General features: G+C 39.8%; 2 protein-coding genes and 1 long non-coding RNA gene across 5 annotated transcripts; all 3 read left to right on the top strand.

The window, feature by feature from the left end:
• Positions 1–6,066: 6,066 nt before the first annotated feature.
• On the top strand, positions 6,067–6,986 carry LOC140275091 (uncharacterized). Its single transcript, XR_011908388.1, has 3 exons — positions 6,067–6,108; positions 6,345–6,382; positions 6,511–6,986. It is a non-coding gene; the product is annotated as an uncharacterized lncRNA (long non-coding RNA).
• A 918-nt stretch (positions 6,987–7,904) lies between these two features.
• Positions 7,905–10,416, top strand: LOC140275023 (C-type lectin lectoxin-Lio3-like). Its single transcript, XM_072370415.1, has 3 exons — positions 7,905–8,482; positions 8,668–8,770; positions 10,358–10,416. The coding sequence occupies exons 1-3, from the start codon at positions 8,093–8,095 to the stop codon at positions 10,369–10,371; spliced, it is 507 nt and encodes a 168-aa protein (XP_072226516.1). The 5' UTR covers positions 7,905–8,092; the 3' UTR covers positions 10,372–10,416.
• Positions 10,417–35,670: 25,254 nt separating this feature from the next.
• fndc5b (fibronectin type III domain containing 5b) lies at positions 35,671–61,893 on the top strand. Of its 3 annotated transcripts, none has more exons than XM_072370301.1 (6): positions 35,671–36,150; positions 41,916–42,034; positions 42,929–43,127; positions 48,187–48,276; positions 54,388–54,578; positions 55,123–61,893. In XM_072370301.1, exons 1-5 carry the CDS (start codon positions 36,075–36,077, stop codon positions 54,525–54,527), a joined length of 624 nt encoding a protein of 207 aa, XP_072226402.1. In that variant the 5' UTR covers positions 35,671–36,074; the 3' UTR covers positions 54,528–54,578; positions 55,123–61,893. The 3 variants fall into 3 exon arrangements, with proteins under 3 accessions (XP_072226402.1, XP_072226403.1, XP_072226404.1); XM_072370302.1 differs by having other exon boundaries at positions 35,671–36,187; positions 55,123–61,892; XM_072370303.1 differs by lacking the exon at positions 55,123–61,893 and adding an exon at positions 50,117–50,259 and having other exon boundaries at positions 54,388–54,472.
• The last annotated feature ends 5,810 nt before the right edge of the window (positions 61,894–67,703 follow it).

Raw genomic sequence — 67,703 nt, 5'->3', positions numbered from 1 at the left:
GCATAGGTTACTTATTACCACCACTTTTTTACACCAGGGACCTATAGCCAAACGGTTCATGTGAGCTTACACATCAAGCTGGCGTTGTGGAACTCACCACTCAAACCAGCGGTACTGTCATCACTCAACTGATTGTGCAATGCCAGCTTGATGTGTGTAGGGACACAGTGATGCGGGGCTGATCCCCCCCTGTTTTGCATGTGTAAATTATGAGGAGGAACAATGGCGGTGAGTGGATGTCTCTTTTTTGCCTATATGACGCAACAGATCTATGAAAGAAGCTTGTCTCGTCTTTCCTAGAGGAAACTATCCAGACATGTTGGAGCTAAAAGGAAAGCTCCAGTAACTCATGCCTGTGGTAACAGGCCTACCAAAAGAGAACTGATTAAAGTTGGCAGAACATAGCTTTATTTGATGAATCATCATTTCTGCTGAAGCCACAGATTGTCGCCGCTAAATAGAACTGTTTTCAGCCTGAATTTAAACATTGTCAGAGTTTATGCCTGTCTCACATCTTCTGGAAGACTGTTCCACATTTTAGGAGCATAAAAGTGAAACGCAACCTCACCTTGTGTAGTCCTGACTCTGGGTACCAGCAGGAAACCCCTCCCTGAGGTTCTCAGAGTCCGAGTTGGTTCATATGGCTCTAACATGTCAGAGATGTACTTTGGCGCTAGACCATGAAGAGACATGTACACGAGCAGAGCTGTTTTAAAGTCTATTCTCTGAGCGACAGGAAGCCAGTGCAGAGACCTGAGCTCTGGACTAATATGGTTGTATTTCCTGGTTCTGGTCAGTACTCGAGCAGCAGCATTCTGGATGTACTGCAGCTGTCTTACAGCCCCTTAAGAAAGCCCAGTGAGCAGGCCGTTACAGTAGTCTAACCTGCTGGGGACAAACGCATGGATTAGTCTTTCCTTTGATTCTGGCAATGTTTTTTAGATGGAAAAAAGCTGCTGATGTTATTGATTTAATGTGGCTGTTAAAGTTTAGGTATCCAATATTATCCATAGATTTCTAACTTTATTATTAAGTTCAAGAGAGAAAGTTACAAGGTGACTGATAACGCTTCCTCTTTGTTTCTGTGGGCCACAGACAATGATTTCAGTTTTGTCTGAGTTTAGCTGGAGAAAATTGTTTTGCATCCACACACTGATTTGTTCAATGCAGTGACACAATATATCTACAGGCCCATGTTCTCCTGCCGTCAATGACACGTATATCTGAGTGTAATCTGCATATTTGTGCTAGAACACATTACAGCTGCATATTATCTGGCCTAATGGAAGGATGTACAGATTGAACAATAGGGCTCCCAGGATTGACCTCTGGAGAACCCCACAGGTCATAGCCATTTGGTCTGAGACATAGTTACAGATTTTAACAAAATATTTCCCATCTTTGAGATAGGACTTGAACCAGTTTAAAGCACTACCAGAGATTCCCACCCAGTCTTCTAACCTCTGTAATAAGATTGCATGGTCAACTGTGTTAAAGGCAGCACTCAGGTCCAACAGAACTAAGACTGAGACTTTGCCTGCATCTGTGTTCAGGAGAATATCGTTTGTCACCTTGATCAGAGCTGTCTCAGTGCTGTGGTGGGGCCTAAAGCCTGATTGGAAAGTATCAAAAGCATTGTTAGACATGAGAAAGTCAGTAAGATGTTGATATATAACTTTTTCCAGGACTTTGCCAAAGAATGGCAGGTTTGATATGGGCATCAAGATAGCTCTTCTTTAGAAGAGGCTTAATGACAGCAGTTTGGCCTTTGGAAATGTTCCAGTCTGGAGTGAGATGTTAACTAGATGAGCAAGTTGTGGTAACAAACTGCTCAGCACAGACTTTAGAAATCTAATGGTCAACTCATCAAGGCGGCATGTTGATGGACTCTTCGCACTCTTTGCATCTCTTCGACTGTTTTGTCAGTGACAGGCGAGAAATGTGTCACCTCTAGGTGTCTAGCTGGCTGCAGAGTAGTTATTTGTGTTGTAGAAATTGTTGCATTTTTAATGCCTTGAACTTTGTCATTAAAGAATATTGCAAACTCATTACACTTAGATGTAGAAATGAGTTCTAAAGGCAGATCTGTTAACTGTAGCTAACAGGACACGAGAGTTGTTACTGGAGATTTTGATGATTACAGGAAAATAACTCTCCCTTGTTCTACGCAAAGTCTGGTTGAACACACATAGCCTTTCTTTGTAAATCTCATAATGAATCTGGACCTTTGACTTGCGCCATTTTCGTTCGGCTCTCCAGCACTCCCTTTTCTGTGCCCTGACTCTTCTCTTCTCCATGGCGCCCTTTGCTTACTTTTAACCATTCTAACCTTGACAGGTGCAAAACATTTAAGAGACTTGATGTGTAAGAGTTCAACAGATCATCAACATTAGAACACGGGGTGTTCTCAAACCTAATCATTTGCATAAACTCTGTCCCTGCTCTGTCATTTATGAGTCTTCCCTGAACAACTGCAGACCAAACTGCTCGTCGAAGAAAACACAAAAAATGATCAGATAAAGCAACATCGATGATATCCACATTTGAGATAACAACAGCCTTTGAAATGAGCGCATCTAGAGTGTGCCATCTGCTGTGGGTGGGCTCAGTCACATTCTGAGTTAGACCAAACATTTCAAGGACAGAAGTGAGTTCTTTAGCTTGCTTGTTCTGGGCTACATCCACATGCACATTCAAGTCCTCTGTTATGACTAAACAGTCAAAAGCCGTGCACACACTTCAAAGTCATTCAGTAAAGTCATCAATAAAACAATTCTGTGGTGGTTTGTAAATGGTGATATAAAGTATGGAAGATTGTTTTAGCTCCATTTTGAATGACATACTCAAATGATGAAAAGCTAAAGTTAAACTGGAAGTTGTGTTCTTGCAAGGGATATGGATAAGATTTCTCTGATTGGACGGTCTGATTGTCCCTCTCTTCACGCCATCCCTGGACCTCTGGTTGAGATGGTGTTTTCCAACACAGAGCCCCCTAGCGTCCTAGATAATAGCATTGACGCTGTTGGAAATAACAGCTGTGGGCAGCGATGGTGGGGGCCGAGCTGGGGGGCTTTGGTCGGTGGAGTAGGCTGAGGAGGGGGAGGATAGAATTCTTGATCTTGCCGTGTTTGGCGTGAGAGGAACCATTTTAATCCCTGATTTCATCAAGCTTTCAAGGTGATCAGGAAATCTCATGGGTGATGGTGGAGATGAGAATTGATAATGAAACATCTCTGGAGGATGTAGATGCAGCAGGTGGGTTCCAGGCCTGTGGTGAAGTCCGTGGTGAAGGCGATGGAGGAGCTGCTGTGTTCGGGATGCTGGAGGTGCTGCTGTGGCTGCAGTGGTTGAATCCTTTGCTGGGTCCTTGGGTGGCGAGGCAGGAGCTCTTTTCTTGCCCCTCTTCTCTCTCGGAGGCAGCACAGGACCCGGTTCTGGTCCATTCTGATGCCTCAGAGCATGGAGGAGATTATCTGTCACTCCACCTTTGGACTTTGGACAGCCACGTGTTCAACTGAAGCAGCCGGCTAACTTTGTTTATCCTCTTGTCGATGTTTGGGAGAGGCCCACTAATGAACGTTGGTATCGCCACTTTATCAAGACTCTCAAATAGTTTCTCTAAGTCTTTTTTAAAGACTGATTCTCTCTGATGTCCACTGCACCCACTCCCACAATCAGCTGTTTCACCCCTTGGTCATATAATGGAGTGAACGGGGCATAGACGATGCAGCCTCTAAGTAAGGCATTATCTGTCTTTATGTCACCAACACTTTAAGACGAATGAATGAATGAATGAAAGCATACTATTGCACTGTTAGCTCATAGCTGCTGTGTTGTTGTTATTGGCAGCTATCGGGGGGCTAATAGAGGGCTTTCTACACACTTGTCTACTGGGATGATGTCATCGACGTGCGCTGCTGCAACACAGCTTATTTACTCTGCTCTTTGACAGTCGGCTAACTTCACACGTAGTTTGCTACTGATAGTTTTGTGCAACATGGCAGGATATTTATCAGATTTTGACGATATAGATGACAACTTATGTATGATGGACGTCCTTACCGGAGTGAATGAGCTGTGCTGCAGCGGCGGGCGTTGATGACGTCATCCCAGTAGACAAGTGTGTAGAAAGCCCCCCGATATGGTAATCGGCTTTATATTTTCATTCAGTCAGTATTAAAGTCTACTATTTTACTCTTATATACAGGATGTATTTTACCATGTAGCTTTAGAAAAGGAAGTTCTTTCCTTTCATTTGCCCTTATCCCCTGGGGTGCAGAATTTCCACCTTTACTTTAGCAACTTCCCATGCAGTCAAATTCACCTCATTCATAATTTCACGTGACTTTGGCCCAGTGATCTTCTCGTATGCTCAGCAAATTAGTCAGTTCCCCATTCCTTATGTATCTCCCCTCCTCTGTCGATCGCCCTCCAGACCTTCTTTCTACACGAAAGAGGGTTACACACCCACCTTCTCCGGTTCTCCACCTTTATCTGACTTCCAGTGGATTTCCTCCATGCCTCCTTATCTGAGCTCATTCACCACCAGCGTCTAGATTATGGGGGTCCTGTCCTCTCACAACTTTCAGCAACACCTTGCTCACCATGATGTCCCATCGGAGCCTATTCTGTCCATATAGTGGCATTGTGTAAATACGACTGGGTGAACTACGTAACAAAAAACTCTGACATGTTCTGACACGTCAGCGCAGTTATTTTTCATCTGGACAGCCCCCTTAAAGTAATAATGTGTCACAATTACTGGTATCTTGCAGTAAAGTTGGAAATACCAACCCTATCAGATGCTGTCCACCCACTATCTACCATGAAATTGCATTGATATTGGTAAGTGAAATTACCTGTCAAGGAGAAAACAAGTAAGATCCTTACAACACCAAAGAGCAACACCAGTATATTGATATATTTTCTGAGTTCACCTATCCCAAACTTCATTTACCTCTTCATGATTTTGCTTTATTGACAAGGTTGACTGACGAACTGTTGTCTGATGTGGCATTAAATAAAAAGCACAATCTGTTAAATATTTAGCCTGAAACCTCTCACAAACCACTGATTCCTCCACATTAATCTTTGCTGCTCTCTATAGATCAGCCTTCTTCTGTGCTCCTTTCGTGGCTGTAAAATGGCAATTCGAGTAGACCCTGCAGAAATACAGTCCATGAAAATGGCTCTTTGAATTTTTGCCCTTATTCACATGTTTATGATTACTACACAATGTGAAATTCAAGTATCCGTCTATCTAACTAGCATTTTTCCATTATCCAGACAATCCCATGTTTGCACAGGCCTGAGCAAGTCCACCAAGATTGACTGTCTTTCCATGTAGTTACTGTTCAGATAGATTCATTTGTCATCTGTGTGACATACAGTGTGTAACTGAAACTTTTATTTTGCCTTATGCTTGTGTCTCATCATGTTTACATTACTTGTGAGACACTTCTTCTTTTCTTAGGCACAAGATATTCCAGTAAATCTTTCCTCCTATTCATTGTTCATTCTGTTTTGCACACTCTGCAAGACCTTCCGGCTCATCAAGGCCGTCTGGTTTCTGCAGAAACCAGAGATAAGAAGAAGTTTGCTTGCACAGTCTGATACATAGACATTTTTCTTTTTCCCTCTCCTGTGTTTGGGTATAGTAAGACATGCACTGAAATGGTAAATCAGAGCTACACTCTGACACAGATGCTCTGTATTGAAGTCTTGTTCTCTCTTGTACAAGAACTATTCAATAAACCTGCCTGAGTGCTTTTCACCTTAACAGTGCTTGGATAATATTATTTTTTTCCACCACAAGAGGAAAACAATATGATTTAAATACATTTTTATGGGTCAACAACACTGTGTATGGACATTAAATGTCTTTTGGTTGTTATTTTCTTAATGTCCAAGTTTAAGGTCAAACACTCAATTTCTTCAGCTTGATTTGTATGTGTTTACCTCCTGTTCTAATGACAGGAGCAAATGAATAAGATTGGGTTTGCATAATTACCTTAGAGAAGGAGGGGAGAAACCGAATAAAAGGGTGTGAATTCTATCCCCGGGTTTGAGATGTGTCTGAAACACCAGTTGGAACTTTTTCAGATCAAGGTAGGCCTAACATTTTGATTTGAGCCATAGATCTGTTTTCTTCTTTTCTGCAGCTTTCTATGCCATGAGTGAGATGTCAGAGATTGGAAATCAACGGCACTTATTTGCAGTTCAACCAAAGAAAAACAAAGAAAAAAAAGAATGTCCTCTTGCGTGTAAAAATATGACATGTGCCCTATTTGTTCATGTTCACATAAGTGAAAACTCTAAAGCTTCTGCATGTTTTGATCGTTCAGGATGAGGAAGACGCTGCTGCTTGTTCTCACATTCTCAGGTCAGTGTCTGTACGTGTAAGAGAGTGAACCCCACATGAAGTTTTTGTTTTTCTATATTTCCCCTCTTTTCACTGTGGCTTTATCACGGAGGAATTGTTTTTTGATAATAACCCTTCTTTTCCATCAGGAGTTTCTGCTCTGTCTACTGACTTGTTTAAAGAGTACCACTATGTGAAGAGCCCAAAGACGTGGGCTGACGCTCAGAAGTATTGCAGAGATGAGTACGCTGACCTGGCCACAGTAGATAACCAAGCTGGCAACGGCAGGCTGATCGGTGCAATCCAGGACAGTGGAAAACACGCATGGATCGGGCTTTATGACGACATGATCAGGTGGAAGTGGACGCTTGGAGATGCAGACTTCAATAATAATATAGATTTCAGCGACTGGAAATCTGGTCAACCTGACAATAGAGATTCAAACCAGAGCTGTGCAGTGATGCAAAGTGATGGGCTTTGGCGTGACGAAAACTGTGAGACAGATCGGCCCTCAGTCTGCTTTGATGGTAGAATGATTTCCTTTTTTCTTTTTCTTTTTAACAAATGCTTTAACGGAATTTCTAAAGAAAAATGTTTTCAGGAACTTTCAAGGCAGAAGAAAGGTGACAGCGGCGTAATTCAATTCCAGTTCAATTAATTATAATTAAATCCCGTTAATTAAATCTAATCAACTGTCAAATATGTAGAAAGTTCAAGTGTAGCTGAGACGGAAGGTGTGGGAGAAATCTTCTCTTCATTCCTCGTCTCCATCAGTGGGTTGAGGTCTTAGTGGCAGGTAACACAGGTGAGCTCTCTCAATAGACAACATGGACAGTTCAACACTGATATGTCCAGGATTATACCATCAGTTGTTAACAAACTCTGTAATCCTCCTCCTTCACTGTTACCTTTCTGTCTGCTGTCTCTGCCTCTCTAGTCACTGTGAAACTGTAGATTTAGGCCCAGCTTAACTAAACCAAGCCAGTCAACATATGGCTGCAAATCAGAAGCAGTAGACATGAGTGTGAGCAGCTAATTGAGAAATGACTAAAAGAGTCAGATTGGATCAGAGTTATAAACAAGCAGTCAGGAGTCACAACTAGGAACTCATTTTGTGTTGCAACACATTCCATACAAGCATGATCCTGATTACGTTTCAACTTGAAATGTCATAAAATGTTAGTCTTCACTTCATAGCTACATTCAGATTTGTTGTGAATTTATTCAACATTTCGCAATCTGTTAAAAACCATTTCAAAATGAAATATTTTAGGAAAATCTTTCAATCGATTGTTTTTGCAAACATCATTTAAAGGGTTTCAACTCATTTAAAAATGTAATAAAAATTGTGATTAAATTATGACTGATCGTAACGACACAGATTCAAGCAGTTAAGCACGATAAAAGTTTGACCACTTGACAGTGGCACAGAAAATAGGAATAGGAAATTAGGAATCGCCACCACTTGAGTTTTGCTGTTTTATTTCATTTATTGTTATGGCGAGAGATTATATCAAATTTTGATATATCCCACTGTGCAGCATGAGTCATTAATGTTATTAATTGTTTTCCAGGACTTGAACAACACTTGGATGTGACTTAGGATACCAGATACTAATATACAGCATAAGCAAAGAAATATCACATAAAAACGTAATCAAGGTTAACTTCAGATTCTCTGTTTTTTTTTCTACAGAAAAGACATCGGAGAACATTTTAGTAAACACTTTTATGATGTGGCATCAGGCTAAGAACTACTGTAGGTCCAAATACACTGATCTAGCCAGAGTGAGAGACTTCACTGAGAATGAAAAAATTCACCCACTCCTGTCACGAAACGCCTGGATCGGTCTCCACAGAAATCTCTGGTCTCACTGGTCTGATCAGAGCCCAGCAACCTTTACAAATTGGAACGAGGGCCAACCTGACAACAGTGGCACCACCATGACTTCATGTGCTGCAATCAACACAGCCACAGGAACGTGGTGGGATGCTGACTGTGAGGAGAAGCACGAGTTTGTTTGTCACAGTCTGATTGCACCAAAGAGCAGATTCAAGTTGCGCTTCCAGTCTGAGGCTGACCTGAATGATCCTGACATTCAGCAGCAGATTTTGGAGCAGGTACAATTATTCTGAATATGCTTAACATAATGCCTATTAGCCTGGCTAACAATTGCAGTTTGTTCTTCTGCCTTAGGTTATTGTAAAAAGAAATTATGGCAGAATTTGAATTTGAAAAGGACGCATATGAGTTTATAAGTTTATAATGATGATGTAAAACCGGTGTAGTTTTATTTTTATTACAGCTACATGACAAGTTGGGGAGTCATGGCTTAGCAGACTTCAAACTCCGCTGGATTCAGACAGATGGGCAGACTTTCCATCAGGAGCAGAAGGAGAAGAAACAAGGTATGAATAACCTGTTTCACCTATGACCTCTGGACCATATTTGTAGGGCTGTCACTTGGTCGAAAACAAAAGAGTATGCTATCGTTCTTTGTATTCGTCCCATGACATTTGTGGACTGTCCCACAAGTTCAAAATTTGCTTAGTGTGCTTGAAGTTCATTTAAAGATATTTGTGTCATTAACATACAGCTCCTGTCAGCTACCTTGGAGGCAGGCATGGTAGGCGCTACGGCTGATCAAGAACAAACTTTAATTCAGAGATATCACAGAGAAACTTCACCTTTAGATAGCTTACATAAAACAAATGTTTTTCATTGCAAATTCTCTTAAATTGTGTTTAAACATGCCAACAAGGAATAATCTATCTTGAAATACACCAATAGATATGCATTTCCATAATGGAACTCTTAACATTGGATGAGGTCAAGTTATTTTTTTTATTTTTGAATTTAGTTGATCTATCAGAGCTAAAGGTTTTTGGGGATTTTGGATATCCCTTCGTATCACACCACAAAACTTAGAAAATTGCAAAATTAATTAATTGCTTTTAAGCTATGAATGATTTACACATTAATTCTTGTCAGTAATTAATTATACTGCTGTAAGTATGACAGAAGACTGGTTGTGAAAGCAAATTAGCCCAAAATCTCATGACATTCAGAAAGAATTCGCTCAAGTATCTCAATTAACATAAACGTTTTCCAAACTATTATCCCAACATAGCAAAGCTTGTCTTGTGGTGATAATGGATAAAGATATGCTATCAACTCAAAATAACAAGACTTGTTTTCTCAAGGTAACAGGTTCATATGTTGTTAGTTCAGCCTTGTGACGTTAGTTTTTCCTTCACCTTAAACAGTGATTGCCTGATGGTCAGTTAATGGCTAAAGCGTTTGCAGAGTTGTTTCAACTCTTATCCATAATGTTCACTGGTGCAAAGTCAATGCAGCAAACCTAATTTCACGCATATCGTGACGTAATGTTATAGATCCAGCTGTCATGACAGCAAGACTGAATGATGATATTAGGGTGTTAACACGGGTACCACACACCATTATCACCTCAACTTTCTTACTATATTTTGTAATATCAAGAAAACAATAGGCATATTTCTCAAGAAAACAAATGAAATTAGGTTGTTGTCACATATGAAGGACCTATATCAACTCAAACAGCCCCTAAAGTTAACTTTGTTCTGTGAACAAATAAACAGCTAGCATATGTGCCTCTATGTAGTAAGTCTTAAGCATAAACCTCTGTAAAGTCACATCTTTGCACTAAGCTTCTGTGACTCTTCAACAAACAAGATGTAAGGTGTTAATTACATTCAGAATTACCACACAATGAATTTCATCAATGTTGAAAGCCAGTCCAGGAGCCTCAGTCTGTTTCCATTTTACTTATGCTAAGCTAAACTAAGCTAAGCTAAGGCTGATGTGGGTAGTTACTGGATAGAGGGTATGAAAGGGATGTGACTATGCTAATGTAGTTTGTTTAGAGAAAGCAAATACTTTTTCTTTTTGTAATCTCAAACTGTACCTTTAAATGACCTGTCATATATTTTGTCTGTTTCACTGTCTACTTTTAGGGTCAGGAAACTGAGCGTGTGATTGTGCAGTGAACATCGTCATCTTTAATTTAAAACTCATACATTTAATTTCTACTGCAATACAGTGCTTCTGTCTACTTCCTGAGTCTAACTACATATTTTCTACCCTGTCACTGTAAGTTTGTGTTAATATTCACCATGTATATCTTATGTCATACTCAGTAGATGCAGCACAGAGCATCATATAACTTGATTGACCCTTTACATAAGCATTATTGCTTTAAGTATCCACAATATAATTTTTTATAGCATGTTTGCAGTTAAAATACCTAAAGAAAACAAGATGTCTGCATGTGATCTTGAAACATGCGTGAAGTTTAAAAGTAGTAGAAATATAATCACATGAATGTCATTTATGTTACATTTAAATGTTTTATGAGTGCTCGTAGAGTCCTTTTAAGGTTCGTCATTTTTACTCCCACCCTCAATGTTCAGTGCTTCATGTTTAGATATGTCTCTCGGACAATGAACTGTGGGACCGAATGCATAATTAACACTAAAGCATTATCACATGTCATTCTTTGCACAAAATGCCTCTTTCTGAAACAAATCCCATATTTTTGTGTGATACTTTATTAAATATTACATATTTTCAAAATGCATTTATTGTTTTCATTATTTTTTAAAAATTTTTCTCAACTATAAGACTCAGAATTAAAGATTGAATATGTTTGACAGAAGTAACTAAGCTGACTCTCCCTAATCAATTACACCTAAAATAGAGCAGTAAAATCAAGATAGTGTAACCCATGCTGTTTGTAAGACATTCATCACTAAACAGTGGTTTCATGTCTACATGATAGATAATGCTAATTTATACATTTAGTCTAAAGTTGAATCTATATTTCTGTGTAGAGCCTTTGCTGTAGCTCTTGCTGGTGTGCAGTGGTGTATCTGTGTAGCTCTGCAATCATACATCCTACCATAGTTGTATTTCTATGTCGCTGTGTTTCGATTATTTTTGTCCTTGGTTGCATAAAGTATAGTGTTAACAGTACTTGATTTTTATTTATATTACTACATATACAGCACAAGTTGTAGCTAAGTTACAAGACATAGATGCCAGGATTAAAAAAAAGTAATGATTTAAACCACATTTTCAGTTGGCAGTAGAACAAAAATGTCAAATGAAATGAGCAGTGAGCTTTGTGAAAACGCTCACTGTGGTACCAGCTATACATCTAAAGACAGATGAGACATATGGGCTGTAAAAAGTTTGTAACTTTGTAAAGTCAGTCATTATGAAGAAAAAAGTCAGATAATCAAGCTTCTAACAATTTATTAGGTTAATTCGTAACAGGACAGTTACATGACTGGGTATATATTTTTAACAAGTATCCAATAAGTCTGAGTATTTCAGATGTAAAAATTAGAAGGAAAGGAAAACATATGACACATGAATGCTGGTGAACACTGGGCCTAAGATGAACTGAGGTGGAAAACTGCATAGTAAACTGATATCTCAAAATCTGATATTGTATGTAAATCCTAAATGCTGCATCCTCTGTCACGTCTGTTAGTTTTGGTATGTTTTAAGTCCCTGGTATAGTCTTTAGTTTTAGTTTCTCTTGCCCTGCCATCAGGTTCACTCACATCGCCTGTGCTTTCCCCCTCAGCTGCACTCCATCACCAATCACCCTCCTCAGTATTTAGTTTCCAGGTTTCCTCACACACTTTGCCAGATCCTCACCATGAGGTTACTGCTACTCATGTCACGTCAGGTTTGGTCTTGTCAGGTTTAGCCCCATGTTTTTCCTTGTCACAGTCAGGTTTTGTTTAGTCGTAGTCTTATTTCCATAGTTTAGGTTTTGATATATCAACTTTTGCTTTTGAAACATCTGCATCTGGGTCCTACCTTCATCACGCCACCACCACCCAACGTGACATCCTCTGGGCTAAAGAGGAGAGGGTTGTCATAAACACAATTCACAAATGTGCATTTGGGATTTTATTGGAGCACAAAATTACACATGTATCACTTCAAAAATTGAGAAAGCACCATTAATGCTGAACAATATGCAGTATACAGCATTTGGACCAACATCCTTGTTTCCAGACCAAACCTGTTGGTACTGCATTGTTTTTGTACCTTTTTAAGTTCAATTTGAGGCTTATACACATTGCCAACCATCGCATCCGGCTCCTGTTCACATTTTTCACAAGCTTCTTTTTTTTTTAAAATCGGGTAGTACTTGTGAATGTGAGTATGAGCACTGAATTGACTATATATGGATGGGTAGGGCAATAAAAAAAGGAATGAGGCTACATTAACAGAGTACTGGAGATCATGTTTGCATTCCTAACAGGCTAAATACAATTACAGGTTATAACATTTAAGTTTCAAGAAAGCATTATCTTTATGCTAATAACCACAGAATGTAAACACAGTGGGTCCATTTGCATTGGACAAATCATGAGTCTTATTGTCCATGTTGCTGCACAGTGTAGATACTCTTCTGGAGAGGGGTGTGTCATTCCACTGCATGGTTGGAGTAGGCTATGCAGCTACTCTGTGCACACACCTTATCTACAGCATCCTTTGACCTTTAAAGTGTTGTTCAGCCTGCATGAAGAGCACCGAAAAAAAAACTATATTCTCTTCAGTTTCATACAGACAGTCAGCAAAAAACAAAAACTGAGTAAGCAAACAATCTGAACCTGGCCCAGGGCAATGTTACCCAATTTGTATTGTATATCACTATAATAAATCTTATGGATTTAATTACTCAAATGCTGTGTCAAACTGTGTTTAGTTTTGAGCATCTTTAAACTGAAATGATAGTGGAGAGAATAGGTGGATGCAGTAATGCTAAATCAGCAGGGATGACAAACATTGATGATATGGAAGACTAAAAAGAAAGATAATCATCTTATAGAGCCCGAATCCTTAGTTTTAGTTTTTGCACTTAGACTCTATGTCTAACTGAAATGGATTAAAAGACAAGTTGTCACTATCAGAGTAACACATTTCTCCGTGCGGATGATCTAATCAGTACAAATGTCCTTAATAGAGAGCTTTCTGTCAGCACAATTCCCTCAGCTTGTAATTAAGAAGCATCCCAAAAGAAGGCAGGCTGCCATCTGACCCTTTCAGAGATCAGCTGTCAGTCAAACAGTGTGAAGTACTCTAAAGGTTTTCCCATTGGACTGTTCTCCTGATAAACTTAATCTAAGTAGCTTCTGCTCATACAAAGTACCCAGTTCTTGCTTGTGTCACTGAAAAAAGGTCAAATGCAGAATTCCCCAGGCACTAGAGATTATTTCTGGAGAAAGCAATGATACACCAGGAAACTACATTTTTCAGATGATGGCTTGAATCTTATCAGATGACAATAACTTCTGAATAAGATTTATGAGGGGGCCGAAGAACGTATTCGAAGAGCCACTACATTCTTTCTCCACCCTTTCCCAGGTTGCCAAAGCTCCTACTAAATCCAGTTGTTTCAAGTTGCCATTGTGAACCTTGAGCCATTTAGAGCACAATATGAAGTATTAGACAAGGATGGTTTGAGACACATGAGCTGAAACCTGTGCTTCTGTAGAACTTTGAGAAACCCCTGAAGTCTTCAAGTTAATGTTTGTCATTACGAGCCCTGTCAGCGTGTTCGTCTGCATTCAGATAATGAACAATAGCCCATGCTGGCAGGAGTCAGTGTATTTACAGACAATTCAAAATATCTGACAGTTACACTGTGTTTCTCTCCACCTGCTGCCGCACCTTAAGGCGTGAACACATACACACAGACAGACAAACAGAGAGAAATAAAAGAGCACAGCACAACAATAATTCAACTGCACTATCAGCTGGTGTGAGACCATCTCTGGCAACACCCTAAATGAGTTTTTGTGTCCCCAACGGCAAGATGGAGCACTGCTGATAAAGCTGAGCTGCGGGCCTCGGTATTCTAGTTTATACTGCCACTAAATCACAGTTAGTCTCCTCCACTCCTGTCGGCTGTGGCTGCAACGGGAGGATGAACGGGAACCAAGGAGTGTGCAGTAAAAACTTGTCTAACTGTGTGTATGCAGGTGCGTTTTGCTGTAGGTGATTGGTAAGGTGAACAAAATGGTCAATAAAGTAACTATGCACTGAAAGCAAAGAGGATGAAACGACAGAACAGAGAAGTTTGTGTATAAGTGTGTATGTGTCCTCGTGTTGTTGATTATTGGCTAAATTACAGCTACATCATGTGGAAGTGAGTTTTAAAGGGTTCCATAGCCCTTGGCCTTTAAGTGCAACTAAATAAATGTTAAACTGAACTCTTTAATGTCCTGCACATCCGATGTATCCTATTAAAAATGTATGGCAGTAAACCTGTCTGGGCTATCTATGCCTTATCTGCCTTTACCATACAATGACACCTCAACCATTTGTCCAGAAAAAACTTAAATCAAAACTTTTTATTTGCTTGAATCTTAATTTAGTAGACACCAATAAAAAAATAAAATCACAAACCAATATCACTGTATTCAGATAATTGAAACAAATTTGGCAACAACGACACTAAAAAAAGTTGGAAAAGAAGAAGGAGAGAAAGAAATTTTACGCATTTACAAGTGACATCATTCTGGAAGATCCTATAGTCAGTAAATTAACTGGGGAAAGGTTAGGGTGTCAGGATTGGGTATAAAAAAGGAGCATCCACCAAATGCTTCGTCTTTCCTAGCAAGAAAGAGTTCATCACAAATTGGAAAATCGGACGACAGCAACCACAGAGAGTATAATGTCATGGAAAAAAAAAGTACAGCTCATACTATAAATTTGCAGCTTAACTTAGTACCAATTTGTTGTCTACTAAACTGTTTGCTAGCTGTTTTGGTCTGTAACATACCGTGTCAACTAGAAAATGCCCAATACCAGCTAAAATAAGGGATGTTACAGCAGAGTTGGACATACTTTGGTTAATAAATCAGTTCCCTCGCATGCTTGTTTACAAAGGTGAAGACAGTACTCTAATTAAATGGCCCTGTGGACCTTTAATCATAACTCAGTTAAACTTTGCACTGAAAATGTACTGTGTTTAGTCCAGTAAGGGTCTCCATTCTGTCGTGTGTCCACATTGTTCCAGTTCCACAGCGCACTCCAAACCAGTTAAAGCAACACTTGAAAAGTTAGTGAACCTTAAAATGATGTGTTTTGGACATTTCCGGGCTTTAAAATGCCCTAGTGCACTGGGGTGCCTGAGATATCACAACTTTTGCTGGTTTCCAGCCATACACCACATTGCTTTGCTTTAAGGTAGCTTGACATTTTTTGTGGGCATCTTTGTGGTCTCTTAAACCTGACGGAAAATTCCTGTGCATGGCTGTACAACTGCAGGGCTCTCACAGAGATGTGCGTTTATAACAGTAGAGTTTCATTCCCACAACTGCAAGGGGGATTCAAAGAGCAAAAAACCCTGTTAAATTGTCAGGTGTTTCTTTAACAGAAACTAAGTTCTTTTTACTTTTTACTCTTTTAAGTTGCAGAACTGCATTGACTCTCTTCCCTCTTTTTTCTCACAAACTGTAGCTGTGAAGCAACTGATTGGTTGTCTCCTTCTCTCAAAGCGCATTTCAATAGAAAGCTGTTAATGGGGTTAGTAATGGATTCCAGTTGACATCCGCTCAGTCACCATTAGATGTAAACTATTTCTTTTTCAGTCCACTGTCTCTTTTTCATTTGTGCTCCATAATGTAGGTTTAATGACAACCTTTAATTGCCATTAAGACTCGCGGTTGTCATTTTAAATCATCATTGTTGAGGCTGATTATGACTTCAGTTGAATACTGGCTCAGTGCACATGCTCATTAGCGACTCGAGTTAATAAAGTCGAAATTGGAAAGTAACTTTGCCAAAAGTCAGTTGGCAGCCAGCAGAGTGCAGGGTGCCAAAATCATGTCAGCCCCAGTGTGGTTGAGTGCAGCTATCAGTGGTTTCCATGTGGCTTGCTAGCTTTAGCATTTTTTATGGTAGCACAAACTGACTTTATGCCATAAAATGCAAAATGCTGTTTAAGTGATAAGTGAAATGAGTAAAATAATAATTTTGCTATGTATTAAAGGGATCTTTTGGTCTTTTTGGATCCTTTTTAAAAAAAAAATTTGAATAACATTGATTTGCTTTTAAATTCCATGTCTGTCTTTGTCAAATGTGCTCAAAGACTAAATTAATGTTCTTTTCCTGAAAATAAGTTCTTTTTCTGCAGTAATTCTTACCGAACATATTCGAATGCTGCGTGGTTCAATACCAGTCATTAACTGCAGTGCAATTAGTCCTCATTTCACTGCATTTCACACAAACGTATCTAATGAGAGTTATTCTGAACCATCACCCTGCTCAACCTTGGCACTTCAAAAGCCACTCCGTCATCACTTAGTAAAAGTCACACTGTGAACTCCTTTTGAAGAGGGATAAGCGCTGTGCAATCTGTGCCTTTGTCACATTTCACTCACTCATGGCAGGATGAAGAAAACACCAGCTGAATGACAAGTATGAGAGCAGGGGTATTACAGACAGAAATCGTGTCTTTTTTCTCGTTTTATTCTTCACAAAAGTTCGGAGATAAATGGGTCTGCCTCAATTTCCAGTTTTTTCATCTTTTGATGACATATTGAAAAAACTAAATCGGAAAAACATTTTCACACATTTGAAGATTCAATCTCACAAAATGCATTCACCTTTATGAAGATTTCCTTATAATTTGTTTTCAATGTCACAGAGGTGTACATTGAATATCAGTTTAAAGACCTGTGTTTTTTGTCATTAAAGTGTCAATACATTTTTCATTTAAGTTCTGAAACATGTTTTGATTTATAGAGAGATTGTTTTCGCACTGATGATGCATTATTTTTCACCCTCTGATCCTGATGAGTGTGCATTGCTGCAGCTTTTACTAGGAGAGGCATGGCCCATCTAAATGTTAAGCCATCTAAATTAATGCCGGTACAGACGATTTTAGCCATCATATAAGTTCTCTCTCAGCGTCACTGTGTGATGGCAACCAATGATTTCAGATCTCGAGGATCTACGACCTCAGGGCTGATGTGTCCAGACTGAACTGCTGAATCGTAGCAGGCTGTTGCTGTAAAGAGTAACATCAATTTGAAATGCAAAAAGTTTTATGAGCTTAAGGATGGAAAATGACTGCCCTATTAGCTACTGTGTGTATTAATATGATCCACCATTCTATGCTCCTACAGTTTGATTGGGAGACATTGTTCATAGCAACAGAAACACTGCAACATGCAGCCTGAAACAGACACTATCGGAAATTCATCTCTGGTTATCTTTGGTCGGAAGACCATATTGATCATTGAACCTTTCTCCTTGTCTTATGAAGCCTACTGTTTTTAGAGTTCCCAATTATTCTTTTTGTCATCTTTTGTCACGTGTGGTCGAAAATTGCTCAGTGTGTACCTGAGTTTAATGATATATTTTTAAGATTTTAAGATGATTGAGAAAAACAGTATTTGTAACTTTATTTGTGTAATGGCATCTGTCAGGCCTGTCTGTTTGTCTGTGTTCAGATTAAGTTACAGAGTGTCCTTTGCTTCATCAAAGTGTAATTGGGCTATTAAAGCATAATCAAACAAGGAAGTGGAACTGAATATGTGAAAGAACCCACAGAGGGTGAGACACTAAATAAATATCAAAGATTAATATCAACTCACACAAAGCTGTACCTGTTACGCACATTACAATCGATCTGCCCAAAGTAACTGAATTCAACTCCACCACTGTATCAAATTCCTCACATTTGTAACAAATATGCAATGAAATCAGTTAAGAATTTATCGAGCTGCAGGTAATTTGAAGACTAAGATGTATGGTAGCATTGCTCATGAGCAGCCAGAAAATCACGTTGGTTTTGTATAACAGTGCAGGGCAAGAGGCAGGAGAGGGTAGGTTTTGTTATGGAGCATATGTTAGTCTAATCTGAGCACGTATGGTTCACATTGGGCAGAGGAACACATTGGGTAGCTCCACAAATCTGACGCAATCTTTTGAAAAGCTTAAAAAAAGAAATCCATGACTATTCAAAGCTTGAAAGTAGACAGTATAGTGTCACCAGAGTGTGGCAGCATAGGCTACAAGCAATGTTGCCTATGCTGAAAGGAGTTGTCCTACCTGGAAACAGACTCCTGGGAAGAAATTGCGACAAAGACTGCAGTGGACATCTGCAAAATGGAGAAAAAATGGAGAGAGATCTTCTTGACGATTTACTTTCATTTATCAGTATTTGGGATGTTGTTACTTCTGATTTGAGTGGAAGGAGTGGGGGATAGCATTAATCTACTGACCTACCAGCCCAGTCTGTCAGCAAAATGTGACCAAGATTGATCCTGGCCACTTGTACTTTCAGGGTACTTTATGTTCTTCCATTCTGTTGCTGTTTCCTTCACAAAATCTAGGTATTAAAAACCAAGATGTTTAAGGTTTTGCATAAGAATAGACCCTGTAATGACATATAGCATCCAAGTATCAACTTAGTCTCCAAGACAGCTTAGGGTGGTGGCAAGGCAGGCTCAGGAATATCTGTTGCCACGACAAAACGAGAACAGAAAACACTTGACCAAGGCTTGGAAGCAAAGACACTTATAAGAGTCCCGACTGACTATGCAGTGCAACAATCTGGCGAAGAGTGGATGATGCAACCAGGTATTTATGGAGAGTGTGGATAATGAGCTGCAGCTGCACCTGCCTTATACATCAGGAACTGGCTCTGCAATTTAGCACATAGATATGGGGAAGGGGAAAAGAGAAGACTGACAATGCGCCCGGCTGACACTATGATCCTATTGAAAGACATTACTCTGAAAGTCGTGCTGGGTGGCAAAAAATTACTTGAGTATTTCATGTTTTGCTGTGAGACTGAACTGGTCTCTCAAACAACATTCCCTTCATTTTTCTACTTTGCTCTCACTACTGAGTGGTTAGGGTTGGGAATTAAAAGGACATGATTAGCGTTATAAATGTACGTAAATGGGTTTAGATCTCAATGAAACATGATTAGGGTAAGAAGAACATACACGATTTGGGCCTACACTTTTTAACATACGTACATCTCCATTAAGTTCATGTCACGATGATGCACATACAAAACGGCCTACAAATATGTTGCCATCTCAGAAATTCTTACTCTGAATTGTACATTTTGTACTCTTTCATGTTTTTTGATGAAGCTGTCAAAGAAAATATTGCACATTTTAGTCTATTTCTGTTTTTTAACCAGTTACAATCCTGCGTAGCTTCCAGCTAACCTTCTAGTTAAATATTCCATACTTTTTCCAAATGAGGTAGATTTTTCAGTTGTTATTTGGCTACAAATAGTGAGGCCATTGTCACGTAGATAATTGGCTTACAGTTACAATAGTTAACCTTTTACATTCTGACTGTAATTGCCAATATGTAGCCAAATACTTGCCAGTGGATTCTCTGGTCCCGTATCTCATTCAGATGATCACTACCAAACCCTGGCAGGTTCAGTGCACAGCATTTAACTGCAGGGGTAAAGCATGGAGCAACAAAAAGGAGTAACCTATCATTTCAACATACTTCATAAATAAAATGTTCCATTGTCTTTGGAGCACAAAAGAGCATTATATGTTTAATATTCTACGATAATCACAAAAACAAACACAAGAAAAATCATCACACAGCTGTTTAGGGCTGTTCTCTGTCTCTTCAGGAGACTTCTGCTCCTAAATTTGTCTTATGGCCAGGTCTGAGAGGACTTTTAAAGTATTACTTCCCGACACACCTTCCATCAGCCTGTCTGTGGTCCAGACCTCTGATTTGCTCATTAAGTACTCATTAAGAACATGAATTAGAAGACTGAGAAAACAGTTGGTGTGGGAGTGGTGAGGAGAGAGATTTATGAGGCTACGCTTATATAATGCACATCGAAATGCACAGTTGTAAGAGTCAAGAGCGGCTCTGCTCTAGTCAATCCGTGTATTTATTCTTTTATCAAGCGCACAAATGAACTACTAGCAAACAAAACATGCAAAAAAATTCATGTCATTCAGTCTTTTCTCTGGTCCATTTCCATATGATCCATATTATTCAATCCTGTCTTAGACCCCCTTCTCATCCTCTGTAAATTCTATGAATATAAATATGATCTTTTGTCTTCCCAACAGCTCAACAAATAAAAGACTGTCGCACACAGTCATAACGATTATAGATTTTATCCAAAAATAAACTGACACATCAAAGATGGTTCATTGGTATTTACATTCCAGTGCACCCACATCCATGTAAAAATCATCAAATTACAACTTTACCTTGAGTAAATGACCTCAGTACGTGTTTCACCTTGTCATCTGAAGAGATGACTGCGACTGTGACTGACTGTGAAGAGATGTCTGTGTGCGTGTTTTCGTCATGTGGTGTAACTGTGCACATTGCTCACAAAGTCATTGATGTGAATTAGTAATGGTCTTTATCTGAAGTTCCAGCGCTCTTACCTTTTTTATGCCTTGCTGCCAAATATAGACATGTGCTTGTGTGCAGGAGCAGTAAGAAGAGGCTATTACATCACAATCGCCGACCTCCACTGCTGGACATCCTCCATCGGTGCAGTATGAACAGTGGCGTGCACAGACTTTTTGAAGGGCAGGGGTGGAAAGAAAAAAACAGGGCACATATAGCACATTTTCACAACTATAGTGGGCACTTTAGCAAGCGTTTTGGCTCCTAAGGGGTCACTTTAGCACGTATTTTGGCTCCCGAAAGGGCACTTGAGGGCAGTTTAGCACACGTTTTGGCTCCCAAGGGGGCACTTTGGCATGAGTTTTGGCTCCCGAGAGGGCACTTTAGCATGCGTTTTTCAACAATAGGGCCACAAGATCTTTAGATCTTTAATTGACTGCAGCTGCTGTGAACTGACTGTATGTTGGAGATCTTCCACAGTTCATTCCAGCCAGCCTCCCATGCTGTTGAGGTGACACTGACCGGGTCCCTTTGGCATGGAATCAGCTCAGATGACAGTGTAAATGGTCCCAATGAACGAAGGTATGCTCTTTCAAGGTGTGTTTGTGTTAAATCTACTAAACCAGCAATTTTATCACACATCATATAATTAAATAACATATTCAACTAATTTCCTGCTTCACAGTTTCGCTAATAATAATGGATAAATAAGTACCCGAAGTAGTTGAATAAAATGAATATTTTACCAGTTACAAGCTCATTAAACACACATTAATAAGCGTTAGGAGTGAATCATTTACAATTTTCCTGATGTTTAACAAATAATTATAAAACAATATGCTTTAAGTTACAGTGTATTACATATAGACATGTTTTTAAAACAATGCAATACTGTAAATGCTTGAATTATTGTAAAGCTTGGAAGCTGCAGCGTCCTCACAGCAGTGTTACACCTTCCATGTCAGCGACTCCGTGAGGGTCCAAGTGAGAAGATTTCATCTGTTGGGTGTATTTTCGCTCATTCTCCTTGTTGTTTTGCTTTTCCTTCTTCCCAATTGATTTTTTTCCAGTTTCCGTAATGCCTTTGCTGACCTCGTGTCGATACACACGTGATCAAACATACATTCCAGTCTAACAAACACGACCAGATCCAGTGGCACACAGGATGAAAAGCTCAATTTTTAAGTGCTCCATTCTGCTTTCAAAACATACAAGTGCTGTAGGTATTATTTTGTTACATCTATAGAATATTTTTTATTATCATTACTAATGCACAAACAGGCCAGCAATATCGAATTCCTTTTCAGATCACCCCAGTTTAATCTGAAAGCATTTTAGCTATTTTTTGTTGTTATTATTTTTCCATTGCAAAAGCCACCTAAATTAGACTCAGAAGGGATTATCTGTTTTCTCACATTCTGCTGGACTATTTTCTTAATCACTCCCACTTTCCCACACTGTCAGAATAATTCCATCATGAGTTTCTATGTTCCACCCTGGTCCAATTTTTCCCTCCTCTGAGCCAAACAGCCTTTTCTCCCTCTTCAATAAATACATAATTTAGTCACTCTGCCTTTCAGTCTTTCGTGCACTTCTCCTCCTCTCTGTCGCCTCCTCTTTTAAGTCTTCCAGGGATTCTGTTGCTCACATCAAGAGTTTAACCACTAAATATTCTCGTTTTCACAGGCCTGTATTGTCGTCCCATTTCTTACACTGAACAAAAATATAAACGCAACACTTTTGTTTTTGCTCCCATTTTTCATGATCTGAACTCAAAGATCTAAAACATTTTCGACATACACAATAGACCTATTTCTCTCAATGATTCTTCTCAACGATCATGCTGTCTAATCAGCATTTTGATATGCCAAAACTGTGAAGTGGGATGGATTATCTCGGCAAAGGAAAAGTGCTCACTAACACAGATTTAGACAGATCTGTGAACAATATTTGAGAGAAATAGGTCAAAGACGAAGTAAATCTACGCTTTAGTGGAGTTACTGGTAACAACCGGGAGAAGTCAAGTATCTTTACCACAGTTTTTCATGGTTTCGAATATTGATAGGATGAAAGAACTAAATTAACTGCTGACACAAACCATTATGTCATCCTTTTCTGCTTATTTACTATATTAAAACCCACCAGGGCTTTTCTTTCTGTCTTTCTTTCATGGGTGAAGGATGACACACCGCCGGCACCAGTGAGTAAAATGGAACTTGTCAACAGATGTCGTCTCAATCTGTATTCTGATAACAATGGCACAGTGTGCCCAGAAAATGCGTGGTTATGCAAAGTGTTGTCTTCAACAATGACCCTTTTTGATGACATTTTGTCAGGAAACTTTCAGTTTCTGGCAATCGTACAAAACACCTGCAGATGTAACGGGAATTATTTGAAAAATCATATAAACGACACCTTTATATGATACAACGCCTCTTGTAATCACATGCTTCTCCTGCAGTGCTGATGAAGGAATCACTTGAGGAACACTGAGATCATTAAATTGTGTCTGTAGGAGGAGGAGCAGAGTAAAGATGCAATAAAAAGACGAGTAAGGATTGGGATGCAATAATGTTTGTTCGACATGGTGTCTGATTTCAGCTGTATTTGCTTTAATCAGTTCAAAATGGATGGTAAATGTGTTCCCGGCCCCTCCCCCAAATTGAGAGGACCCTGGAAAAAAGGTTAAAGCCTGCAGCTGAAGGAAAGAGAGGAAGAGAATGAGCCTGGCTGCACGTGTGTGTGTTTCTTAGAAAAGTCAATGGGAGCCGTAGATCTGAAGCAAACCTGCGTATTGAACGAATTAACAAATCAAGGTTGCTCCCTGCCGCCGGTGTTGGTGCTCGAGTCTTAAGAGTGGAAAGTCGAGAGACGTGAGAGAAAAAGGAAAGAGCAAGAGTTAGGTGGTGGCAGAATCCCATGCTTTAAAACACCACAGATAGAAGGGCATGACTGGGCAAAACCTGATATGACAAAAACAGAACAGATGCTTTTGGGTACTGGATTGGTGTCTGACATACAGATACTGTAGTGATGCACACACGCTCACACAGGCTCTGTTGCTGAAGTGTGCTGTCAGCATCAATGCTGCAGTTATTCATCAAAGCCTCATTGTCCCCCTTGTTGGCTCTTCTCCTCATGAAGCAGAATCTGGCTTCGGGATGGCTGCATTTAGATTATGTGAGAGGTCTGTTGAGATTAGAGGTGAAAGAACATATTAACCCAACTCTGCAAAGTTGTGCTGTATATATATATACGTCAATCAGCTACAATATTTGAACCACTGTCAGGTGAGGTGTTCTTTTAAAAATGCTGTTACCATGCAATGATATGTTGGGAAACCTCAGTTTCTGACACGTACCAACCAGCTTAACAGCAGTTTAAAGCTCTAACGAGGTTTACCACCACCTCGCGCTTTTGCTCTCTCTGTGGTTTTGTGCTCGTCTTCCAAAAAAGGCATCAGCCCACTGCTGTCAGGGTCGCACATCACCTCTGTTTGAGCCCACAGACCTCCGCTGGTGGAGACAGCTGCTGTCAGGGAACAGACAGCTATGTGCAAGATATTAGGGGTGTGTATTTCTCCTTTGAAAGACAATTCAGGATGTAGATAAACAGGGTGAGTTACAATTCCGAGGCTAATGATTTTTTTTAAACAGAACGATTTGGTTTGATTTGATCACAGTGGTAAAGTTTGAAATTCTTGTTTCATTTCATTCAAGTTCAAGTCTGGCACATAAGGGGACATGTTGAGGGTGACACAGTTCACTGTATCAGTGGTTCTATCATCAATCACTTGAAGCGTCAGGTTTTTCCCCCCGACTCCGATCCTTCCACCTCTCTTGCAGAATGTTAATTGTGTTTCTTAGTTTTGAACACTGAGAACTACCAACCACATTATGAAGCACAACACCAAGAATGCTGGCTATAGGATTTTTTGAAAGGGCTCCATTATTTAAATATGAAGGAGCTCCATATTTCATAACACTGACTACTTTCCTGAGACTCTCCGCCTCTCCCTGTCTGCCTGAGCCCAGCTCTGTTATCTGTGTTGCTTTTTCCTAATAACACAATTAGGAAACTTTTTAATTAAAACTTCACTCTTCAGACTTTATTAAACTAAATTATACTCACTTGGGATTTTGGTACACTATTTTTTGTTTTCTGCCTAACTGATAGGTACACGAACAAAAACATCCATTATATACATTTACCTCAGAAGAAACACATCTTGATTAAGCTCGAATATTATGAAAAATCACAAAGAAATAGTTTTCTCAGTGTGTTTTTCAAACACATAAAAGTGATTTACACTTTCAAACAAGAGAGAAAATATACTGGCAGCCACATAAAAGGCAGTATGAAAAAAGAATATTTTACTGTATCATCGTCTATGAAAGACAAAGCATTGGGTAGGAAAACACACGTTTAATTACGCCAAGCTTTCAGGATTTTAGATAAAAGTCTGGCCTTTCAAACAAAGAAAAAAACACTTGAAAATTGACTTGAATTAAGTTATGATGATTTAAGCTTTGTGTACCAACTTTCCTCCATAGAGACACACAGACACAGCAGGTGCAACAGTCTGAAAAACGGGATTTAACACAGACTTAATGGAGGGGAAAAAGTGCTGTCTGGATCCAGCTGTAAACATGTGCTCCGGCTGCTCTTAATCAATGCGTGACAGACTTTTGTGTAGTGTGTCCTTCTTTGACTCTTTGTTAGACCTAATGCAAAACTTTTAGCACCCAACTAGTCAGGCTTCAATGTCAATAGCAATTCCATTTAGTTTAGTTTATTTACACTTTATTCATCCTTGAAGAACAATAGATAGATAGATAGATAGATAGATAGATAGATTTTTTTTTTTCATATCATCATATCATGAGTCATATTAAAAAGAACTCCTTTGCAAAACCCACTAGTTCCTCACTTTAAAAAGTTTTATGTTATGTCAAACCTTGAGCATCTTCTGAACTTGTTAACTTTTTAAACTGACCAGTTTTTGTTGCGTAACTCACAAGAAGATAAAAACGTGACAGGTGAAAACAATGGCTTCGCTTTTTGAGTTCGGCCAGCGGTCTCACAACTTATTCTACTGCGGCCCCTCCAACCTCCTCCTGCAGACTTGCTTGCTGTTTGACAAGGCAGGAGCTTGTGCACGTTGCAAAACTGTTTAGTGAATGGCTGAGAAATGTTGAGCTTATATGTGTCAGTAGTTTCAAGAAACATAAGTCTGCTGTGTTCAAGAAGGATCATAGTAGTTTGAAAACTCATTTGACTTAAAGGAATCTTTAATGAAAGACCGGATGATTGAAGTGATGAAGATTAATTAGTACTGAAGAGAGATTCAACAATGGATGGGGCCCCTGAGGTGTTACCCCTGCTAAATGAGTTCAATTTCACTCTAATTTCAGTCACATGAGCATATCCCATTAGGGTCTGAATCAGAAAGGATGATTCAATAGTTTACCTCATCATTGCTCTGATGATATCCCTGGAGAGATAGCAAACAGTTGTACAATTAAATATTAAACAATCATTAATGACAGCATGATGTAAGGGTTCAGGGACTAATCTGGACAGTTTTATCAACTGGGTGTAATCTGTGGTTAGCAAACATACGAATGTATCTATTTTTAATATATAGTTGGATATCCTTTGATTAGAAAACGTGCCTCAGTTCAAAGTGACTTTTACTTATCTATGCGGCACATGGACACACATGCTTACACTATAACACACACAGCTTCACCTGAGCCAGCAGCATCTTCTTCCTGTTAGGTAACAGAGGGGGGTTGCACCCTCAGCGCAGGACATCTGTCCTTGTAGAAAAAGACATAGTCAGATGCTAAGAAAAGACGCTGACATCACAACATTGGCCATATACATTTAGCTCTCTTCCACTCCATGCATTTTCTTTCCCTTTTGCCCTGCCTGTCGATCTTTCCTCCCCCTCTTCCTCTCCTTCTAAGGAGGACAGCCCCTCTACCTGATGCCAGCACTTCAATCGGAACCACTTTAGAAAATAAGCTGTTGCCATCTTTTCGCTACTCTTTGCTGCTACCTTTCCACTCTGCAACCTCGCTGAAAAGCAGGTGCAGAATTTCTGTGAGAAAGTCCACCTTAGAAGAATACAGCATCCGGTCAAACTCATGTTCATTACTGTAGAGGAGGTGTCTCACATGACCTCAAGCTAAAACAGATAGATAGTAGCTTTACCTTTTTGGGTTTTTTTTACGTTGTAGGAAGTACCATGTAGAAATACTAACTGTTTTTGGTACAACCTCAAATCTAGCGAGTCAAACCCAAAACTAAAAGGTGACATAAAGACTTTTAGTCATATAGATGAATTTTAATTATTACACTGACAGATTTGACACAGACATCAACACCATTATATTTATAACACGATAGGAGTCATTAAAGACCATTCAGTGCTTTTTAATGTGTTGTAAATACAGCAACCATTAGTTGAAATCCATTGTCAGCAAACTAGCTTCCTGTTTAGCTTACATTTCTGTCGACTTTTAGCAAACAGATTGGTCATCTCTCAGATTTAAAGTGGGAACTCTTCTTTTCTTTAACAGTAGGCGCATTCCCACTGTAGGAACCTTTTGCAGTTCCTATAACCTTTTCAGGAATAGGGCAGTTTTTTCGCGCACACACAGGAACTCAGGACCACGGCCCTCGGTTCCTATAACCATTTTAGCTCCTTCTCCGAGGCAGGGTCTTTTCTGGGTTCCATAGGAACACATATGACGTAGGTGTTTGGTGGCTGGTAGCTACGCCCCTTGCCTGAAATGTTTATTCATATGACACGGACACCACCGGCACATGTTTAATAAGTTAAACTTACACGTTGCGGTGCTCTGCTCTCCTTCTTTCCTTCATGAAATGAATAAGTATCGTCCGCTGCTCGATTCTTCGTCTCCTGACTCGCTGGCTGCTCGATCTTAGACTCCTGATGTGATCACCCATGATTAATATCACCGTCATGCAGACCATGAACACGGTGGCCTCCTCGCTCTCCATATTAGCTTCTTGGTGGTGTTGTTTTCTTCTCTCCTTACTTTTCGCGGGTTTTGTTTTGTTGTTGCTAAAGTAACACGTCTGTCGCAGACGGTTGTGTCACATCGGTCCCTGTCAAGGTCCCTGACTCATGTGTGAATGCAAAATGAAACAGTTCCCCTGGGGAAGGGCAGTTCTTATAATGAAATTCAAGCTGGACAGTTCTTAGAACTGCATTCTTAGAACGTCTCTGTCCGAATGCAGCTAGTGTGCTTTTTTTCTCGCTGTTATCATCCGTTTCTGAGGCAAAGTTGTCATCCTTGCTGTGGCAAACAACCACATACAAAAGAAGTGTTCATGATTCTAGCAAACAAGAGGCATCCCCTGAACATATGTAGGACATTTACAATGTCTGCACTTGGTTTGCACTACAATATTATGAACACGACCTTAGCAGGACTTTACTGACGTCTGTATCAAGATGTTTGGTGTGATGTCAGGGAAGGTCCCTCACTGGTCCCCTGGATGAGTTTCTTCCTTCACCACCCTTTTAGGCGTACAAATGCCATCAGCATTTTTGTTCTATTTGTTCATACACAAAATAATTTCTTGAATCAGGTAGCGAAAGGATAAATCTGCATGTATGAGTGCCTTCATAGCAGAGTATGGCTCAGTGAGGAGCTTGTCTGACTGTGCTGTTGGAGAGCTGGTAGAGCAGGGCGGGAGTGTAAAATGGTTTTATCATGGAACACTCTCTGAAAACAGCTGTCTGCCAACCTTGGGCTTGAGAGTGCAGAGAATGAGCCAAAGTAATTATGACAAATTTAAAAAATCCACAGCCAGCATCACAACACATCCCTTTATGATCATTTTCCACCTGTCAGCAGAGGTATCGCCAATTTTCAAATTTAGGTGCCATGTTTCTTCTCAAAGTTTCATGAATGGCTCCAAAAGTTAGCAAAAAGAACTATAAAGCCACAATTACATGCCATGCATTGTTCTATCTGCCAGCAAATTGTGAGCATAGGGCCAGAACAGTTTGCACTCCAAGTTGAACTTGCTGTAGTCTTCATCCCATTCAGTAGGTATCATTACTGGGAAAATTACGCAGCGACATCACAGGAATAGCGCTAGAACAAGTCTTACAGTTGCTGTTCGCAATGTTGGTAATGATGATCTTATCATAATGAACAAGATGCTGGTACTCACTTAATTTCTTACCTAATGTGTCTCGTGGCTTCCACATTTATTTTTTTTAATAGTATTCAACTGCTGGATCTTCCAGGACCTGCTCATCAGCTTTGCTAAATTGTTAGCATAAGTAGGTTGCTTACTTTGATTGGTTACATTTTAGCGTGATGTGGGGAATGTGACCTTTTCTTTCCATAGCCTAAGTAATCAGCACTGTCGTAGAGCAAGCCAGCCCTTATTAACTGAACAAATGCAGTATCTCTGTTGTGCAACAAAACCTGAAGTGATTTTGTGATTGATTTGAGTTTTTTATGACTGAAAAAGGGAAGGGAAGGAATGATGAAATGAACATCCTTGTGTTATGAGGGATGGTTAAAATATTTCCATAAAAGGGCATGAAGATGGGTGTATCAGGTTTTTAATTTGTTCCCTTTTTTCTTCTTTTAAAATCTGTTCTTTTTCCCATTGGTGAGTAAGTAATGTATTTGGATAAACAGAGTTCGCTGTGGTCATGTTGTGCTGTGTGCGAATGCACCTGCAGTAATGGAGATTAGGGAGATAAATCACTTGAGTCCCATGACCCTGACAAGGATAAAATGAACAAATATTCAGGAATGAAAGGAGATTGTAAGATGTCAGCATCTCTTTGGCAATGCATTTTCTTTTCTTTTTTTTTCTCTTTAGGATGGCAGAATGCGTGGGCGACATACACGTGCAAGGGCATATGCAACACTGCAGAGCCGCCTCTATGCCAAGTTGAACAGATTCAGTTTGGCATCGGAGGGACTTGAGTTAGCTAATGAGCTGAGACTCATTTTATCACCTCTATATTAAGTTCTTGACACGTCTTCCTTTTCCTCAGCGACTTATATTCTTCTCTTTGTTTTTGTCTGTCTCCTCTATCGTTTTATTCTATTGTCTTATTTTTCTGGTTGCAATTTCTTACCCCATTTCACTTGTGATCCTCCTTCATCTTCATTTGCAAGACAACCGTAAATATTCTTCTTCCCCCACTCACACACGAACACACATGTAATTAAACCTCTCCAGGGGCGGTTTGGAGGTTAGCAGTGAGGAGAAGAGGAAAAAGTGAACAATAATGCAACTTCAAAGCGGACTGCAGACTTCCTCATTCCCCTGCAGGTTCAGATGGATTACAGCCTCCTCAGACCAGTTTTTTACCCCATCAAGCATGCCTTCAATTCCAAACGCAGCATACTTTTAGACTCAACCGTTCAATATATGATGGAGAGCAAACCATACAATATGATGGCTGTAAACTTCAATATTAAGTTACTGGAGTAAAATAATGGTTTATGAAGAAAATAGTGGTTAATGTGTCTTTTGTTTTTATCCAGCCTTACCTGAGTCAACTCTTTAATAGGATTGCTAGCAAGCTAAGTATCCAGCAGGATGATTTATTGAGTAGGGCCCCTCATAAACAGGTTATTGTCAAAGAAAAACTGGAAACAGTTTTGGACCTAATGTCAAACACACTTCTGTGTCCTTTCACATCCAACACAATAATGGGCCATGGCCATGGCCTAACTTGTAGAGTGGTTGTCTAACATTTTGAAGGTTGGTGGTTTAATCCACAGGATGTCCACAAGTTAAAGTGTCTTTTGGCAAGACACTGAACATCCCACATGGCCCCTAATATGTTAATTGATTTGTGATAATAGAGAAAAAGCGCTGCGTATTGTATATAGAGTGCATAAATGAAACTTTGGAAGAACTAACAATTTACTGGGTGGGGCTTTTTGCACTGTTAGCAAACAATTAAATGAGTAGCTAGTGCAAGCGAGAGGAATAGGTGATACAAGCTAGTAAAAGCAATTCTAAGTGAGGTGCATTAGCATTCTGATATTTTTACTTCCACCTTGTATAATTTAGCTTCCTCTTCAGAGGAACTGCTCTCTGGTTCAGCCATTTAGAGCTGAATTACCAGAGTAAGAAGTGCTAAATGAAGCATAGCGTGAACCCAGCCAGAGTAGAAAAGGCAGGCAGTGTCGTTGGGCAGAGATATGGGCTGGGCCAGATTAGCATATTCATAGATGCCCATTCACTGAATGAAGAAATAAAAATGCAGAGTCATACATCAAGCTATGAAAACATTTAAATGGCAGAAACGTTTCAATGTGTAACTGTGAGGAACACAGACGAGTGTTGTGGGGATTGATGGAGTGGGGCGCTAAAACACACTTTAACAACACTATAAACACAAACAGAGACTGAAAATAAGACTGATGAGATTTAAACTCGCTTTAGTCATGACAGTTTCCCAAAATGACTTGAGAATGCATTCCTGTTTCCCACAAACGTCCATGACACTGTTTTCACATTGTGAAAATCCTTGAGTTTGTAAGTTTGACTGCTGAATTTCAGTCACACATTTTGAACAATTTGTTATTTTTCTATGCTATGCTTTAATATCAGTGTTCACTGGTGTATTGCACTATGTACACTTCTATAATAACATAAAAAATATGTAAAAAATGTAGGTCTTTTGTGGATTTTTTGTTATGTTAATTTGGTTTTAGTTTTTTAGTTTATTCTTTGCCATTTCGTCTCTTAGTTTCACATGTCATATGACCGTTTTATGTACTTATGACCATTGCTTTGGTTTTTATTCTATGCTCAGGTTTAGTTATTCTTAGTGCCTTGGTTTAGTCTCTGTTCTGTGTTTTGGTTCAGTTCCTGTTTGACTTCTGGTATTTGGTTTGCTTTTTATTCTGTGTGTGTTCTCCTTTAGTTTTCAGTTACATTCTGCAGTATTCTTGTTACGGTTTCTTTTGCTTTCACATTTCCTGCTTGGCAGTGTCCTTTGTTTGGTTTGGTTTAATAAAGACCTTTTGACTTACTTCACCATTCATCTATCTCATGTGAGCCTCACTGACTTTGGCTTCATCCCCTCAACCTTCTCTACCATGAATCATAAAAAGGTTTATCTATATTTTACACCCAGGCTTTCAGTGCTACACCCTGTCATAACTTGAATAACCTAATTTTTATCCTGGGGCTTTATGCAGTTTTCATTTTATGCAAGCACCTCATTTAAAAAATGACAGTAACCTTTTATTGATTGGAATTGAGTGAAGCCTCAATACCTGTGACAGTTACAGTACACTAATTAGAGAGAAATTAATACCCAACTTAAAGTTAGATTGTTACAATGCTGCCTCACTAACAGAAACAAGACATACATTGACAACAACCATTAGATTTACAACTGTCTAACATTCAAGACTGCTATGAAATACAGCTGACACAATCAGAATTCAACTGGCTTCCCCACTGGCTGTTAGCCAGCCTGTTGGGCCAAAATGCACAAAAGAGTAGAGCACACTCAAGACCACAACCAGGCTCTTAAAGACTTTGAGAAAAGTGTTACTGTGTTTCACTGATAAGGTTGGCCAGGTGTACCTGTCCTAATTCTTTGACTTAAAATGGAGTTTAAATCCATTCCTAGTAGACAGGGCTGCTAGCTGCTTAGCTCTGTGGCCCTCCCTCATAAAGATCAGCTTATACTAAAAAGCCCTTCTCTGGAAAAGGCTTTTCCAGTAAATTCATGGCAAAACTCTAGTTCCCATCCTTCAGCTATTATGTGTTCTCGAAAAGAAAGCAGAATAAAAAGAATAAATCTAAGGAGCTCCAGACAAAAAAAAACAATACTTGCAAAGCATGCTAGCTTTTTCGCTTAGCTGCCTCAATGACATGCTACACAATGCTGACATAAGTAGCAAGAACAGCTAAAAGTCTCTGGTGCGTCGTAGGATAATTAATGTTGAAGCACAGATTGCTTTACCCCACTAGGCTCGTGACTACGGTGGCCGTAATGCTCGATCCATCAAGCAGTGCAGCTTCATAGCTTACCAAGGCCGTCAAAAACATTTTGACAGATTTTTGAGCGCCGTGTACCACATAAAATCGGTTCTAGGTCAGAAAGCACAACCAGAATTAATTCATACATTAGGCGCACTGCATTTTAAGGCACACTATCAATTTTTGAGAAAATTAAAGGATTTCAAGTGTGCCTTATGGTCCGAAAAATATGGTAGTCTCTATTAATTTCAACAGCAAAGGGTATTCACGTGAACTTGAGCATTATGGGTTCTTTAATTTCTTTTAATGTAGAGATAGCTCATTTAATACGGAATAAAAGCTCTCTTGTATTTTTTGCTGTGCTGAAAGCGATTAAACTACCGGGAGTGTGGCAACAATATAGCAATAGCAGAGTTATCCGGACAAACTGCATGGAATAGACAAATGTTGTACTGAAAATAAATGGAAATGGAAGAGAATTATTTTCTCCTTTTGACCATGTTTAGGGCAGCAGAGGAAGCGTTGCTGCCCACCTGAGTTTCTTCGGTAACTTTATCACTGTTGTATGCTGCGAAGTTCTCATGCAGACAGCGTTTTACTTCAGTTCAGCCGTAATACATTTTCATTTACACTTTTTACACTTTTATGTGTATTTTGCACTCTGCTCCCACAACATGTAGTTTAATGACATAAACTGTGATAAAGTTCCTACAAAATCCCAAGTGATAACCGTGAACACCTGTGTTTATGTAGAATTTTCCACACTCTTCTATAGCTGATTCCTTCACCCTTCAACATCCTCATGATATCAGCATTCTTACAGCTTCTCATTACTGCTCCAAATACAATAACCTGTGAATGGATTTCTTCAAGAAAATATAAATCTCTCTGCATCATGTCCCATGAAAATAAGTAATGGGACCAACAACAGACGGAAATTCAAGGTCTTCTTTTTTCATGCTGAAACCTGCGGCCCCTGAGGGAGATTTTGCTCATCCGAACGTAAGTCGAGTGATAAAAATGTCAGCGGCGGAGCAAAGAGATATGATTGTTGTCGTCTAAAATGTCTTGTAACCTTCAAAGACTGCGAAGAGCAAAGTGGAGGAGAGAGAGGAGGAGAGTGGCACCTTGGTCTCCTCTCATTGAAATGAAAGAGACATTAAGGGGCTTCTGTTAGGAATATTAATCAGGTATTGATCTGTGTAATCTACAGCCCACGCTCGTCCCTGGATCCCGTTACATGTGAGCAACTAAACTCACTCTGCAACAATGCAGGACAAACAGTGGCCATTTTTTAAAATTCTTAACACTGCACAATCCCTGTTCTTTCCTTATTAACTTACAGCATAATGTTTTTCTTTTGTCTCCTGCTAACAGTCAGTAGAAAGTCCTTGTTTCTTATTTAAACAAGGTATAACAGTTGTGGGATGTGGGATTCACAGGCTTTTAGAGTCAAATATGAGCATCTGTACTTAAAGGTCGCACTCAGGATTATTTCCTGTCCATAAAGGGTTCACCCATTTTATTTGTACTTTATGGTGCAGATCCAAGTTTACCTAAAATTTGCCTAAAATTTACCTAAAAGTGAGATAAGTAATTGTTATTTTTATCTCGCATAATAAAGATGACTGTAATCCTCTGAAGAGCCAGTCAAGAGGTTCAGAATTTCGCCGAAATAAAACTGGAGGACTTGGGAGAAACACATAAAAGTGTAAACTCATTCAGAAGAGGCCAATTTATCCTGAATATGAATTCACAAAATGAGATCCTGGATGAGGCGTGAAAAAGTACTGAAAAGGGCCATATCACTACTAACTTCAGGAGTCAATTTCCAAAAGCATTTTAGTGTCGTCTGAGCCAGGTACCGGAGCTACAGTAGACCTGATGACTTCTCACTTCATAGCTGCAGCTTGTTAAGGAGGCTGCAGCACTTTGAAAATGACTTGGCTATGTATACCCATGTCTCCCAAGCAAGAGATCACAAGTTCAAAGCTCACATCTTGCTCTATATTTTCACTTTTGGTCCCACCTGCAAATGGTTAAGGGCTAGAGGTTAAAAGTGCATGCTAAGGTTTACATGTTACAGAATCATGGTCAGACTTAGAAAACTATACATTGCCATGCACTATGCAGTGTAAATCACAACAGTTTCTTTCATGTAATGTGCCACTGGCCTACACTTCTTAATGAAATGTTGCCATATTCCAATTTTGAACCCTAGATTGTAAAATAAATGATTTTTGACATCCAAACAGATACACAAACTACACATTATATGGAGAGATAAACATGATGCGAAACGTTTCTTAACAATTCATAAGAAATTATGGGAAGGCTCAAGATATGGACAAGTAGCCTACCTTTTTTTTGGAAGACATAATAAAGCATCTTTACTTAGAACTTTGTTCTACAGTCTTGCTCGATTGACAATCCAAGCAAATCTTGAATCTTGAATCTTTTATCCTGAAAAACAAAACAAAGAAAGTCATTGGCAAACACACCAAGAATGTTGACCAAAAATGGTTTAACAGCTCATTGATATGTATATTTCCAGAGTCAATTGAGCCAGTGCTGTCAGAAGAGAGGTGACAAGACTGCAGGGTTTCTAAACTGACTTTCTATAACTCTAAGATATTCCTTCATTATGGCAATATTCATCTTAAAAAATGGGGTGCTTACGCCAAGTAGCGTTAGGATAAAGAACATGTTTACAAAGCTTATCAATGAAGTAATGATATCAGCATCTTTGTGGTGGACCTGGATGACTGATTTTCAGAGGCTCAGACTGCTGCAGGTGTTCGCGTGTGTGCGTTTTTGTCTAAGAGAGAAAGAGAGTCAGTCACAAAGCGTGGCGGCACGTTGCACTCTGCAGCACTTGCGCACTCCTCTTACGCTGCGCTCGCCTCTCCTCGTAGTAACAACCTCTCCAAGCCTTCGCGCAGACACCAGCAGCCGGTGGTCTGAGCACCTTCGCTCAGGTTCCATCGGTAACCGGGCACGGCATCGAGCAGCAGCCTCCACGCAGTCACTCCGCTCTCCTCTGAACGCCCCCACCTCCTCCTCCTCCTCCCCCTCCTCTTCCTTTGGCTGTTGTTGCGCCTCTGCTGCTGCAGCCTCTAAGTTCCAGAGAGCCTCCTCTCCCGGCACAACAAGTCCATTCTCCGGTACCCCCAACAGGGATGCTCGTTTCCTTGCGTTAAATGCGATGACATAAATGGGCCGCACAGGATGTGAAGCCTCTCTAGAATTAGCAGGAGGATGGCTAAACCAGGCTCGTCTGCGGCGGTGCTGCTGCTCCTGCTGGGCTTGCTCTCGGTGTCCTCCGTCCGTGCCGGTGAGTTGTACCACAGGTTGATGAGCGATGATCGCAGGTAAACAACTAGGGGTGGGGGTGTACCCGCTTGTCAGACACATGCTGTTGTGTAGTATTATGACCACAGCCGTCTGATGTCATGTATGTAGTGCGTTCCAACGGAGATCATCCCTTTGGAAACTGACATGAAACCTGGATGTGCGCTGCGTGTCTGTGCTTTCATCTGCATTAACACACTTGCACGAGCTGGTAAACAGTGAGCTTTGTAATGGCAAAAAAATGGCTGACACAAAATAATCTGATACTGCATCAAGATTGGACTTTCACCCCAGCTTTGGGAACAATTCTAGAAATGAATGGGATTTTCTGGCACGTTGTGGCTCCAGCGAGTTTTTACTTTTGTAGAGTAGAGAAATGCCCAGATTGTGCGCTAAAAGAAGATCAAACTCGGCCAAGGTTGATGCACTCAGGAGATGATGTCGATTTACACTTTCTGGCCTTTTAAATGAGAACATATGTCACTTTTTTTTATGTCTTGTTTTGCTGATGCAGATTGTGAAAACTCTGCACCCCAGCTTCACTATCCATCAGTGCTCTGAAAGGCTAGAAAACAAGAATGAGTTACTCCTATTTAAAGCCCCAATATCAGAGCATATCGCTCAGGTTGGATCAGGTTATATTCAATAAGAAACTTTATTTCAGGTGTAAGATCTGGGTTACATTGTGTCCCGATGATAAGCTAAGAGATGACAGATAGGCATTTGGAAAAAGCCCCACTCTTGTTGATAAGATTGTGTGCTCTTTATCTGAGCCTGCAGAGATTTTCTTTGTTTGGCTTCACGAGGCTGGAGATGAGTGTAGTTTTCAGGGAGAGCTCTGTAGTTCTGCAGCCATCTTTTTGGCTCGTTTTGGCAGCAAACGACTTTCAGAATGGATGGGAATTCCTCGCTGGTGTTGGAATGTTTCTGTGTGTCTGTGTGAGCGCCGGAAGATAAACAGTGAGAAAACATCTAGTCAAACGGGGGAGTCACAGCAATGGATCACACAGTGTTTGGGTGCACGCTGCGCACAGGGCCCTCAGAAGCCGCTCAGAGTTTATTGATCACCACCGTGAAAAAAAGAGAAATGTACCCAGTGAGCACGAAGCAGGATTTGAATGACTAGTTTCAACCTTCATTAGCCATGAATTGACCAATTTTGACTCATGCAGATTAGTCATTACTAACTCATGTAGGGGGTGACACAAACAGCTGTAGGCTAACTGTGTAAGATGCCTGATCTAACCTGTAAATCCTGTTCAAATCCCTATATGATAAATCATGATATTAAAGTTGATTTTTGGTTGAGAATTGGTTGGTTCACTATCTGAACATCTGAGAACCTAAATATATTTATAATATAAAATGTCATTTATAACATCTACATGTCAGAAACGCACATGCATTTGCTGAGAGACTATGTTGGCTAATATGAACATATTTTTCTGAACTCAGATTTCACCAGTGGGTGAAATGTGGACCCTGTTCTATTCAGACACTAATACAGAGTGTGAATTGATGGCCCCTGTCTGGCGAAACTTTCAACGTGGCTGTCACTGCCAGTTGTGGGATTGGGAGCATCAGAAACAGACATCATGTTAGATTAAAGGCTGTTGGCCTCGATGGGGATCTTTGCAACCTACCAATGAATCTGTGGTTCACGAACTTTAACATCTGGCCTGATATCCTCATGTTCATATGTACCTCATTTCTGTGCTGCAAAAATTCTCAAAGCAAACGCTGAAAGCTTTTTCCCACTTTATCACGGTATCGAACAAGGATTTTCCTGTTAACCCCCTCGATTTTTAACAATAAAAAAAAACAAAAAAATATTTGACTTCTGAAAAAGGGGCTCAGGATTATAAAGGCACATTAGGAGTGTGATTTAACCATCCATCAAAACATCAATATTAAACGTAATTTGAACAGATTTGGAGCAAACCTTATACATCAAGTCACTTTCTGTACATATTTCCATTGAAGAAATTACTTATGATGTTCCTCTAAGGTTATCCTGACTATCCAACATCGAACCCTCGTCCAAATTACAGACCAAAAGGAGTGTTGTTACACGTTTTTTCTATCTAATTTGAAAACAAAAACGGGAGATGCTAAATTGGTTATCATGTTTCCAGTTTTTATTATGTTGTAAAAAATATCATTGGGATGACATAGATTTTTTTTCTCAAAAATCACAACATGTTGAACACAAAGTGTTTGTTGCAAATCCATGAATTTATATGATTTGATTGGATTAAGATTACAATGAATTGAACTCCAACTGTCTTGAATTGGACTGTATTGGACTGTATGGAAGTGCCTTGAGATGACATTTCTTGTAATTTGGCGCTATATAAATTAAACTGAAGTGAATTGAAACTGTTGGTACAGTCAGTCGCACAACAGCTCCTTATAAGTATAGACATGTGTTTTGTGTTTTCCAGCCAGTCGAACAATCATCAGCCATCAAGCCAGCTGTCTTTTTGCCATTTAGTGGCTGTAACCAGGAGTACAGTCACATGACTGATGACATCACGCGCCTTCCCTCTACACAGGCTGTATGCTGCCAACAAGATGCTTGCAGGACATCATAAAGGGAGCGGTGTAATACACAAGTATATAATGTCAAATTAAGCTTAGATTTTCATGTACAATAACTATATGTTTGACGAGAAGGAGGTATATATGTAGTCGTGGAACAGAAAAACAATTACAGTAATTTAGCCTGATTTAGGAATTACAACTCCCATTCCTCCACAGATAGAATGTTATGCTGCCTATTGGTACAACATGTACATGTAGCTCGATAAATTACGAGCTATGTGCTACTAAAGGAGAGCTTTAAAGTTCTGTCAATTTATACTGCCATCCCTGGTGGGATCTGGGGTGCATGTTCATATTTACATAGAAATGAAAAAAAGGAAAAGAAAAAAAAATAATTTTTTAATGCCATGAAGCCCAGTTTCATCCTAGACATTAATTTCTCATTTCAACCAAAGAAGCGCTCAGTGGATGTAAAGCATATGGAGACTAGTTTCTTTTAGTCTGTATTCCAATGATTCTCTATGCCTCGAACATAGAGGCAGGAAAAGAGAGTGTATTCTTCTTGCAATACAGTTATTGTCTGAGGAGGTCTGAGGCTGTGAGTTCAATATTTCAAGGGCTGACAATGTACTTTCCAAAAAAGCGTCAGACAGCAGTTTCTGCTGGTAATCTGGCAGGTAAACACAGACAGTAAAAAACACTGTCGCATAATCAGATTTCAAACACATATCTAAAGTAAAAGTGTTCAAAGAGTTTAAAGATTTAAAGTTTATACAGATAACAGACATCTGGGGCCAAGTCTTCCTGTTCCACACAGCCATCATTGTTTGAATGTGGATACATTTAAAAAAGCTAAATCATGATCCAATGAGAGTGTTGATTTCAAGATATTTAAGTCAATGAATGTCAACTGTTTTGTACCTGCAGCAGACCAGCAACCAACGCAATCCTTTGGTTGAAGGGATGTTTAATTTGACATCCACAAAAGAGGATTTGTGTAAAGTTACGAGCAGCCAGTCTTACCTGCAGCAGACTGCCTTCAGAGCATTCTCAGTTCAGAGAAGCAGAGGCGGGGGCTGACAGGCGAGACAAGCCAGCAGCTGCTCAAAAGTGGGACAGGAGAAGAGTGAGTTTTTGGCGTCTAAAAAAAATCCGACCTCATAAACTTATAGTGGTTTGAGCAACAGTATATTGTGGATCTTTACACCTGTTAACTTTTGCCTCAGCCAAGGCATTACCTGTCTGAGACCAAAGTGAGGCATTATAATACTTGACAATATAACTTTTTGATGCTTTAAGCGTTACAGCAAATTTCAGGATAGATTTTTTTATTTCTTTTTAAAGCTTCAGACACCTGAATCATTTTGCCACAAAACTTGCGTAATACTTCACTGGAAACAAAACCCCTAAAAAAAAATCTCCAGCTGACTCTGGCATGACATAAGAAAAAAATAAAGTATTGTGTTAGTCGGACCGAAGCCAGATTTTCAAAATGTCTGATCAATAATCCCATGAAACTGAGATTAAATGGGCTCAGGTGCTCTGCTCCAGCGCCCCATCTTTGCATTTTTTGTAAAGCTGCTCTCATTCACATATTTATTTTGTCAGACAGCCAAATGTGTAAGAATCTGAAAAGCAACCAATTAAGACGACAGTTCGCATCAACTTGCTCAAACCTCAAATCTGCTCCTATGCATGTATACTGGAACCAGGATGGTGGTCTGGTTAAATAGTGCAGTGTGGTTGTTTCCGTAGCTCGACTCAGTTGTGCTTGTGACCGTACTCATTGTCGATCTGTGGTTGGACATTACCTTTTGCCCAGATATTGATTGGAGCTCTAGTGTTCCTCAGATGAGTAGCACAACCTGTCCATTGTTGCACAGTTTTTTCAAAAATAAAGAAATTTGTTGAATTAGTTAAAATTTTCTTCTTAAGCAGTCGTTGTCCCTATCTCAACCTGAGGGTAAACCCGATGTCTGACAGTGCGTCATACTAAAGTTGCCCTGGCTGGGCCATGGGTATGTGATAAACTGAAAGACCTGGCCAATAGCTCCAGGAGAGCCCTGATCAAGCCCTACATAAACCCTGGCAGGGACAGTGGCCCTGGCACGCATTTGCTCATCCACCTCTAGCCCTTTATTATAAACGTAGAAGGTTGAATTTCTCATTCATCTCATAATATCATCCTAAAAGCAATTACTTTGACCCAAAGTGTTTTGGCCATTTGGGCACTGTAGAAACGAGCTGTCAACACAACAGTAACAGCTGCACCCATCAGTTGGGAAACTTGTTAGCTAACAGTTGCCTGGTTAAACTTTCACCAAATACAGAGCAGCAATTTTAAGGCTTAGGTGTGTTAGGGGGGAAAATAAACTTGATGAACTGGAAATCGTGGATGTGCTTGTCCATCTTGAGTATTTATAGCACAGATAAATGGCCAATTCAATGCTAGTCCCGTGTGTGTGTGCACATGTACAGTAGCAGCCATGTGTGTGTTCAAGAACAATGTCAAGGTCTGATTCTGACGTTACTCCGTCAAGTCAGGCTCATGGGAAATACAGCTCTGACTCTGTTCGTAGAAGACCTTGAGTTGGTCTCACACACAAGCTCTTCTGTCTCACACCCAAACATACACACACTCCATTTTGTACTCTTTTTGCAATTCAAAAATAAAACAAGTTAAGCAGGACAATGATGCAATCCATCACAGTTTATCCACTCATCAACAATGCATTACACACTGGTAAATGGTTTATTTATTTGTTTTAGCACAAATGTTCAAATCAATTGGTGATTTATATATGACCGCCTGAGTCACACTTTAATGAGATGCATGTGTGTGTGAGAGCGATAGAGAAGATGGTAAAGGTGAAAAGATATATATGAGAGGGAAACAAAGAGATAATGAGAAAAAAATGACTCTCAAGGGAAGCACCGGTAGCTGGTGTTTGGTTAATTGGGTCCGGTATTAATGAAAGGAGAAAGATTAATTTGTTGGAGGTGAAGAGAAGATCTCAGTGAAGGTGGGCTGAGAGAGCAAGAGAACACTGAGTTCAAAGAGAAAGAGTGATGGTGGGGAGGATGCGTGTTGAGCTTTCCATTGTAGCATCTAATGTATCCATCACAAGGTGTGAGACTAGAATATTTATGAGCTATATATGGTTTTATTTGTTTCCTTTGGCTATGCATGTGTGTGTGTGTCAGACGCTCTGCTGTCCGCGCCGCTCAATGTGACCATCAGAGAGCTGGAGGTCAACTCTGCAGTGGTGACGTGGGAAATCTTGGAGGGAGACCCCGTCATTGGATTCGCCATCACCCAACAGGTACCTCTGAGCATGCTGTGCACCTTCTATGTGTTTGGTCAGGAGAAATCTGTGAAAGCAAATCTAAACAGATGTGACTGACCATTCAGAGAATATTATTCATTTTGATATTCGTGCTGAATAAATGCCCATGAATCCACTCACTATAAAATAATTAGAACAGATGCTCCTCATGATTATTTGACTTTCTTGCTTGTTTTCAAGTTTCCATCTGTACCAAATGAATCCAGGGGTAGTTGTCCATACATCCATGTGTAATAAAAGTTAATTTGGCATACTTTAGATAGTTCCAATTTTTGTTCAGTGTCACTCTTTGAAAACCCCTGATTCACATGAAACATACAAAAAACCTTTTTTATCCGCACAAAGTTTAGTTACTTTCAGAAATTCTCTTCTTTAAATGTGAGATGAATAGAAGTGCCCTCAAGATGCTTTACTCTTAACTCTAACAGGAGCCAATTGACCTGAGCAAGCAGGGTAATAATGTGCATTTCTAGTAGACTATACATGACCAGAAAAGCACTCTTTCTTTTAGCTTAATTGCATTAAAGGGGAAAAAACCCAGGAGGCTTTGTTTAAGCTTTTTTCTCAACTGTCAACCAAGGCATTAGTACAAATTGAGCTCTTAAAAAGGGAAAATTGACTTCAACACTAAAAAACTGCAATTTTTACTTACAAAGCGGAAGAAAGTATTTGTCTTTATGTCAAAGAGATATTATATATGCCGTTACTCTGTGTCAACATTAAATCTTCATCTACATCTTTGTGAGAAATACCTGTAACAAGTGGGTGCCCCAGAATGTTGTTATATGTTTGGTGGGAAAAAGGTCAAATCAAACCAACTGCAATGAGGATGTTTCTTCTGCCGCTCGTCTGTTTTTTGCATGGCTACAGAAGAAGGATGTGCGCATGCTGAGATTCATCCAGGAGGTGAACACCACCACGCGCTCCTGTGCATTGTGGGATTTGGATGAGGACACCGAGTACATCGTCCACGTTCAGAGCATTAGCATGGGAGGCAGCAGCCCCCCCAGTCAGCCTGTGCTCTTCAGAACGCCAAAAGAGTCAGAAAAGATGGCATCCAAGAGTCCTGGTGAGTTGTTTTTTTTTTTTATCAAGGAATTTCTTTTGATTTTTAAAAACAAATTTGGATGCAAAATTAGTGTTGTTTTTTTTTGTTTCTGTCTCTGCTTACATGCTGTACACTCACTTACATGCTGTACTGTATGTAAGTGAGTGTTTCTGTAGGTTCCATGTAAAAACTTGTATATACATCAATATTCAGTGAAAAAGACCATTAAAAGTTGTACATATATGCAAGTGTTTTTATGAGGAAGGCACATACTACTAACACACATAGTGTATAAGAGGAAGATTAAAATGCAATGCAGGAGAGAGCGCACAAACATAAGTGTAAAATCAAACAGAAAGAGAAGCAATCATGCATCATCATGGGGATACAGATGGCGTAAACAACCATTCCCCCCCTGCTGGCGCCCACAAGTCTACACATACAGGTACACAAATTTTAATATTAGCTTTTCCTCCACAGACAATAACATGGCAGAGCAGTAATATTCTGTTAATGCGTCTCCAGGACATACACAATGGGTACAGAACACAGAAATCTCTTTGAGAACCCCTCCCACCTCTCATACAGAGTATTGCTCTCATTCAGACACACACGGAGGCTGCTGTTATCTGGAGCAGCTTGCAATACTTCCAAATTTTATCATGTCCGACCCATTTACGCTGCCAAATGCAGCTGCTTCAAAGGGACACAGCAAAATGCTAAAGGCCCATCAGCTGTAAGGCGATAAGAGAGGAAACAGAGGGCTTATGGGGGCAGTGCAGTGTATTCCCTAGAAACACCATCATCGAGAAGCTTGCCCAGGGCCTTAATGCAGCGGAACATGTTGAAGAGTGTTACTATACTTCTATTAACAAAAACGTCAATCTTATGTAATTAAAGCCCCTTTTTAAGCTACTCGAAAACCCTGCTAACGCTTGGCTTTTTCGTGCATTGGGAAAGTGTTTAATTTGCGTTCACACACTGATTTTCATTGAGGATGGTTTGGCCGGGGCTACAAGAATGGGTACAGCTAATTTTCCTTTTACAGAAACAAATGTTTACCAGTGTCCCATGGAGACTTCGAAGCGGACACGAACAACTCACAGAACAGCAGACGTAAAAACAAAAGACTGATAAATCTTTCTGTCTGTAAAACAGCTAGCACCTCACTGTCTGTGCTGTGTGGGGCTGACGTCCACCGTCCTGTTAGAAAATAATGAACTAGTTTAATTATCTTAGGGAATCTTGATAATCAGATATTGCGGTCCAACACAGCCTGCAGGATACTGCGTAATGCCCTTCCTTTGTGTTGTTGTCATCACAAGCTCGTTCCTGGGGAGGTAGTGATAACAGCCATGTTGGGAGTATCAGTAAACATATATGTTGCCGTTGTTCTTCCAGTTTTTCCTACACTGTTGCAACTGTCTGTTCTTTTTTAAGTTTAGCTCCAACTCAGGAGCTGAATCTGATTTGGCACTTAAGGGGAAAGAAATCAGAAACCAACTTCAGGATTTTGTTTTCGAGCCTTAGCCTGAGTTAGCTAAGTGAAATCATTGTATTCAGACAAGGGCTTAAACTTTAGCTGTCTAATCAAATTGATTGTATTATCGGATGAAACTGTGACACCACTGCCTCATGTAATGCTTGAACTGAAGATATTACAGTTGTCTTTTGGACTGCTCTTGATGTTCACTTATATTTACACAGCTGGCATGTAGGTCCTGCCAGAGTACCTAAAACAGTAGAAACTGGAGTTTAAATGCGCTCAGTGATTCTAACCCAATATTTAAGATTGGATCGCGACATCCCTAGTTGACAGTCGGATGTGGTCTTTGCAGTGCGTTCATATGCTTCTCAGATTTCCCAACAGGTGGCATTACATTCCTGCTAGTTCTTGACGTTGCTTTGATATCAGGACCTTTAACAATCCTGTAAATGTTCCCTTATACTGTACACACAATAAGTAATTTTCTCCCAGTTTACAACAATAATGAGGGCAAATTCATCACTCGAATTTTTGGCTAACTTTTTCATCAAACCAGATCTAGCCTGCAATAGCTCATCTTGCCCACAGAAGCAGAAGGTGTTGCAGAATTGTATCATCTGTGGCTAGATTGCTAATGAAGTTATTGCAGCTTAATAAATCCAAGCTTTGGCCAAGGCTAAGGTTACTAAAACATTGCTTTTTTGTTGTGAGCATAAGCTTATAGTCAATTGCTGCTGCTCGGTTATTAGATTTATTTAAAGAATCTTAGGTGTACCAAAGTTTGTGTTGTCATGTATGTCTGCGAGTGTGAAGTAGGTCTTTAGAGGGGCGATTTGTCTCGATGTTGGGGGGTTCTGACTTAGATGGTTTTGTTTTGTGTGTGTTGGTGGAAGCATTCATTAGCTGTCCTGATTAAATCTCCAGGCCATTACTGCTCTCCTCCCTCTGCTAAGCGGGTATTAATCAGCCTGACACAACTTTGTATTTATATCTGAAATACAGGCCCACACACAGCATGTCTCTGTTCTGTGTTTCTGACAGCCTGTCTATCTGGTCACCTTTTTGCGCTGAAGCTTTCATAAATGTGAAGCATCATGTCTTTAAGTTGGTTATAACATCTTACGGGAAACTGAAAAAAATTAACATTTTGTAAATCCGTCTTTTGTAGCAATAGAATTTTACAGGCCTCCTTATTGTTGGAAACATTTTAAACATTTAATTGGTTTGCTGAGTACTGTGCTGCTCTGTAGCACAGTTATACTATTGAACTCATTTACATACAGTACGGTGGATTCCACACAGCTTGTTATTCTTCCATGCTCAGCCGTTGTACAGTTTTGGCTTGATTTAGTTTTATACATAGACCAAAATGAGCAGTTGCTTTGGTACCACCCATACCACCAGAGCCTGTTTTTTGGACTTCTTGCTGATAACAGTCTGGATGGTCCTTTTCATCTTTTTCCTAGAACACATGGCGTCCATTTCTTCCAAAAGAAGATCTTGAATTGCGATTGCTCTGAGCACAACACACGTTTCCACTGTTTGATGGTCTGACCCAGATGCCTCTGAGCCCAAAGGAGTCAACACTGCATCCTAAAGTTAACATCCTAAAGAGGTGTGCCCTCACAACAGAAATATATAATCTGTTATTACTAGCCGTTTAGTGTGTAAACCCACCACCCTTCTGTCAAGCCTGAGGCTTCAGGTTTAGCTCAGAGGGATCACCGTGGTAACAGGAGACTGGACCAAAGAGAAATGGAGCACATCACCTTCAACTCATTACATGCAAAGCTGTGTCCTGAGGACATCGGACTTATGGAAAAGTTACCTCTTAGCTTATCTTAACTGACTAATGAGATCTGTAAACCTTGATATTCTCTAACTATCCTACTAAAAAAGAAACTATTTAAATTCTTTTAAAAATTCTCAAAGTTTTTCTATGTGCACAAAGCATTTGCAGTCAATGAGAGAACCCTCACTTTGCCACAGTAGAACTTAACACTGTTGTCAGTGTATCAGCGGAGTTCAAACTCCACAAAAGGGGACCAGAATAACATGACAAATAAACAATTTGGACTTGAATTTAATGAAAGCCCCCCCTCTGGTCACTATATTAGCATGTTTCTGTTACATTGTACAGGACAGTGCAGCGTGGCTATGGTAGCTTTAATTCTTTTCTTTTTTTCTTTTTTGGATTTTTTATTGTAGATAATAACTGATGCTGACACTTTTTTTGGTACTATATCAGTCTTGGTTCCAGATGATTTGGTATGAAGCCAAATGGTGACGCAGAGACACTGCGGACCACTGAATGAATAGAGAACTGTCTCAAGGATTAAACCGGCAATGCCAGATGATTATCTTGAACAGCTGAGAACAGAGGGCATAGCTCCACACGTTCAACTCTCCTTTGCTAGTATTGAAAGGCAGCTGCTCCGCAGACACTGGAGACCCGAAATACAATTCCAGTCTTCACCACTTACGCTGCTTTCGGGATTGAAAAGCCTGAACTGAAGTTACACGTATCTCACTGGAGGCCACAGAGGCCAAGGCCTTTCCAGCCAGTTGCCATCACTGCCGATTGTGATGTAAAAAGCAGTGGCAGACTAAGAGTAGAAGGATTTTGCTTTAAGCTATAAAAACAAAGTCTTCTTTACACTTCCGGTGCCAGAGGTAAGATGATAAATCGGACAAGTCATATCAGTCGGGGACCTTTTGAAATACAAGAAATAGCTTAGCAAAGGTTTTGGAGTGGTGAAACCAAGTCAGACTTACCATCAGAAAGGCCAGCCATAATGAACATTGTAGTTATCTATGAAAACATTCATTTAAAGCCTGCTTAATGAGTTTGGGTTTTATTCACTTTGTAATGCAACAATGAAACCAAATGTATTGCCATCTTATACAATCAGAAAAATGACTGCATTTTATTACACATTTGATCATACTGAAGTTTTATTTATTGTGACAGCTTCATTAACAGCAGTAAAAATGCTGTATAATTATAGTCCAGTGTACCTTTAAGACCAACTTGTTTCAACCAATGTGTGGTCAACGCTTCCTTCGAGGACATTCACATCACCCCCGGAACGCAAACAGACACGAAACAGTGACAATGACGTCTTTCTTCTGTTTTAGATGGATGATACACAAAGCCAGGGGACGCACACCTTTTTGAGATGAGCAGTACAGTTGAACCAGGGGGATATGTTAGGTACTGCAAAGCTTTCTGATGGCAACAGAGAGTAAGGGGCTGTAGTGCAGACTGTGTTAGAGCCTTTAAGCCTGTTATTGGTGGTATGCTGCAGCTGCCAGCATGCTGTCAGCAAGAGAAACCCAGTGAGCGATTGGATAGGGATTCAGCTCTTACAGTCTCTGCAGACCTCTGCTCTCACTTAGCTTTAATTACACTGACCAGAGAGGGGAATTTACACCAGGCGGCCTCTGCACCCTCATGTCACATCGTTTGATTCTCTGATCATTCACTGCAGGGTTTCAGAGCAATGGCAAATTTACATTTATTCCCCGGCCAATGAACTGGACTTTGTTGACTCTGTGTGTGTTTGAGTGTGTGTGTGTGTGTTCTCTCTCCAGACGAGGTGACGATGGAGGAGGTTGGTCAGGCTGCCCAGCTGAGGGCTGGAGAACTCATCATCATTGTTGTGGTGCTCATCATGTGGGCAGGTAAAATTCCTTTTCAGCACTGCACATTTATAACCGCAGGTTTTATATGCAGCCACAGCCTTTGGAGCAAATAAGTTCTTTATTGAGTTTGTGATGAGTATTTTGATTTCTGCAGTGCTTTGAGGATGATTTAAAGATACTCAGTGAGGGATTGGCTAATTGGTCAAAATATCATATGATAAGCTTGAGTCATAATTTACAATTTCTTATTGAGACGCAGATCAGGGGCCAAACGGAAATTGTCTGATCACCCATTACTAATCACAGCACGTCAAATCCTTAAACCACTGTTTGGAATGTCAATATTATATGTCTCCTGTATGAAGGATGATCACATTCGCTGCTGTAAAGATGTTCTTTTTTCTGCCAAAACCACATACACATACTTAGTAGATTAAGACGAGTGACCTCAAGAGCCCTGTTTTACAAAATATCAATCTGCGCCACCACCACCAACCGACCTCTTCAAAGAAATACAGCTCGAAGTTCAGATTCTCTGTTCCCTCAGCCTCTTCATCCTTTAGTTTTAAACCTCCACATCTCTTTGATTGCTCAATCGTCATTTAAAAATAAAAAGCTTTTACATGCCAGTAGTTGGGTTTCCATTTACAAAGCAAATCTGAAGTGATCTTTGAAAAACTTTGAAAAATGAAAGTAAATACGAAATAAGTATTATTTAACTTAAATACTTTTAAGCAGACAGACATTTTTTGCTTAAAATCACTATAGGGACCTCTTGGTGGCTGCTGACTGTACTTGCTGTCCTTGATCCTTGATCCTTGACTCCTTAGAGTGCAGCCTTTAACACCATTTCACATCCTTCTTCGCAGAATAGCTTCTATTGGAATCATTGACGGCCCTCTTACTTAATGCAGAACATATACAGTATTTTGCACCACACCCCATCTATTCAACTGTAAAATTGCAGATCACAATCCATCTGTTACACTCAGTGCCCCCCGTGATCTGTTCGGGCTCCTTTGCGATCAACAATTTTTTTACTCTTTGACATATATTCAGTATCCAATTTCACTGCTATGCAGACGACATCCTGCTCTACTTGACATCCATGACTCCCTCCACTCTTCCACCTTCTTCTCTTTCTGACTACTGATTGTTCATCATATTCAGGTTTTTATAGAAATAAATAGTGCTAAGATTGAGATTCCCCTTAAAGCAAACAAATCTTGTTAAACTTGACAGATTACTGCTGACTATTGACAATTCCTTTGTTCTTTCCCTCAAGGTTAAAAGCGTGATATTCTTGACATTATCCTTGAGGCAAATAGAGAAAATGTAGTTTGGTCTTCCATGTTTGCATTATTAATCATCCCCATGTGTGGCTTTCACCTAAAAGCACTGCCATTCTCAGACCCTAATTATTTCCTGTATTGATAACTGGAATTCAACACTCTAATTTTGGCCTTCCTCTCAAGCTTCTCCATCAACTTCAACGTATCCCTGTCAAATACTATATCCATTTCTCTTACCTTTAAAGGTCCTCTATAATCTAGCTCCTTTACATCTGTCTGATCACTTTTATATCTACACCTTGGTTAGTTTAAGGCTAATTCACAGCAGCGTGCATATTTATAACATCACAGTGTTAGGGGTGGGGTTGCCCATTACTTGCTTTAAATACCCACTAAGAATCCTGAACAGAGAAACATCAGAAATTAGATTGAGTCTAACTTCACTTCATAATTAAGCAGAACACCTGTTTCTAAGGGAATCTCCAAATTTGCTTTACATGGCCTTTAAAAAAAAGAAATTTAGATTTTATTCGAGCACAGGTTGAAGTGGCTCTCAAGCTTAATAAGAGAAACTTTTTTATTTTTAGTACTATCAACAATGAACCCCTTGGGCAATATATAAGCACGTCTTCATGGAAAAGCGTGAAATCGTCACAAATCAGAAGACTTTTTATGGGTGCTATAGAACACAAAATCTGTGTTTGTCATGCCAACCAGCACAACTTTAAAGGTAATGTATTTTAGTAGTGTTCAACACCACATATCAGTCATGCAGGAATGATATATTTTGATGCGATACATTACACTGTCTGTTTTAACACAAGCCTTGATGTTTTCCTAACCTTAACCACTTCTATTGTCATGGCTAAGCTTCACCAAGTAGTTTTCAGTGTGTGAAACAACAACAAAACAACAGTTAAAAGCGCAAGGAAACAGTGACTGAATCCTAAATACATCTTTTAAAGTAAAGTTGCTTTAAAACACCAGTGGCTGGGATGGGAATCAAGCGTGGTTCTTCAACTTGACAATCGCTGTGTTGTTCCATACCCTAATCTGTTCGGCCTCCAAATGCAAACTTTGTCAGTCAGTCATTTTGTGACTATCTCACAAAATTTAGTGATTCTGTGTTCCTGGCTTTTGTGTCTGGTAGCATAAAAAAAGAACAAAAATCATATCTATTCAATTCAATTCAATTCAATTTTATTTATATAGCGCCAGATTACAACAATTGTCATCTCAAGGCACTTAAGTAATATAGTCCAATTCAAGCCAATTGGAATTCAATTCATTGTAATCATAATCCAATTAATTCATATAGAGCCAATTCAAAAAATTAATATCCTAGCTAAGGAAACCAACAGATTGCACCGAAACTTGTCTTCAGTCCAATCTCCCGTCCTGAGCGTGCCTGTGGCAACTGTGGAAAGGAACGACTCCCTTTTAACAGGAAGAAACCTCTGGCAGAACCAGACTCAGGAAGGGTGGCCATCCACCTCGACCAGCTGGGGTTTGAGAAGACAGAAAAGAGGGAAAAGAGGGGGGAAAAACACCATAACGCCATTCATAGGATATCTGTTGGAACAGGGAAACATAGGTTAATAATCACAATAATGTCACATGTACATAAAATCAATTGTGAAATTAAACAGGAGGAAAAAGAGAGCAAAGTGAGGAAAGGTGTGACAGATGAGGTCCCCCAGCAGTCTAAGCCTATAGCAGCTTAACTATGGGATGTTTCAGGATTACCTGAGCCATCCCTAACTATAAGCTTTATCGAAAAGGAAAGTTTTAAGCCTAATCTTAAAAGTGGAAAGGGTGTCTGCTTCCCGGACATTTACTGGCAGCTTATTCCACAAGAGAGGGGCCTGATAACTGAAGGCTCTACCTCCCATTCTACTTTTAGAAACTCTGGGAACAACAAGTAAACCTGCAGTTTGGGAGCGAAGTGCTCTGTTAGGAAAATATCTTACAATTAAATCTTTAAGATATGATGGAGCTCGGTCATTAAGAACTTTATATGTGAGAAGAAGAATCTTAAATTCTATTCTGAATTTAACAGGGAGCCAATGAAGAGAAGCTAAAACTGGAGAAACATGATCTCTCCTGTTAGTTCTCATCAGAACTCTGGCTGCAGCATTTTGGATCAGCTGGAGGCTTTTCAGAGAATATGTGGGACAGCCCAATAATAAGGAATTACAGTAGTCCAATCTTGAAGTAACAAATGCATGAACTAGTTTCTCTGCATCACCCTGAGACAGGATGTTCCTGATTTTAGCAATATTACGAAGGTGAAAGAAGGCAGTCCTAGAAACCAGTTTTATATGTGCGTCAAATGATAAATTCTGGTCAAAAATAACTCCAAGGTTCCTCACTGTAGAACTAGAAGCCAAGGAAATACCATCTAGAGTAACTATATAACTAGACAATTTCTCCCTGAAGCGCTCAGGTCCAAAGAGAACAACTTCAGTTTTGTCTGAATTTAAAAGCAGACAGTTCTGAGTCATCCAGGTCTTTATGTCTTTAAGACAGGCTTGTAGTCTGACCAACCTGTAGGTTTCATCTGGTTTCATAGATAAGTACAGCTGAGTATCATCAGCATAACAATGGAAATTTATGCCATGCTGTCTGATAATGTTACCTAATGGAAGCATGTATAAAGTAAAAAGAATCGGTCCAAGCACAGAACCCTGAGGAACTCCATGACTTACTCCAACGTGTGAGGAAGATTCTTCATTTACAAGAACAAACTGGAATCTATCAGATAAATATCTGTGGGCACAAATCAACAGATTATGTTTTTGTGACTATTTTGCTTTTTCCTGCAAAACTCGGTTGAATACATGGTGAAAAAAAAGGGGCCCAAAGTCATAGCCTTGAGGAACATCACAAGTAAGTGGGCCTACTGTTGGAGGATATTTGAGAAGGCTACACTATCATGTCTAAGCGCATCAGAATAGTAAATTTACCCTAATTAGACCTTCATGCAGGGAGGAACTTGAATGTCTAAATTAAAGGTCATGGAAATCCAAAATTAAAATCTTTATGGCACATCCTTTCAGAAACATGAGTGTCTGTGCTGATCTTTGTTACAGATGTGGAGGCTTGGATATGTAATGGAAGACGAGGAAGCTTTAACCTGCTACTTTTATCATAGAAAAAGGGATCAACAAGGTTTATGCATTTCATGTCTGTGTTTTGTTTAAGCTGTAAGACTAATACATCCTTTGGTACATCTCAGCCCTGTTTCAAAGATGGATGCAACTATAAATATTCCTCCTTAACCTACTTCATGAAGCGCAACGAGATACAAACATGGCCTAAATACTTTATATGGTATATACAACACAGAAATATGCCTACAGTAGCTCTCCCTTGCCATTTACCAGTGATAGGACTGAGAGGCTGAGGCAGAAAAAGGGGAGATTCAAAGAGAGTTAAAGACGGAGCATTAAGAGAAATGAGGGAAAAACTGAGGGCAGGATAGTGAAAAAAAATGTAAGGTGAATGAGGCGAGTTGTGTTTTTCAGCTTTTAATTGGGCCTATAGGGCGCGCCGGGTGATATCACAGGGAGATATTCCATCTTGCCCCTTGTTACTGCTATGATCAGATGAACAGAGGCTGACATAAGCAGAAATGCTGGAGCCATTTTGGGCTTGGCTTCAACCCAACGCATGCTCCTCCACCATCATGAATTATTCCCTTTCTCATTTCTCTGAGCTTGCTCTCTGTCTGCTCTCGCATCTATAACTCCTCTGCCGTGTTTTTCATCTCTTTGACTCAAGGCAGCCTCCATAAGGCTGTCTCAGTGTCAAATTCAATTCCCCATCTCCATCTGCCCATTTCACACTCTTCTTGTTTCTGTCCCAGCTCAGTTTATCAGCCTTATTGACACATCAGGAGTAGAGATCTACCATCCACCAGCTGATATTGACTTCAACTCAATGAATGAAACAGTTTCCACTTAGTGTCCATGTGCTTGCATATTCTGAAGATTTTGGTATGTTATATGGCTCACGTGAATCCATGATGTTTGCTGAGTTATCGAAGAGCTGTCCGAAACGTTGGAAGTTGAGACTGGCGATTCACTCTTGATGTTTGAAAGCGCAGTTGACAAAATAACCTCAACTCAAACTTCTGGAACCCGTCTTTATCAGTAGGGGTATAGTATGTTAACATTAAATAGAAGAAACAACGGTGACCAAAAAACATTTTTTTTAAATCTACATCGATAGATACATTAGAAATATTGAATCATTTTAATTTGCTGTTGGGCTGTTATAACCCCAAATCGGACAAAGTCGGGACACACACAGTATTATGCAAAAACAATAGTTTTAGAGCAACAAATGCTGCCATTGAGGCAACGTCTTTTTTAGAGACATCCAAGACAATAGAAAACTACATAAATATAAAGCTTCTCAGGAGGTTTTGGTTTTTTTAGAAGTGTCCAAAGATTTTTTTTAATAAAAAATGTGCTGATAATGACCTCATACTCTGGTACAGCTTAAGATGTCTATTCAGGAAGAATGGGATGAAATAACATTTGAATAAGCTTCATTATTGAGGTATCCTCAATTCTAGAGTGGCTTTTAAGTGTTTTGAGAAGGATGGGCAACATTGCAAAGTTGTTAAAGTTTCACCATCACATCTTTTTATGATTGAGTTTCAGCCCTGAAATGCAAAAAATGGATGTAACTTAAAATACAAATGTAATCAAAGAAACAAAACATGAAATCGAGAGTTTTGTCAAGGGTTCATAATGCCTGCAATGAAATAAAGTTGAAATACCAACCCAAATGTAACTGATTTGAGGTTGTATTTGGGGTTGTACAAATGTGTGCTCTGTCCGTCTCTCAGGAGTGATCGCCTTGTTTTGTCGTCAGTATGACATCATCAAAGACAATGAGCCCAACAACAACAAGGACAAAGCCAAGAACTCCTCAGAATGCAGTACTCCTGAGCATCCACAAGGGGGGTTACTGCGCAGCAATGTCTAAGACCAACCCTGCATCGCCTTCTGCAATAACCAACCTAAGACCTCAGGACAGGTGGGGAATTCTGAAAATCTTCAAAAATATAAACAAAGCTGAAGTCCAATGCATACTCTGGCAGGTAAAGCCAGTTTTACATGCACAAGTATGTTAGTTTTACTAGAAGTTTACTTGTCAGTTTTACTAGCATACTTATGGTAATATTAGAAAAATGCTCAAATGTTTGAGTAATTCCCAGTTTCAAAACGTGAAATGCATGTTTTTGGATTATGAAGCAGGGAATGCAAAACCTAGCATGTTGGGCTACCAGCTACAGTGGGTACTTGATGTTTCTTGAAGCCTAAGGGCATATGATATGATTACATTTCTCAAAAGTCAGGGGTCGTTGTTCAAATAATTAATATGTATTTTGAGTGGTTACTCTACAGACTTGTTTTTCAAATGCTAAAGTGGAAAGCTTTTTCTCCAGAGCTTTGTAGAGAACAATCAATAAGGCACATGGAGAGGGGTGTTTTTTAGCTTTTGCTCCCTGTCCATACCATCTCTGAAATGTCACTGCTCTTTGTCTCTCTTAAATTACAATAACAGTGTTTATTTTCAGACTCTGAGACCAACAGAAAGCCATCCCCAGAAAAATTCCTGAAGAGCGGATAAACCATGACAGAAATCCTCTTGACACAATGGAGAACTCTACATTTACAATGTAGACAACCCTGAACTTGCAAAATCAATGGCTTCAAGCAGGATAAAACTCTCTTTTTGTTGCAACCAAAATTGGACTTCCAGCTGATACAGACAGGAGAATAAATGGCTGTTGATCAGTCTCTTCTTGATGAGAACTGCTTGATTCATACATTTTGGTTACTCCTCATCATTGGCATGGAATCCCGGGAGTTGATCATCAAACATGAATGTCAACTTCACATCTGGATCACAGGTCAGAGATGGCAGAAACTTTGGCTGCCACACAAGTTTCACTGGTCCAGGTACCAGTCAGCACACAACAAAACAAGCTAAGCTCTGTTTTAAACCAAGGACTCTATCTTTTTCTATCTATCCATCTGCATTACCTCCTTTCTGTCTTTATTACAGCCCTCTGTGTAGCAGCTCATGTTTCTCCCTGTCTCTATGTGTCGGTGTTTCTCTTATAAGCACATTCCTGTTTGGTGCTCCTCTTATTGTGATTGCTTGAATCCCTGAAAATCCTGATCTTTTATGGTATTATTTTATTGTTGGGTCACAAGTATTGCACGATGAGTTCTGTCTCCTGCCTTTATCTCTCTCTCTTTCTCTTTGTCATCAGCCTGGAACTTCAAACCCGTGTATCCGTTCAGGGATAAAACCTGGCTTGTTCTTTACAGCTACCACATATTGTGTTGGTGACAATGATCGATTACAGCTATGAATCACGCAGAGTTCGAGGATTGACCAGCAGTCTCTAATCCACATCAAATGAATAAAAACAACTTCCAGCTTTGAAACGCACAGGCAAGCATCAGTGACAACTTTTTAGATGAGAAGCATGGCTGGATTTAGAATCACACTGGGCTTCACTGTTCATCACTGCATATTGAGCACCATATGCTGTCTGTATTTTGCAGCAGGATGTGGAGGGAATATATATGTGGCATCATCCCTAATATAATGCATACTGTGGGCAGAGTTTGGCTGGGTTTCCTTTGTGGTTTGGCAAACCACCAACAGGAATACCAGGAAGTGGAGGCTCAGCGATGACGCACTTAGCTGTGTGGCTAAATCATGTCTCGATGCCCCTATGTAACCCTGCATTGTAAGTATGAACACAATTCCAAAAAAGTTGGGACGCTATGTAAAATGGTAATGAAAAAAGAAATGCAATGATTTGCAAATTTCGTAAACTAACATTTTACTTACATTTTACAACGGAACATAAAAAAAGTATCGAATGTTGAAAGTAAGACATTTTACTTCATGAAAGATATAAGCTCATCTTGAATTTGACATGAGGAACATATCTCAAAAAAACTAAAAACTTCTTTTTAGTGGTTCTAAAAAGAAACAACTGAAAGAGCATGTTGCACCTTATTATGCAAAATGCTAACAGGTCAGTAACATGATTTGGTTTAAAAAGAGCACCTGAGAGAGGTAGAGTATCTAAGAAGTAAAGATGGGCAGAGGTTAAAAAATGTGCAGAAGACTGCATCTTGAAACTGTGGAGCAATTTCAGAGTAACGTTCCCCAAAGTAAAATTGTAAGGTTGTAAAGATTCTCGGAATCTAGAAACACGTCTGTGGGCAAGGGACACAAAATAAATTCGGTACCTGTGAAATCCAAGCCCTCAGGTGACACTTTGTTCAAAATAGTCATGATTCTGTCATTGAAATCACTACATGGGCTCTGGAACCATTTTTTTACACAGCAACCCAACTTTTTGGAAACTTTTTCAGAGAAAAATAGGTCGAATGCAGGTGTAAAGTAGCTAAAGAGGCTTTGAAATTTTGGTCACCCAACCTGCCAACCATGTTGGACCAGCTGTGTGATAAAACTAAATATATAGAACAATAGTATATATATATATATATATATATGACACTTGATGAGATTATTTTCTGTCAATTACCCAAATTAAAAGAAAGAAACAATACTCTTAAAATGACAAAGGCATATTCGACAGCTGTCTGATGCCTTACCTGCAATGCTGCCTGACGTTTTTCTCTTACAGTCAGAAGTGGTTTGCACTATATTTTAGGTCAACCCCTAAAAATGGTTATCTTTGATGATTCAGGCTAATCGAGCTGCATGTGACGACGCCCTGTATAAAAGGCATTTTATAAAGAAAAGGATTCTTTTATTAACCCCAAACCAGCAAGGAATCCCACCAACATATCAGTATATATATCTCAAATCTTGTTGATATGTACTGTGTTTTCCTCTGTGCCACAGAGCTTTATTGTTCGATAAAAGCCTATATTAAGTTACCAGAGTGACAGGTTCCTGCAATATAACAGACGTAGGCACTGTCATTTATTCTGAGCAATTCCCACAGCATCCTGCTGCCGCAAGAACTCAGTGCCACATCAAACGTGTATTAATCCATCACTAAAAAAAGTCCCCAACAGATGCACCAAATAACTACAGTGCCCAGCTATTTTAGGGAAATACAGAGCATTTTTGGACCCTGGAAACTGGACATTTATATACCTGTTTGAAAGGCTCCAACACAAAGAAGCAAAGAAGCAGATTGTCAGTTGCAGTCTCTTCTTTGGATTTGGAACCTCAAGGAAAATATTTTAAAAAAACATCATTCTCAAAATCTAAAAGGAATAGTTTATCAGAAAATGGTTATTACTTGCACACTCGACGCTCATGGAAAACCTTGAGTTTTAGAATAACCTTCCCACTTATTCAGTTACCGCTTCATCAAGGGTTTTATGTGAAGGAGCAGAGGATTTAATCAGAATTACTTGGCTAAAGATAAGGCTTCATTATCTCCTTTCAGACTTCCTGTTCAATTAAGTAGTGTTATCCGCACCCAACAACCAGTTGAATTCACTCAAAATGTCAGACAGAGAAAAAGCTCCAAGGCTTAACTCAGCAGAGCTGCTCTCTTTTTAGAGATAATGAGTGAATGCCTGAGTGCTTCGCTGGTTGAGATGACTGCTAATCATTATTGCACACACTCCCATATACACGCGCTCTCATGCTGGATTTCAGGCCTGGCCTGTTTAAATACAGCCCTGTGCCATTTCGTTTTCATCTCAGTCACCAGTTCTGCGAACACGCCTCACCCTGCCACCCATTTTTCATCCTTTCCTCCTTCATCAGCCTCCTCTTTCCTCCTCAATCTCCAGCCACCCTCATCCTCCTTCATTTGCCCATTTATCACTTTACCCTCACTTTCTATCACTCTGTCACAATTCTCTCCCTCATATATCTCTCCACCCTTCCCTGTTTCTCTCCTTCAACGGTCTTGTCCACCCCCAACCCAGCTCCCCTGGTTCTCATTATATCCACTCTCAGACTCCCGTTAGCCGCCTTCTCCTGCTCCGCATCAGCTGTTCACTCTCCTATTCGCCCCGGCCCACTGCCTATCCCTCGCTCTTCTGCTCATTTATCACCTCTCGGTCTCAGACTGGCTGGAATGAACACTTTACCTGGTAAATAAGTAAGGAAAAATAGATCAGAGGGTGAAAGTCAATGAAGGAATCAATGAAAAGGCAGAACTCAGTGGAAGGAGAGATAAGATGCGTGAGAAAAAAGAGGCACCTTTTACTCTATTAATGAGCACATATTTGTGTGGGATTACTGTAAGAACAAGTAAAGCTATACGTAAGAATTCGAAAGTTTAGCAGATTTGCTACAAAAGAGTACAATAAATGAGTAAAAGTGTTTGTCTGCTCAAATGTAACCATGCGCTTGTGTTTTATACTGGCTTGCAAACAAAGACAGAGACTAAAAAAGCAGACTTGTCATTTTCCTCTAAGCATACACTACTGATGACAGAGGTGGGTCATGGTTGCCACCAATGTAAAAGCAGCAGAATTAAAGAACAAACATGTCTGACAAAAGAGACACCAGAGGGTCATAAGGGGTCATAGCAGTCTGAGACAGCCTGTAAAAAGCTGTAAAGAGTTGGAAGGACTGTTGCTGCTCTCTCCGCAGAGGTGGAGCAGGCGACAGAACGGGGAAGAGTCCAGTCAGCAGTCATAGAGATGTTTTTAAATCACCCTCCTACTTGATTCCTGTTCATTGTCCTGTTTTTTTTTAACCATCTCTTCTCATAGAGCTGGATCAGGGCCAGATTTTATGTGTGTGCAGATGTGATCATTGACACGCATAATTAACATATAGGTCAACATTTGCATATACGGTGCTTCTAGATTATTTAAGGCAGTATTTCAAAGTAGCCTTATTCTGTTTGCTCTACAAAGTAACAGTCCACATGTTTAATGTGCCTTGCCACCAAATGCAGTCAGATGTTAATAAGTCGCATCTTTTGGCTCAGTTATAGACGACCACAGTCACAGCACGTATCACTGTTTCAATCCAAATAGGTCGAGCATTTAACTACAGAAAGTTCTAGAAAAGTGAATGATGCAGTTGCACTGTAAGCTGTTACAAGTCGACCTATCTAAATGGAAACTATTGATTTTGCTTTCTTTTCAGAGTTAGGAAAAAATCAGGCTAACTAGCACCGTAGCATGTGTAAAAGTAGCTGATCCACCGTTACATCCCCTTTGGTTTGCAGGCTTCTGTGTTGAACTCTTGATTTTACTATTTTGACCATTGATATGTTGGTCCTTTGGGGCTAGAAGTGTAACAAATTTAGACAAGAGACTTTTCAGAAAACCAGCAGGCACTATGCAGGCCCAATCTGTACCAACTTTTCAATCCCAAAGTAGCCTCAACCGAAAGCTTGCTCGTTAATGCTTATTTTGATAAATATGCTAAGTTCATGAAAACTTGAAACCAGTGAGATTAGGGCTGAAACGATTCATCAGATAACTCAGATAACTCGATAACAAAAGATCCTCCATGCTAATTGTTTATTTCGACATTTGGTTTGATCCACGCAGCTTAATGCTGTTCAGTGATATTTTTATTACTGTGACACAAAGGAAGGCAGACAAAGCAGCAATAAGAAAAATCTGGGAAATAGACAAAAAAGATTCTAAAGTTTGGGACTATTTCACACAAAAGAAAGGTGAAGATTCTGTTTGGTGTCCCCATTGTAAAACCAAATGAGCTCATCACAAAAGACCAACGGTAATTCATTATCTCAGGAGTGATCGATTCTGAGAACTCATCTTTGTTTGATTACGAACTGTTTATTTGGAATGTGGTTCCTTTTGGATTTTTACCTCTGACTTACATTACATAATCTGTGATTAGCGCCTGAATCCTCTCATGCCTTTAGCTAAATTACATCTTTATTTTGTGATTGATCAAAGGAAGCAAACACTTGTGGTTCTGTACTTTTTAGGTGCCGCTGTCAGCCTGATGTGGAGGGTGATAAAAGCACAAATGTGCCCAGTGGACATTATGCTATTGAGCCCAAAGTGGTAATTTTCCTATATCCGTTTAATCAAAGCACACACACACACACACTTTAACACCAGTTCAGCCACTGGTTCTTTCTCCAGCTGGCTGTGGTCCAAAGTGACACATTTGGGGAAGCAGCAGAAGGCAGGTCTGGCCCAGACAACTCAGTCACTGTTCATCTGAGGCTGCAGGAGGCGACTGAACAGCTGCTAAAGGAGAACATCCAGTGAGGCATGTGCAAATGTGGTGCGAGGGACTTGAAGATAGACTTAAGAAGAAACAGAGAAAAAGAGAGAGCGAGACAGACACACACAGAGGGGGAGACAAATCAGGGAATCAGAGGGAACAATGGTGTGAGCGACAGACACCGACTGACCGAGAAGATCATTGCACCCAGGGGGAGGTTTACAGACCAAAGCTTTGAGTTCAGCCCAGTCACACTGTGATGTCTGAACGTTAAAATGTTCGTGTGGTTTGAAAGTATCGTAGTTAGTGCAAATGTGAAGAAAATATTGACAGGAGCCATTCCAAGAAAAAGGAACTTTGCATTTTAAAAGACACTGATAAGCTACAGTATACCAGTGGTCCAATTATATCTGATCAGTCATCAGTCATTGCTCTGCTTTGTGTGCATTTACGCTCCGCTTCAAGGCACTTACGTGCTTACTCACCATCACATCTTTCCTAAGTAAGATGTTTGTGTGAATGCTTTTCAGCCTTCAGTACTGATACGGCTATGTGATTGAAGTAATCTAACGGTATGTCCCAGTAGAGCAGATAGTCGTAATAAAACATCACAAGTTACTCAGTAACCCTGACAATAAAACATAAACCAGCTGACATCATCTTCGTGAACCAACTGAGGCCTACAACATGGCTAAATCTCCACTGGTATGCCTGTACTGTAAATGAGCCTGAGCAAATATTGAGAATTGCAAATAATCCCCCTTAAGGCCCCATATTGAGTAGTAAGGACTGGGGTCGTCTAGTTATGGCATATATTTGTAATTTATGTGGAAGAATAACCAAGAAGCATGGATTTAAAGCAGAATAACAGAGTCAGTGTTTTATGTACAATCACGACGTCTGTGTTTAACCATGTTGATGTTCATGGGATAAAACCTGTTCATGAGGGCTAGCATGACTCTGCTATTGTTCGCTCACATGGTAAACATATATAAATATATATATACTATTTCTATAAAAACTATAAATGTCTAATTATGTATAACACAGAAAAGAAATAAAATATTTTCAATGCACCATTGATGCTTCTTCTTGTTCGCTGCAGTTTGTCTGAGGAAATGCATCTGGGTGGTGTAGCTAGCAGGGACAGTAATGGTTTGGTCATTTATCAAGTGACGTTCTAAAGATTTGCTGTTTTCAGTCCCACTAATGTGAGGATTTTCCTCAAGTCTCACTTTTATTTTACTATAAATTAAACGTTGTTTTACAACACAATATCACCACGAAGTTAATATACCAACAGGAGCTGGTCTTAAGGTTTTAATCTTTTGTACGTGCGTTTTATATGTAGCGATTTAAGCACTCAGACCTAAGGATTAATAATTTGTCTATGCTTGCTAAGAATAAGTTCAGGGCTTTATTGCATTCTTAAACAATTTGTCCTGCCACAATTAAGCAACAATTACTGTTTTTCAGCTTTCTGACATGTTACATGATCTTTTTCTTTAAGTAAACTAAGCAAGTAAAATGTACTCAGATACACAGGAGACCTAAGAAAAGTTACAGAAGGATGTGGTAGTTACATTGCCTTCTAACCTGCATTTTTCAAAAACAAATGCTGGGCCTCGGTTTAATAAGGACAGATCAATAGGAAGGGAGGAACAAAATGTATTGATGGACAGAAGTGGAAAATGTCTTCGATGGAACATTATGCTGAGTGAGGTGTTAATGAAAGTAGTCAGTGGACAGGACCCCCGGCGTCTAGACACTGGTGGGGGATGAGCTGAGATAAGGAGGCAGGGACTTCCAATGATGCCCACAGAGCAGATAGAGGTGAAGTGGAGTTGGGGAGAAGATAAGGAGGAGGTGAATTGTTCTGGAGGGAGAATTACAGAGAATTTACAGATTCTGAAACAGGGTGCAAGAAGATCATTGGGCCAGAGCGGTGATGTCAAATAATAAGTGGGGTGAATTTTACAGTGACAAAAAAAAAGAGGTAATCCTGAACCCAAAGCAGTATGGGACGGTGAGAGGAAAGATTAGGATATTTAATTAACTTTTTCTAAAACTACATTAAACTGAGAAAGTGGTCAGATATAACAAGCACTGTAAGTTCATTTTAATTTCTCAGGCAGAAGTGACCATTAGGAGTGGCACTTAAACCTGATTAGGAAGATTGAAAAAAGGCATCACTCAGGGCTACTATCTTTATTTGAAAAAAGTCACTGCCAGCACACTAATCAGAGGCAGTGAATCCAGTTCCTCACACCATAATGGTACTTTTTCCTCACATATATAACCTAACTAGGTTCTACAAAGCTCTTAACAATGTGTCATCCATCCATGAGTATTTCATACATTCTCTTTTCTCTCCCTTTCACACAGAATCTGGGGCTCAGATTCAGATGAGATTCAGATTGGTGGAGTCATTGACCTCCTGATTTATTCATTAAAATGATTTCATCCCCATTTTGCTACTTTTGCTGTATTTGTGTATTTTCTGCTGATTACACTACTGCTCTGTTCCAGCACACGCGGCTGTTTGCCATCAGTCATTACTCCCCAGGTAGATATAATACTGACTTCTTGTCCCTTCTGCCAAATTGCCTGGCGTGTCTGGAATGTTCCTCACCTTAGTCATGGTTTTTTTTTGTATTTAGCCTTGCCCACATTGCTGCTTTGTTCCTGCATTCTGCCTTTGCCAAGCCCCTGTGTCAACCTTTCCTCACCGGCGGATTACCTGGATTTGAAACCTGTGTTATCTTGCTGACTGAAACGGACAAAAAAAAACACAGCTCTGCCTCGGCAGGAGAGCAATCGCCAGCTGCCACCGCACCTGGCCTCAGGTTTGCTGTGTATGGAATTGGTTTGAGGTCATCTTATTGAAAACTTTAATAACTCAAATACCAAAACAGTCTTTTAGATGCAGCCCTTCTCCCAGACAGATGCATACATTTCATTAAGCTTACATTTCACATTTCTAAATTAATCTATTAACCATTTAAAAATGACAATGATTTGGAAACATTAGTTTTGCTAGTTTCAGCTGTGTAAAACCAAGTGAAAATTATTAATGTGAATGTATTCATTTTCAAACTATTCATATTCATCAAATTTGCTGGTGAGAGTTCATGTTGGTTCAAAAGTGTGATCCTCATGAAAAACCAGCCTTGACCCAATATATCAGCTCATGTCAGAGCTCAGCAACAACAGATGTCATCTCTCTGAATGCTAATGAAGCGTGTGGGTGGCCAAAGTTGGCCCCCAGCATATGGGGTGTGACAAGGTTAGATCGCGATGAATGCTGCCCGACCTGAAAACTCAAGGCTGGTTTATGAGGCTGGATCTGCAGCCACCGTGTATCAATATAACTACCCCCAACACACACCCGTTACACAAATACACACACACACACACACACACACACACATACTCACTCCCAACCATCCTGAGCATCCTGTGGAACAGAAAACATAAATTAAAGTGGGGCTTCAGAGAGTGCAACGGCTGCAGGTTTTCACACACTTAGGTCCTCATTGCATGTGTTAGCTAATGGTGTTAAAATAAGACTGATGTTATTTCTATGATAAGGGGCATAGACACTAATAGCAGATGATGACTGAGTAGATGAAGGAGTCTGATGGAGCTTAATGACGAAATGACTGCTACTCGTCTTTGATGGCAAGAAGCTATATACTGACTGTCTGATGTGACGTGCATGTAGAAAACAAAAACAAGAAAATGAAGACGTACGCAGGCCCTACAGATACAGGGACATACAATTACTCTTCTGCATCAAGAGCTCATTAAATCCTGCACTCTTCGTTGTCCAAGTCTTTCAAATCCCCCTAAATATGGCTCCCTTGTGAATGTCATTTGAATATGCAGATGGAGGTACATTGCAGAAGTCACATCTCCATCAAGCTGCCTCAGTACATCACTGGTGGCAGGTCACTTTATGCCTGAAATTTATTATATATGTGACTTAAGAAGGTATTGATCGCAGTCACTGCAGATTAATTTTCTCCAAAGCTGAAGCCATGAATTAAAAGTTTATTCAATGCTAAGCCAGTTTTACTGCAGTGCTTATCTCAGCTTTACTATGACCCTGAACACACACTTTAGTTGTCTGTATGACTTAACGCCCGAATACCCTCTTTGACCGCTGCAATGTGTTTACACATGAGATCTGGCTGAATGAAAGCCAGGCAATTCTAATTGGAAAACACTATGATTAGCATAATTCTGTAAATTGGATGAGAAGATTGATGTCTCTCCTATGTCTGTATGCTAATTATTAAGCCAAGGCCAGGGAGTAGCCAAGCATAGAGCAAAGCATTAGCAATACTGAAAGCAGCAAGGAGGAAAGTACTAGCCTTCGTCAGTCGTAAAGAAAAAAAAACAGGATTCTAGAACTCCCACTAGCTGGTTGACATGTTAATTATTCAGATTCAAACACATCCATGATTTGAAAAGTGAGAAAACTATTTTCAAAAAAATAGTTTGACAACCTGCATTAAATAAAATTCTGTTTCTTTTAGAGAGAGCTTGGCTTGCTTTTTTTGTCTTTATCAGAAGTTAAATACTGATGTGCGAAAAGTCATGTTTTAACCTTGCTAACAAGTAAAAAAAAAAAGATTTTTGTTGTTTTCTTCACAATGCTAAGGCTGAGAATACCTGCTTTGAATCTGCAGAGCACCACATAGACTCTCAAAAGTCAAAGTCAAACAGTCCGTTTGCTTCACATGCAAGAATGGAAATATCAGTTCAGGCCATTTGTGAAGTGGGGCTGTACAGCATCGTCTCTAATCTGTAAATGCACTGAAATGAATTAAATGAAAAGCTGGTGCAGGCTATGAGAAGAAGCTGCTAACGTCAGCAGCCAGGAATTGTCAAGGCAGTGGCTGCTAGATGCTACTGGTGGACTGAGATAGGCAGGCCCAGACTAGCATTTCCATTGTTTCTCATTCACTTAATGAGGAAAAACCTTTGGAGCTATATCCAGTTAAAGTCATGTTTGTTACGGCAATATTGAGGAAAACTAATTAATTGTAAGGATTTAAGTGAGTGGGATTTTAGGATACTGCTTAACTAGCTCCATATATAGCTGAGCACACATAAAAAAATATCAGACTATATATCCTCTCTGTCTTTGGTCACACAATAAGCTGAAGGTTTATTTGCATTCCACAAAATAAATATACATGAGGGACAAGGTGAAGGTATTCTGCTTGCCAATTTGGCTGCTGTCCCATTTTTGAGTATTTTTCAGAGGCACTTGCGCAACTATAAGGCAGAAAGTGTTACTCTTGCCAGTTTGTTTGGCAGAGACAAGCTACTGAACAGGGCGACAAGGCAGTTAACTTTATCAGCTGCAGTAAAAATGGAAACTTGGACATTCTCTAAAATTTCTGTAGGAATATTTGATACCAAATTTTTTATACATTCAGTGTGGTCCAAGCTAACAATGTAACCAGTTCCAGCTTCTGTTCCAGACTAAGCTGGCTGTTGCTAGCTGGCTGTTATTCTGTTAAATGTGTTAGGTTGTCAAGTATTTTGGATCGTGGAAATGTTTTATCAATTGAGCCCTGTGAAACTAACGTAACCCCAATGCTGCTGATATTGTCATAAGCAGGACAGAAACACACAACCACCCACTAAAAACCCCACAGAAACAAGGAAGATAATTCAGATATATTGGCCTGCATCTTCTGCAAGTCTATGTTAAAGAGACTGGTTCCATGTAATATGCTCCATATTGCTACAGCTCTGTCTGTTGCAGCCCTGACTGCTTTGGAACAGACGGGGGAGCATGTTGCTACATGGACATTCTATTCTTCAGGAAGTGTAAATAACTGTCTGAGGCAGAAGTTACGCAGCGTAAAAACCAGCAAAAGAGAATTCACTCAAACTGCTATGAGGTTGTTGAGGTATGAATTGCTTTAGATGGGGGAAGAAAAAGTTCCCTTGTCCCTGCTGATAGTTGTTAGCTTTGCATCTTGCCAGAATTTCTCCTTGATTCTCCAAACCGAGAGCACTCTGACCCCTTTCTATTGTGAGTAAAACACCAATTACTCAAAAGTACTTTGTATAACCTGTTTTTAGGAAAGCAAATCTACATTTAAAATGCTGAAGTATGAAATAGTGGTTTGTGATTGAGTTATTTCATTGCTCACTCAATTTACAACATTTCAGTCATTTACAACAAATAAATATCTGTGTTTAGACAGCAGAATGAAAAATATGACAGATTCACTGATATCAGGATGTAGCATCTTATATAGCTGTTGAACTGGGTGCTGATTAAAAGCAGGATGTTCTTGCTACTCTTTTATCAAAAGGTTTTTTCACTGATCAGACCAAAGTTCAGGTTTCCATCTCTCAGTCCATTTTAAATGAGCCCCAACCCAGAGAAGGTGGGAGTCTATCTGGATCCTGGTTATATACAGTATGAGCTTTTTCTTTCTTTTTTTTAAATTTGCACTTTTGCAATTTCTTTTTTAGACATTCACTTATTTCAGTGAAAGCAGCAAATGGTTTCAAGAACAGTTTCTGCAACAATGCTGTGCGTTCCATGACAGAACAGCATCTATCCTTATTTAAATGTGGTGGCACCTGAGAACCTGAAAACGGTGGTCATGTCGCCTCACAGCAGGAGGGTTTGAATCCCAGTTGAGTTCATGGGTTCTCTCTGGGTACTCCGGCTTCCTCCCCCATGTTAACTGGTTGTTCTAAATTGACCCTAGGAGTGAGTGCTACCATGCATGGTTGTTTGTCTCTGTGTAGCCTCGTGATGGACTGGCGACCTGTGCAGGCTGTACCCCGTGGCAGCTGGGATAGGCTCTGTTCTGGAGCCTATGGATGGAAACTAAATGTCACATTTCCCAAAATGTCAAGCCAATCCTTCAATCTTACATGGATGTTTCACTGTTCTTCTTCTTTGTCTTTGGTAAGGGGTATAGTTGCTTGGACATT

The sequence above is a fragment of the Leuresthes tenuis genome, unplaced genomic scaffold (assembly GCF_036924035.1).
Source record: "Leuresthes tenuis unplaced genomic scaffold, fLeuTen1.0.hap1 SCAF_18, whole genome shotgun sequence".
NCBI lineage: Eukaryota > Metazoa > Chordata > Actinopteri > Atheriniformes > Atherinopsidae > Leuresthes > Leuresthes tenuis.
This window is presented reverse-complemented; position numbering and strand designations above follow the sequence as displayed.

Coding starts and splice junctions, on each gene's coding strand:
- fndc5b (XM_072370301.1), top strand. CDS start 36,075: ATGGCTAAACCAGGCTCGTCTGCGGCGGTGCTGCTGCTCCTGCTGGGC. Junction 42,035..42,928: donor GATTCGCCATCACCCAACAG/GTACCTCTGAGC, acceptor GCATGGCTACAG/AAGAAGGATGTGCGCATGCT. Junction 48,277..54,387: donor GGTGCTCATCATGTGGGCAG/GTAAAATTCCTT, acceptor TCCGTCTCTCAG/GAGTGATCGCCTTGTTTTGT.
- LOC140275023 (XM_072370415.1), top strand. CDS start 8,093: ATGATGTGGCATCAGGCTAAGAACTACTGTAGGTCCAAATACACTGAT. Junction 8,483..8,667: donor AGCAGCAGATTTTGGAGCAG/GTACAATTATTC, acceptor TTTTTATTACAG/CTACATGACAAGTTGGGGAG.